The sequence below is a fragment of the Cygnus olor genome, chromosome 1 (genome assembly GCF_009769625.2).
Source record: "Cygnus olor isolate bCygOlo1 chromosome 1, bCygOlo1.pri.v2, whole genome shotgun sequence".
NCBI classification, from domain to species: domain Eukaryota; kingdom Metazoa; phylum Chordata; class Aves; order Anseriformes; family Anatidae; genus Cygnus; species Cygnus olor.
In genome coordinates, this window is record NC_049169.1 from 55,754,365 (window position 1) to 55,818,877 (window position 64,513).

The 64,513-nt window shown below is 48.9% G+C and overlaps 1 protein-coding gene across 2 annotated transcripts; it reads left to right on the top strand.

The window, feature by feature from the left end:
* The first annotated feature begins 7,517 nt into the window (after positions 1-7,517).
* Positions 7,518-56,145, top strand: CACNG2 (calcium voltage-gated channel auxiliary subunit gamma 2). Of its 2 annotated transcripts, XM_040544849.1 has the most exons (5): positions 7,518-7,920; positions 8,472-8,617; positions 51,410-51,493; positions 54,838-54,978; positions 55,299-56,145. In XM_040544849.1, exons 2-5 carry the CDS (start codon positions 8,476-8,478, stop codon positions 55,832-55,834), a joined length of 903 nt encoding a protein of 300 aa, XP_040400783.1. In that variant the 5' UTR covers positions 7,518-7,920; positions 8,472-8,475; the 3' UTR covers positions 55,835-56,145. The 2 variants fall into 2 exon arrangements, with proteins under 2 accessions (XP_040400783.1, XP_040400781.1); XM_040544847.1 differs by having other exon boundaries at positions 7,519-8,617; positions 55,299-56,143.
* Positions 56,146-64,513: the final 8,368 nt, after the last annotated feature.

Genomic DNA, 64,513 nt, shown 5'->3' on the forward strand with positions numbered 1-64,513 from the left:
GTTGCTATAGGAGGTTAATCTGCTAAAATGACATCTTGATATCAAAACAGACATCCAGATTTTCAGAGGTATTTGGAGCCTATACAGCTCTGTAAAATCAACGTGAGATGCTGACTGCTCAGCACAACTGAAAATCAGGACAGTTCTTCAATGTCTAAACATGGAGTTAGGAGCCTAAATAGACATATGTGTTTTGTTTTCTTTTTAAAATAGGCCTCCATTCCCAAGGCAGGGAATGTCACCCATCTTCAACTTCTGTCCATGTGCATACCAGAATGCTCCAGTCTAGCATATGACTGCCTTAATCTGATGTGTTTAGCCTACTTCCTCTGTAGGAATTCACACTGCGGCCCCTAAAGCATTGTGATGGTAATATAGAACCAAATCTGAGGAATTCATACAATGGCTCTGTGGTCACAATGCACCAGCTGGCTTTCACTGAAACAGTGTCTAAAGTACACGCACATCTCACAAGATGCCTCCCTGACTATGTGAGACTACAAAAAGAAACCCTCCTCCCATTAAAATCTGTAGCCTGTTATCACTGGTATCAGTGGGACCCCTTGATTTTGAGCTTTCTAAGATTCCCCACTCACTGAGCTCCTGATTAGGTGTTGGGATACATGCTTCTCTTGATTTGAAAAATCAGAGCGACAATATAAACTATCCCAGAGCCTAACCACTTATTTTGTTTTGCTTAGGATGTTCCTTCTAGAGTCTCTTTTAACCCTGATTTATTACTGAGCATCAGAAAAATTAAAAGTTCGATATTCCATCCCTGACACCGTAGGCTATCTGACAAAACAAGAGCTAGGGGGGTCCTAAAGAAGACAGATGGGTATATAGCTGGTTTGCAGAAGGGTTACCTGCACCAGTACCACCAGACCTAGGAGAGCAAGTCTGCCTTATACAGCAAGCCTCGGTGATGCCTCTGTGGTTGCTGAGGACCAGATGGCAAAAGCTGGTGTTTAGGTTAGATTGTGGCTTTAAATGGTAATACCGAATAGATGAGGTTGCACAGGATCCTCTTCTCCGTCCTCATCTGTGCCCTTTACACTGGAAGAAAGTCTGATATCAGGGAATATTGATCAGGGTCAACATGGAGCGTCTTCACTGTAGGCCTCGCTTTCCTCCAGCATTTATCACTGTACTAATGTTTCCAGGAAGCTTCTGAAAATCTTCAGTTCAGAAAAAAAGGAACCAACAAATTCTCTTTCTTGCCTTATTCTTTACAATTCTCATCTCTGTTTATTGCTATGTTTACCTGAAAATGGGCTTTTTTCTTCTTTAAGAGTCCTACCACAGCTGCTGCACATTTCCTCTCTGGCATTTCATACACCTGTTTGTCAAAAAACAATGGCTTTTTTAACCCGTGGATTCTGACCAGGCGACACCATCCCTGACCACAAGAGGCAGGTCTGGGGTGAGTTCTAGTCCTGGTTAATGAATGAATAGACAAAGGACTTTCAAACAAGACTGTGTTACTTGTGCTTATATTTCATGCAGTTCCAGTGAGACGCATTGCTCTGTGATCTATTCAGGAGACCTTTTACCTGCATCTTGACTTAAGAGCAAATTCTGATCACAGAACCTGTGCTATACGCTTTTCACCACCTTCTTGTGAACAATGCGTGATTCTGTTTGGGTTCTTTCCTCCTCTTCTTTGTTTTCTTTAGCTCTGATTTTCAGGTGTTTGCTTATCCAGGTGTCAAGGCTCTGTACCTCTTGGCCCTGTTTCCTGGAATACGCTTCCAGGGCTGGAGGTATATGGATGGTTATGAGAACAATCTGTGCCTGATTTGGTTTTGCATATGGATGGGAAGGAGGGAAAAAAAAAAGAAAAGAAAGAAAGGGGAAAAAAAAAAACACACAAAGCTTTACATGAAGGGTCTGAAGATACAACAAAGGAGTAGGAATGACATGTAAGTAAATGGGTCTTAAATAGGATTTCTGTGGAACATGGTTTATGCAGGAGTAAGGGTGCATAGAGGCTTGCATTCATTTATATGCAGGATGGGCCAGCACGAAGGTAACCTGAGATTATAGATCAAGTGTAGAAGAATGTACATTCTGGAGTGGAAAAGTATGAGGGACGACATCTGGGGGGTGTGGGGGGTGGTGTCTTTAGTTTAACATAACTAAATATGCATAACGTAACATAACATGCAAATAAGTGGGATAGATATTCTGTTGAGATAGGGGAATGTCCTCACAACTGATTTTCTCTGCTAGCCTTATTCAGTAAGTTTACATGTCAATGTGTATATATATATCTCCTCATATCTCATCACTGAGGATACTTTACCAAATACTGTAATTCCAGCTAGAGTGACTGGTTAGCAGCCTGCCCTCTGTTACAGTTAATGGGTTGCAGACATTGATTTTTTTTTTTTCTATTCCTATTGATTAGGAGGCTGCTGTACACACAAACCTCAGCACAGCATAGAAAGAGGAAGAGAGGCAAAACAGTTCTCGTCCCAGCAATTCATCATGGTGGAAAATTCATCCTGGGAATCCCAATCTTCTCCCACTCTCTCTTTCAAGTAAAGAAGGAAGCCTTTCCCTTTCTGAAGAATTCAACCCACAAGGCACATGAAATGACACTGCTTTTTCCAACCATCTTCAAGGAGCAAACATTTCAAAGGTTGCCATTCAATGGAAGAAAAGGCTGTGTGAGACAAAGGAGCCTTGTGCTGATGGCACAGGAATTTTAACTTCAAGACTCAATCTGCAACAGATTTCTTGGACAACCATTGATACCCAATTCATTTATGAGAGTACCCAGATCTCACTAAAATCAGTGGATAGACTTTGGTGGGCTTTGGGATTTTGTTTCAGTGCCTCCACAAACTGATCAAAGTGTTGCATTATGAGAGTGTATAAGACTAAATGATATATTTTTTTTCAAAAGATTTAGTTTAGAAGAGTATATAGGTCAGAAACTGAAGGACTTATGTATTGTAGCCTTATACCCTCATACTTACTCACTGTTAGAGTTCCACTCATATCTAATGCAGGAGCTTCTTGTGCGCTCTCACGGTGGCACCAGCACTGCTTTTGCACAGAGTCCTCCTCAATTTAATCATTAGATCTCCATACCATGTATCTCCCTTCTTTCTTCCTTTCTGGTCACAATGTTATGTTAGAGATGAATCTCCTACAGTATTTGAATATTTGATATTTACATTGTCTTTCATGTTGATTCTCATGTTAAAAGACCTCAAGATAAGGAGAGATGACCACTGAGGTGCTGGTTTTTTCTCCATCTGTATTTCTGTCTCTATCATCTCTACCTTCTCTACCTGTGATTTTCTGAAAAAAAAAAAAAAAAATCTGTCTTTGGTTTACTAATTTTCTAATTTGGTCTAAGAAAACCACCAGTATGCAGATATAATGTGAATAATGTTTCCTATGAACTTTTGGTCCCTCAGCTTTGGACACCAGTGATGACTGCTCTGATCACCCCCCCGCTTGCTTAACTATACAGATATATAGCTTTTTTCAACCTTCTCCAGTGAAATTTCTTTAATATTAATTCTTTTTCTGGATCATGTCTCACTTCCATCTTTTCTGCTCCATTGGCTTTCTGTTCTATAATCACCACCCTAACCCCAATTTATTTTTCCTAACATCTTCTCTGCTGGTGTATCTGTCTATTAACACCTCTGCTCTGCCTGCAGAACAGCTGCATCAACTCCATCTCTTTTACATCTCATTACAGCAGCTCCTTCTGAGATGGCCTGCCCAGTATGAAGATTCCTAGATACCAGATCACTGTCTGATTTTTCTCCTACGAGCTGAAAAGCCCCACTGCAGCACTCAGTGCACAAATACTCTATTCAGTTCCATTACCATCCCATGGAGCTGCTTCCGACTTCATGCCCTTCATCTCCCTTCCTGCATCTTTCTCGTGCCCCTTTCTTTCCTACAGCACTGCCCCTTCTCTCCACAAATAGCAGCACTCTTGGTTTGCCATTGGAAGCAGACTTCCTGCGGCTCCCTGTCTCATCAGCTTCTCATTTCAAGTAATTTAAAATGTAATTTAAAATCTCTCTATTTCCTCCAGACTATTAATTTCTCTCTCCTTACTCTTCTATAGATGTCATTCTGTTTTGCACTATTCAGTAAGATGCGACTGTTGTAAAAATCTGCCACAGTGTTTTCAGTCTGTATTCTCATTTTGTATTATCATTTTTAATGATTCTTTGTAGGAAAGACGAAATCTCAGCACAGCATCTAGCCACAGCACAAGCAGTTGCACAGGACATTCTGGCATTTGCATTGCCTTTGTTCCATTCTTCTCCCGTGGCATTTGGAACTGTAGAGGGATTATTGTGAATGGTCTAAGAGCATATAAGTAGGATATCAGGAATTATTTCTGGAATTTGGGAAGTGTAAGGCAGGAAGCCCCCTTTAGTCCTGATCTTGAGACATACTGAACCATCATAGGTCTCCTTCCTCTTAGCCAGAGATTAAAGAACTCAGTACTCTGCAGGCCTGACCTTTTTGTACTGACAGTTTCTCTGGGGAAAATGTGCCCCTGCCCTGTTGCTGCAGCCATTTGAAGTTAAACTTGTCAAATCTGTAGAAATATGTAATAAAGGCAACAGTCACAGGTTGGTTTGAGAATCTCTGTTTTGGTCCAGCTTCTGTTTCATCCTCTGAAACCTGACTGGATTAGTCAAATTTAAAGATATGTAATCTAGCTATTTCAGCAGCATTTTTCTTGTTATAGATGAAATTATTATTTTCTCACTGTGTTGGGGTGCCCTGTGAACAGCAGCCTACAACCTCTGCAGTGACTGCTCGCTCACCATACTTGTCTCACTAGATTCATACCAGCAGAAGCAAGCTCCTCAACCCCATTTGTGCAGCCTGGCACACCCTGATCCACAGGCGCATTCCAATTTGTCACAACAAAATGAACGCTTAGCCACACAGGAGAGCCTTAAGTGAAAAAAACAGCATCGCACCTTCTCTCCCTCTCCTCTTTGAATGACCCTGTTGTGTAAGGACAAGCGAGCTTTCAGAGGGCCTGAGCTCTTCCTGCTTCCACTCACTCCACCCAGGTTGCTTGTGTGACATTACTAGAAGAGCTGTGTTGCGCTTTTTTAAGAGCACAGAGTAACTGAGGAGCCCACTTTCCCTGGAGCTATGAGCTCCAGAGATTTCCAGTATGCCTTTCCCTTCCATACATGGCGATGTTGGTGCTTGATGGATTTTAGTGCCAGCATAGTCTGCTGAAGTTTTTCTTCCTTGGAGTCTTCCAGGCTTCTGGCCCAGTTTTTCTACCTTCTTTTGAAGAATGAGAAGACTTGAATGCTGGGGTGGGCTTGGAGAGGAATGACCACCAACACAAAAAGAGCCCAGAGCCCCCAGAATGACTCATTCCTCCCTTATGCCTTCCCTCTGTCAGTGGAAAGCTTTCAGAAGGGGAGGAGAGGTCCTAGGATGCAGGCTCTGCAGAGCCATAATCTCCCATCAGTTTAGGGGAATTCTCCACGTCTCTTCACCTCTAAATTTGTTTAAACCAAGGCCAACAGTCCAGAGAGCCTGCCCACAGCTGCCATACTCCCCAGTGTTCCAGCAGGCCATACTCAGAGTGCTAAAGGGATGTCCATGTCCATCCTCAGCTCTTTGGCAGCTCCATGAGTGCAGAAAGAAACCCCTGCTTTGTGTGAGAGAGGAGAAGGCCAGGAGTCCTCCAGATGAGGCTAGGGACTGTCTTTTTCCACCAGAAATGTGTCAGTGGGCTCAAGCTGCACCATCACCTCCCCCCTTCACCGCATCCCTTCTCCTGCCTCCCCTAGGATATTTCCTGCCTGCTAGTGGCAATCTGCATATGGCTGATGCCACACACCATGAGTGCTTGCTGGTAAACACCCCACCTTGGTCTCAGCTGCGAGGGCAGTCTGGTCAGAGCCCTCCAAATGGGGGAAATGCTTTGCTGTCTGTAGGGCAGTGCCCTCGCTGCTGCTCACCACCCGCTGCTTGCTATAGAGCCTTTCATGTCCGACAGTCCTGGGGGAGACTGTCCTGAAAGGGCAGTCCCAGGCTGCACCCAGAGAGGAAGAAGGGAGAAGAGAGAAATGGAGTTATGAAATTACACCATAGCTGAAGCCCTCCAACTGGTTCAACTTCCCAGCAACCCCTCCCCTCAGCTCTTCTCCCCCTTCTCCCCCTCCAAACAGCAGTGAACCTAAAGCAGCCCTTCTGGTCTCTTGTTCACTGAACAATGAATCCGATCAGAGAGAAAGAAAATCGGCAGCATCGAGAATTAGATAATTTCTTTTCTTTATGATTGTTACATTAATGAGCAGCTACATGTATAGAACCAGGAGGTGACTAATGTAATTAACCTGGTGTAATGATACTGCTGAGGAAGGGAGAGAGGATTATGACATACTTAGATGTTAGCATTGCACAATTTTGCATACGTTCTCAGTACTATCAGGATGCATCTGACATAGGAAAGTTAAAGCAGCGATAGATTTCAGTCTGCCTTCATACAGCTCATGCATCTTTCTGTGTGAAATGAGGACTGAAAGGCGGGTTGCTTTCTGAGGGTTGAGGGGGAAGGAATTCGGTTTGGTGGTTCCTTTCCTTAACAAAATCATACTAATAATAAGAAATCGCCCTTTCTCGTGAAGAATCTTCCCAAAATGTCTGCTTCTTGGAGCAGGCTTCGGGATTTCACAGAAAGCTACAAAGAGAAAGTCAGAACGCAGGGATTCACACAGCACTGGTCAGGGGGAGACAGAGGGACGGAAAACAAGCAACACCAAAAACATATGCAACTTGCAGCGAACCCGAGAAGAGTGAAGAGCAAGCACTTAAAAATAATAGCGACAGCAAAAATAAGGGAAATAGATGCTTATTTCTAAATTACCCTTCCACGTTACATTTCCCCTGTCTCCTGGGGAGAGGAACGTCTGACTGAAGTTTTGTGCGGGTCTCAGTGCGGCGCGCGGGTTGCGCTCGCAGCTCCGGGCGCTTAACGGCGGGGATGCGAAGGCAGCCGGGCCGGGGGGCGGCGGGGGGGAGCGGGTGGGAGCGAAAGGTAGAAAGCGAGAAAAGAGGGAGAGCCCCAGCCAGATACGCCTTCCTCCGGGCTCCGGCAGCCGGGGGGAGCGGCCCTGCCCGGGGCTGGCAGCGGCGGGGAAAGGCAGCGGAGAAGGGGGGGGGGGGGGGTGTTTAGGGCTGCCCCCTCCGCCCCTCCCTGCCCGCCCGCCCGCCCGCCTGCCCGCGCAGAGCGGAGGAGGGCGGCCGCCGCCCGCGGATGCTGTGGCGCGGGCAGGGCGGGCGGCGCGGCGGGCAGGGCGGGCGGGGGGGGTCTGTCCTGCAGCACCGCGGAAAGCTCCTCCGGCACCGCCGCCCGGCGAGCTGCCCTGCGGCGCCCGGCGCCCCGCTGCGCTCCGCCCGCCCCGCCGGCCGGGGAGCTGTCCTTCAGCACCTCCGGCCGCCGCCGCCGCCGCCGCCGCCTTGATGCAGTAGCGGGCCCGGGAGCCGCCGGGGGGACGCCGCGGGGCAGGGGGTGCCGCAGCCGGGCGCAGCTCCGAGACCCCCGTCCGGGAGGGGCGCCGCGCCTGTCCCCCGCCTCCCTCCCCATCGCCACCCCCAGGAGCCCCCCTCTCTCCTCGCCCACCTCCGCCGGGAGCGAGCGCCGCGGCTGTGCGGAAAAGCCATGGGAGGCGAGACCTCGGCACCTGTTCAGCTGAAATCAAGGGCTTACAGTATACTGGGCAGTCTGGCTTGGTGGTAGGAGCGAGCGAAAGGAAGGAGAAGCGAGCGAGAAAAAGTGAGAGAGGATTGGAGCGACTGCCGCTGCCGGGAAAAAAAAAATAAAAACCCAAGGAAGATAACTGGGAAGGAAAAGGATTTTCATGGCGCAGGCTGCAGAGCTAAGCAAGAAGACTGAAGGTTGCATCTCTGCTCTTACAGTCTCTAACTGTCTAGGTCCAGATAATGAGAGATTGTGTTGAGGATGCTGCTGCTGCTCCCCTGTTCACTGTGGAAGCCATCTCCAAATTAGCCATTACATATGGAAACTGGAGACCAGAATTTTAGAAAAAGGGATTAAGGCGTCTCGTTTTGGGGGGGGTTCTCTCTTTATTTGTTTCTTTATTTTTTCTTGGTTCTTTTCTCTCTCTTTTTTTTTTTTCTTTTTCCTTTTTCCTTTTTTTTATATTTCAACCAGAACGTTTCCGATTTAAAAGGCAAGCCTCTTCCCGTGTGGTCTTTCTAATTTACACTCTTTTCCGTGGGCTTTCTTACCTCCCTTTTTTGATATCTCTCTCTATATATATACCCATTATATTATTAGTCGGAATTATTATTCTTTTATTTTATTAAACACACACACCCCAAGAATCAGAAGGCGGTTGGGTATTTGTATAATGAAGAATTATGGGGCTCTTTGACAGAGGTGTTCAGATGCTTTTAACCACCGTTGGTGCTTTCGCTGCCTTCAGCCTGATGACCATAGCTGTGGGGACCGACTACTGGCTTTACTCCAGAGGGGTTTGCAAGACTAAAACTGTCAGTGAGAACGAAACCAGCAAAAAGAACGAGGAAGTCATGACCCATTCTGGATTATGGAGAACCTGCTGCCTGGAAGGTATTTGATTCTGGATCTCCAACACCCCCCCCCACTTTCCTATCCCACTACCCCATGCCCCCCCCCCCCCCCCCCCCCCAATAAATCCCTTTGCATTCCACCATTTTCTCACTTCATTCCCTTCACGACTGAGAGTGGTGGGCTCAGTTACTCAGGGCATGGAGGCAAGAAGACAGGAAAATTATTATTTGCTCTGTTCCCTTCTCCCTTCCTCTTCCTCACCCTCCCCCGCACACCCTCCCCAAAAATTCACTTCCCCCCTCTGATGGGAATGATGTGTGTGTTACAAAAACACCAAGAGACCCTTTCGGAAGGCAACCTTGTGGTCTGCCTGTCTTCAGATTGTTTGTATTGCCTGGGAAAGCAATGCCAAAATGCTGTATTATTGTTGTGCTCCGGCTGCAACCACAGAGTGAAATCATTTGTCTCTTTGCAAACAGCTTATTTGCAAAGACAAGACTGGGAGTGAGAGGCAATGTGGGGAGAGGGTGACTGGAAAGCAATTTGGATACAATTATTAGTTCACTTTAGGAGGGAAAAAGAGTGAAATGGAAACAACCCTGTTATGTCCAAAATGCCTCACATGGTAAATCTGACGATTCCAGTCATCTTGAGCAGAGTTCAGAGCATTTCGTAATGTCTGTAAGCAACCACATCTCACTGGGTTGGGTGCAGAGGGGTCTATTTGGCGGCTGATTGGTTTGTTTGGGGGCTGGGAATTTTCCCCCGTTCGTTTGTTGTTGGGGGTGGTTTTTTTGTTTTGGGCTTTTCTTTAAGGTTTATGGTAAAGGCTTAAAATAAACAAGTGCCTGAATAGAAAAATCAGCCTAAGTCTGATGTGGAGAAACTGAACAGCAACTCAGTGACATGTCTGATGGCAGAAGAGAGACCGCCGCAGCCAACTTCTGGAATCAGACGTTCCTAAGGGAGGGGGAAAGAAGAGAGGAGCCAGTGATTCGCTTTTAAATATGTGTTGCTCCGTACTGCTATTGGCGTACGTGTGGGCTGGGGAGGTGGTCTTCAGCCGGTGCTGGAGGGATAGGGGCAACTGATGGAAACGCATGGTTTATGTTACACACGTAGCGAGGAGAGAGCGAGAGCAAGAGCGCATATTACAGCCCATTGTAAAACCCCTGCTTATGAATCAGCTCCCAGCTGGAGGGTGGGCTGCCGGGGGTTTATGGACATCCACAGATAACGTATGTGTCTGCCGGTGTCCACCAGAGCTGGGTGTGCCTGGAGCTCCCCGATGGGAGAAAAGGGGAAGTGGGTACCGCAGGACGGATTTTCAAAGACCGGCACTGGGAGATGGAAGGCAGGGGGGAGGGGAGAATAAACTGTGTATGTCCTAATGTCTCTCACCAAAGCAAGCTAAAGCCGCTGTTTAGAAATGGTTGTGTCCGGGAAGAAGCGCGAATTTCCCCCCTGTTCTTGGTGCAAACGGTTGAGTGATGGCTGGACATGTTTTGAATAGCTAAGTGACTTCATTGAGCGATGGTCTATTTGACGCATACTGCATTTAGTGCCCTTTGTCAACCCAAACTGCTGCCTTTTAACATATCCTGCAGAGGAGCTCTATGCTGAATACTATATGCTGTCTCCACGCCAGAAAATCAATAGCAGTAAATTAATGGGGGATGTTTTAAACACACTCACTCACACACACTTTTCCTCCAAATAGATAAATATATAGAGATATATATTAATAAAGAATGAAAAGCCTTTCACACAGCTATTCATTACAACCAGGGAAAAAGACATCTCCTTAATTAAAAATTAATGAGAGAGGGAAGAAAAAAAAAAAAAAAAAAAAAAGCAAGCCCAAATGCGAAGCCATGCAGGGAGGGAGGGAGGCTGCGGGGAAGAACTCTCTTCCTGAGCTGTGTCCCCGAGCCGGAGGGCGAAGGAAGGCTGGGGTGGAGACAAGAGGTATGAGGACCCCGGCTGGGAGAGGCAGTGAATTCAGATCATGTCTATGTGCCCACAGAGCCAGATCCAGAGGGACGCGGTCTGAGGGGGAGGAGGAAGGGGCGGGTGAGGTTTGTCAGATCGGAGGAGCTTTAGGCTCCTTCGCCTTTACATCTGACAGGACCCCACAGGCGCCCTGCAGAAGTGGTTTGTGTGGCAGGGGAAGGCGCCTGGATGTTTCCAATTAAAAGCTCAGAAGTGCCCCCGGCCCCCCCCACTGCCAGCCCTGTCCCCTGCCTGTGCTGTCATGGCTCACACTGAAACCCTGCACGAGGGCTACAAAAGGCAGCCTGAGAGCAAGCTGTGTACCCCCATGGGATGCTCTCTTGCCCCTGCCATGCAAGGGTTGAGCCCTTGCCATGCGACATGGGGCAGGAGCAGCAAGCAGGGCTGGAGGGTGCAAGGAACCATTCAGGAGCAAGCCCTGCTCTGAGCCAGGGCATCCCTAACCTGAGGGCACAGGTTGCACCAAAACTTCGGTATGAGCAAAGTAGCAAAACATCTCCACAGGATGCAGAAGCAGCCCCATGGCCACACACCGAGCAGGACCAGGCCACGGCTGTGCCCTGTGGGGCAGCACAGCCCTGGCACCCCCTTGCTTCCAGGACAACACAGCCAAATATCCCCAGTGGGCAGCCAGGAGCAGGCCCTGGACAGCAAGACTCTTGCTGTTGTGACTGATCAGCCAGAAGTTAGCTTCCTTCTCAGCAGAAGGAATTAGAAAAGGTGTCCCTGGGTCACTCGCCCTCCCCACTGAAAGCTCCAAGCTGGGCTCCTTGTCCCCATGGTGCAGGGGGTGGACAGGTCTGTGAAGGGAAGGGCTTCTTCCCAGGAGGCTGAGAAATTGGCCAAAGCCGTGGGCTCTGCTCACACTCACCCTGCCCACAGTGTGGCAAAGGCGGCTGGCAAAGGGTGTGGAACAGAAAAGATGCCTAGGGGTGGGGGGGCATCAGGGCAGGCCCATAGGGTGAGGGGTGGCAGTGCAGAGGAGGGCAGGAGGATTTTTAATGATAAAATAATCAAAGAAGTAGCCAAAACATTCCTCTGCTAATGGTAGGAAGCCTCTGATGAGGTTGCCTTCATTCTGGGGCATGTGGGGGAATGCTGGCACTAGCCAGCACTGTAGGCTGTCAGAAATGGTGGACTCCTTGTGTTCAAAACGCAGTGGTAGATTGTCTTTTCTCTTCTTGGCCAAGGTGCCCAATAGCAAAAGAGGAATGTGGGAGCTCAGGCTGTGCACACAGATACACCGCAATCACAATGTGAGTTCCCGTCAAAGAATTAGGTTCCTGGGCTTTCAGTTTCAGGGTTCCCCTCTGTTTGGTCATTCAACACTTTCAGTCAGTATTTTCAGATCTTTGCATTGCTCCAAACAGCAGTGTCATTTTGGGAGTTCCTCCTCCACTGGGATTACTCTGCCCTCTTTCCTGAGTCCTAAAGGGAGCCCCTGTTCAGTGCTGAGGCTGGAGCAGAAAGATGGTGGTTGTTCACATTACTGCAGACTACATTTCCTATTCCTTTCCTAATCTTCCTTCAGATAATTCTTTCTCAGGCTTTGGGGTTGCCTAAATGCGTCCCTGGGCCATTCAAAAGTCTTTGCCCTTCAAGAAAAATGGCAGAGCGACTGCCTTTCTCAGACCCCTGACTGCATATGCACAGCGCACGCACATACACCCAGCAGCTGAGATCTGCAAGCTCATGCCACGTATGGATGCTGCACCTCTTACAACTTTGAAATGGCTGCGGATCTTCCAGCCTAATTCCTCCTTGGCACCAAATGCTTTTAAAACACTTTTTTTATTATGAGTGATGCCTTGTCTAATTCTTTCATTAGCTCCTGTAGATCTCCTACAGGATCTCAAAAAGTGAGTGACGATGCCTTATCGGGGTCTTATGAAGCAAGTAAATGAAATGTATTTTATATCTGCAGGTTATTGGTTTTGTCATGTTGTCATTATTATTAGGAAAGGGATAGGTCTGGGAGGCTTTTATACTAAGAAGGAGGGAGAGAGGAGTCCAGGGCAGGCAGGCATGAGTGATGCGCATGGGGTTAGACATCCCTGTAGATCTGACTGGTGTGAAGGCAAGTAATTGAATGGATGTTGGTGCAGAAAATAATTCCTGCCTAGAGACCCTTCCCAAGGAAAATTAATGAGCTGATCTGTTCCCTTTCCAGCTTGTTACATCTGAACAACGCATGAGAGTTAAGTGCAGTTTCAGTGTTTGCAAAAACGAAGAGCTGATGGCAAAGCGAGGCAAGGCACAGGCACTGGACACAATCCTGGCACTGCGTCTCTTCCCCGCGCTGCCTTCTCCCATCCCTGGCTGCTTCTGAGCCACTTTTTCTTTTTGCATGATCTTACGAGCATTTTTTCCTTGTCTCCCTTCTTATCTTTCTTTTACCCTTTGTTTCTGTCAGCGTCCCCAGTTCCGCCCTGCAGAACTGCCCACCGTCCTACTTATAAGCATCCACAAATCCGCCGGGGTCCTTTCCCCCAACTCTTTATATCATATGTCAGGGGCTTTTCTGAGGATGCAGTGGAAATAGCAGTAGCTTAAGTGAGGGTCTCCACGTCTTGGTGGTGCAGGAGCAGCCCACAGCACGGCCCTGAGATGCAGCAGGAGGCAATGGCCCAGCGCAGCGCTGACTGCTGCCGCTATTGCATCTGCTGGGGAGCAGGAGGACGCACAGCTGCACGGGCCTGGCATGAAGAAGGCAGAGGATTTCCAAAAGTGGGGTGGCAGGTGGTGAGGGGGAAGTACCTGGGATCTCAGACAATGGGTGGGTTTGGTTCTCCTCTCAGCTTAAATTCACACCTGGCTGTACATCAGTGGGGAGCCAGGGATTTGACGGGCTGAGACCTGCAAGCTCGCTTCATCTGTAAGATTTGACAAGCAGAAGCTGTTTCTCACCAGTCAGTTGCTAGAAGTGACTTCTAAATTGCTTTTAAATTCTGAATCTTCCTACTGACAGAGAAAGAGGAATGGGTTAATATTGTCCTGAAATGCACCAGAAATTGCCTCGCTGAAGAGAGTGAGAGTGAAATGCAGTGGGAGGGACATGGAGATGCAGTGTGGCAGCAGTAATGTATAAAGAAATTACACAGAGATAGAACAAATGTCTCCTTGCCAGGGAGACCAGGAGCTATTCCTATCCCATGTTTCCATTTTAACCCATCCCGTTCCCCTCACAGGCCCCCTAGCCCCTGTCTCTCTTGGCTGCGGTTTGGTGCCACCTCATCAGGAGTTTGGGGGAGGAGGGCTGCCGAGGTTCGCCAGCAGCATCTCCATATTTATCTAATTTAAAAGCAGAGCGAGGAGGTTGCCAGGGGGAGTGGGGAACATTTCAGGCTGCCGGATGGCTCTGCACCCTGCCCCTGTTTTAAGAGCAGGATTCCCAACCAAGCATACCCTTTTTATCCCAGGGGGAGCCCTCGCAGCTCCGTTCTGCGCCGCTTCCCCCTTCCATATCGCGCTGGCTGTGGGGACGTGCTGCTGCATACCCCTTGCAGGGGCTCTCGGAGAGGGACGGGGTCTCCTGACAGAGGAAGTGTCACCAGCAGGGCTCCCAGCCCCAGGGCTGCAGCTGCCCTGCGGGGGAAATGCAGAGCATGGAAGGGGTCGGGGACGCATGGAACAGACCGCAAATGCAACGCACCCCAAAGTTATTTTTCCCTTGCCTGCCTGACCCCAGATCTTTCCTCGCCCTCCATCTTTGACTCATTCTATCCATCTCCATTTTAATTTGTTCTTGTTTCCCTCCCCTGTTTTTCCTCTTTATTTTTCTCTTTCATCTTCACATCTCTTCTGTGCTCTCTCTCAGAGGCAGCTTCCTCTTCATTATTTCTCCCTGATACCAAGTTCTCCGAGGCCCATCCCCCTTGCTCTTTCCTCTGTTACAGTATCTTGTCCTTGCTTTCCTCTGTCCCCTTTGCTCCTGCCATCTCATCTGTCTGTCCTCTTTCCTCTTCTCTCTGCCGTCATACCCCCCTGGCTGTCCCCCATCTCACACACAGTCATTCCCCCAGCTGACGACCCCATCCTTTTGGAGCTCCTTTCTAAGGCAACCCTCCTGCAGCCCCTCATGATGGATGTCCCCCTCCTCCTTTCTCTGGCCCGTGGCCCCCCTCCTCAAAGCAGCCTATGACGCTGGTTGCTGTTGCTGTCTGCTCTCACCACAGGGCACCACAGCTCCCCCTGAGATGGGGGATGAGACACAGGCCCCCCCTTCTGCTCCCCTCATTGCTAGTTGCCTTTTGGTCAAGCCAACATCCCTCCACTTTGCTGCCTCCAACCTCCCGTGGCCAGAGGGCTCACTGGCAGCGCAGCTGATGAGCTGGCTCATCTGCATGCAGCCAGCAATTGGGCTGGAAGGAGCTCCCGGCAGCCCTAAATACCCTCCCTGGCAGCCCTCAGACACGAATCAGGCTGGGGTCCAAAGGGAAAATCGGGGTCTCTGTAGCCGTCGCCCTGGGGCCATTGTTGTGCACTACAGGGAGGGATCTCTGGTTGTCAGCAAGCAGTGTCTCAGCAAACAGTCATCCTTTGCAAGCTGTTTACAGGGGGAGGATTTTCTCTGAGAGCCTCAGGATCACCCAAGGAGGTGAGGGGAATGGGGCTGGGGTCTCCAAAGTCAGACTCAATGGCTAGGTGAATGAATCTCAGCGAACCAGGTTGAGGATGCTGCTGGCTGGTGGGAAAAGGGGGGCTGTGAGGCGTGCAGGGCTCTAAATGAACTGCAGCAGCTCCTCGGATCCCAGAAATGGGAATACTGCTGTCAGTGGCCCAGGGCAGAGCATGGCTGCAGGCAGAAAACCCACCAGCAGCAACTCCCCAGGCAGCAGGAGTAGAGCAGGGGGATAACAGAGAGCACAAGGAGGAAGGGCTGTCCAAGGGGGGGGGGAATGCAAAGCCGGAAGAGGGTTCATAAAAGGGGGACAGGGACAAGGAGGAGTAAGAAAGAACGTGTGTATGAGGACAGCCTGAAATACTAGATGTGTTTGCCTGGGAAAGGAGGTGAATGAGCGGGAAAGCAATTGGATTGTGTTGAATAATGAATGGGCTAGAGAAGATGGATCAGTAGTTCTTGATTTCCCCATTTTGTAACACAGAGACAAGAGGACCTGACGTGAGTCACCGGAGACCCAGTTAAAGCTTTCTCATTTGATGCGTATCAGGGCTGTGGATCTCATTGCCACCAGAGCTCCTGTGGCCAAGATTTTAACCACATTTAGCAAGCAAGTGGGCATTTACAACAGAGTTCACGAAAATTAAGCGTCCTCATAATGGATGTGAACAGCGTTTTGGGTGTTTCGTAATTCGGCAATTAAGCCAGGCTCCATAAAAACTAGGATAACATTTCACAAGGACAGCCTATCCCCTATCTGACTGCCATGTGCTTCTTGCCTCTTCCCCGAAACATTTGTCAGGGATTAAACGGAGCTCAGATTTACTTAGTCTGGCATTTCTTTTGTTTCTAGATGCTATGCTATGCAGCTGCAGCATAAGGTGCAAACTAGGCCTGCGTTTCTGCTGGTGTCAATGACTGCCCTAATTTGACAAATTAACTATGAGTTTAGGTATTTCTATCATATTTTGCTAGGAAGGATCTGGGATACAGAGCAATTAAGAGCATATGGAATTAAGTGGAGTCCTTTTTCTTCACACCCCAGGGTATAAAGCAAGTAGTTAGCAGTGAAGGTGCTATATATGTGCAAAGAATTATTATTGTTGAAGTCCCTGCTTCCCAGAAAGCAATAGGCTTTGGGTCTCTTTGATGCTATCATGACTAAATTAGAAACGAGGTTGTCTCTTTCCTCTTGCATCTGTGGAAATGATTACTGAACTGTCATCTGATGACGTACAGCACTGTAGTGTTTCTATGCACAGCGGATAAAGGCCCTATTCTCCCCTCGTTTGCTCCGGTGTAACCTCAGTGGCTTGGATGGAGCTGTGTTGCTTTCACAGTCCATGCAGGCAAGAGGAGGATCAGGATGAGAAAGGGCTGTGCCTGCTTTAAACAGCTGTGCCCCCAAAGGTCACAGTGTGCCCTGCTTCACCAGTGCCGTACCCGAAAACCCAGGGGCTCGATTCACCTCCAGTGTGGGGGTGCGACAGCCCCAAAGCCGATGACATTCTGCACTCATTTATGCCAGCTGTTCTGCTGTCCAGCAGTCCCTTTTTAAAAATTATTTCCATTTTCATCGTTTTTCATCCTTGCTAGAAAAATTTGAGTTGGCATCCCTCCCTGTGGGGGAAAAGGCCTTTTATGGGCTCCTCACCTTGGGTTGGTGGAAGTGTGAAATAGCAGAGGGGACCGTGCACCCCCTGACATTCAACTTTCTCTTGTTCTTCCTTCTGCATTTCTGTCTTTCACCAGATCTCTTCCATTTACTGGCAGCTTTCTGTCTCCCAGCCCCATTTATCCCCTTTGTGTTACAGAAAACCTCCCTCATAAAATTCCCAACTACACAATCAGTTTCCGTAACAAGCCCTGCAGGACAGGTGAAATCCACTTCTGTTTCTGTGGCACAGGCTGCTGAAGTTTTTATACCAGCTTCCTATCAAATCTATAACTCCCCAGAGAAGCATATGGACTTTATCCTACACCTCCTATTCCCCCAGAGCATATACTTCTACCTGCTATCTTTGAAAAACAGAAAATGAGGATGGTATACAAAAACTTGAGAATGCAGTGCCATCCTATCCATGGGTAAGAATTCCTCTGATGTGTGTTTTTGCTAGAAGCAGAACAACTATAAATTTCTGATTTAGCTTGTTGTATAAAGTATACATTCTGTCAAATAAAGAATAACACTATCCACCTCCGTCCCCTGGATTTTCTATGTTTCTGATTTTTCTCTTCCTATTTCTCAGTTTTCATTCTCCCCCTGAACATGATTTTTTTTTTAGTGCCTGTTTTATTTTTCTCCTCCCACTGCTTCATAACTACATTTCATTCTTAAATTTGCTATCACTCAGAGAACTTCCCTCTTCCTTCAGGTCTTGTTTATACCAGCAGTGTAGCTGCAGTGCTATGGATCACACTTGAACACTGAATAATTCCCAGGTTTATGGTCATGTTCATTCAGTATCATAGACTGAGCATTGTCACTCAAAACACTTTTCATCCAACCCTGTTTGCTGACTCCTGCAACCTAGCTGTGGGCTGTCCACTGCAACTAGTGCATTTCTGAGAGCCTGTTCTGGGGGCTTTATTTCCTCATGAAGATATTGCCTCGTACTTTCCAGTTTCTTTTTTTTTTCTATACTCCTTCCACCAGGCCCCTTCAGAATTCACTGCTTCTTCTTTTCTTCCTTTTTTCTCCACTTTAGTTCTCGGGTCTGCCATTTTATCCCCTTTTTCTTCTCTTCCCTCTACATTTCTATCCCTCAGTCCTGGGTAGGAACTACCCCCGATCCCATCCCATTCAGCCTCTGTGGAGATGTAGTGAAAATGGGTTGAAACTAAACACGCGCATGTGTGTATGCACATATGTACATCTCCTTTCAGATGCGGTCACTTAGAAAGCTTGGTGGCTGAGACGAAGTGTCCTGGCTCTGACTTTCGCCTTTCAGAGAGCCCTGAGGAGTCATTTCTGAATGCAGACACCCCTCAGAATTGCCTTCAGAGCACAGGGTCCCAAGGGATCAATCATCAAGAATTTCTGCTGCTTCTTTTTAGATTCAAGCATTGCCCTTTTCCTTAGGCTGAGGGTCATGGTTTTTTGAAGGGCAGTGGCAAAATCATGAAAGAAGACATTTTTCTCTTGCTCATTTTTGAGTGAGAGAATGAATGAACTGTGATAAATATTTTTCTGTATATAGCTAGAGCTGTCTCAGAGAAGTGGCAGAGGAAACAGATGGCAGAGGCCCTTTATAGGCAGCTGCTGTTGTCTCTTAAGGTGTCACCAGCACAAGAAAAGTGGTTGTAATTGGGGAGCTTCAAGATCGGCAGTGCCTGAAAGGACTCAAGCAGAAAAGAATGTCATCCTGCATGAAGGAGGGGAGGCAGAAATCAAATATTCACAGAGTAATGAATAGTGCTTGAAAGGTAAAATAAAGTACAGGGAATAGTTTGAAGAAAGCTTTATTAAATGACATGACTGGAGGATGGATGGTTTTCCTGTGTTTGGGAGTTCACTCTTCGACACAGACAGTGGGAACATTGTAGGCAGGGTGAAGAAGGTGGTTTAGGTTATTTGGGGGACAGAAAGCAGAGCTGATGTTCAGAGGAAACAGCTGAGTGAGACACCGATTTCCAATGCACTGTGGAAATGCAGCCCAGGGGAGAGGAAATGTCCAGGAGTAGCCAACTCTGGGCTCCTATCTCCTCCAGCTGGTTTCAAATCACCCCTGCAGTGCGTGCTTTCAGGATGAGGGGTGCTATGGTTTGGTGTAGAAGCCTCTGTCCCAGAAACTCCCTAAATGATTTGCCTGCCTGGAGCCTGGAGTCTGCCTGTACCCAGCACAAAGCGAAGTTGTAAGTTGACCTGTAAAACAACAGAAGTGGAGACATGAAGCAGCTCCCTCAAAAAAATAACCAGAGCCAGGATTCTTCTTATCTTCTGGGCTGGGAGGGATTTCACATTGGGCTAAACCCTAACTCTTGTAGAAATGAGCATGTTTACATCTCTCCTGCTCTCTTCGTGTCTCTGAAAGTAGGAGCCATGTATTCCTTTCAAGGAAGAGAAAGTTCACAGAGAAAGACAATGGGAGGCTTGGAAGGAAACCAGAGAGGATTGCAGGGTTTGTCTTGAAATGTAAGGGTTTGGGGTAACATAGCAGCTGTGGACAGGCTTGGGATTAATGGAGCAGAAGGTTTCACAGTGTCCTCTAGCTAAGACACATCCATTGCAACTGTACTCAAGCACCTCATAGTCTTGAAGGAAAAAAAAAAAAAAAGAAAAAAAAAAAAAGAGCAGAGTGGTGCAGCTATTTCACTACTGGGAGAAAGAGAAACAGAGAAACTAATATGTCTGCCCTGCAGAGTGAAATGCAAGGCAAAGAGCAGCACAGCACACAGGAAAAACTAGGACTGACAATTTTCCTAAATTTCAGGTGACTGCGTAATCATTGCAGCACTCTTCCCCAATCATTGCACCACTCTTCCCCACTTCACTCATCACTTTGTCCCTGCATACGCAGGAAAGAGTATCTCAGTAAGGCCAAGAGCAGCTTTCCAGGAATTAATTCTAGGGGCTGTCTAAGATCACAAGAGAAAGGCATTTTTCCGTGTGCTGCATCATTACAGCTTGGCCCACATTTACAGGAATGGTGAGGAGGAAGTATTCAGAGCAAAGCAAGACCACAAGAAAGAACACTGTGAGGATGTGGAGGCACCAGCGCCAGAAAGGATTTACCACCTTATGCAGAAACTGGGGGCTTGGGTTGTTACTGGGAGCAGACTGACTCAGTGGTGCAGTGAAGCCCTTTGTCCCTATTTCCCCTGCTCCATCCCTTGGGATAAAGAAGGTTTATGTACACATAGACAGGGCAGGGTCAATCACACCAACCAACCACGGACCTGCACCAACGTGGAAAGCATGACCACTGGTCATGGCTCTGTGCAATAAAAGACTAACAAAGGAGAGTTGGCAAGAGGAAGAGTCAAAGGAGCTGAAGTGTAATTGTTTTGTCCCAGCTCTTTCTTGGTGAAGCCAAGAAATTTATCCATGTAAGCAAATTCAAGCAGACATTGACATCTCCTACACTGAGCCTCTCTGCTGGTCTCCCAGCTGTAAGCACATGAATTTGTACTTCTGGAGGCCTGGGGTAGTTTTTGTGGCAGAGAGCCTAAGGTTTGGCCAGATTATCTTTGGTAAAGCAAGGCAACCAAAACTTAATGCTTTTCTCTGGCTGCTGCTCTTCAGCAGAGGGTTCTGAGCATGTCATCTGTTATTGCCACTGGCGTATTGCAGCTACACCAACATGCTTCATGTATGGTGGAAGCACCTTATGCTAGACACTGTGCATACACAAAAGATCTCATCCCTACGTCAAAGAAGTGATAACCTAAGATGACAAAAGACATATGAAAGGCAGCAAAGCAAAATGCAGCAAAGGTGTAAAACTAGTTTCTGCATTGTTGTTTTTGACATCAGTAAGAGGTTATTACACCTAGACCTGACTTCATCTCCTTCTCCAGAGTAGGGAGAGCAGAATAATGCAGATCAGGACACATCTGCCCAGCACCAGGCAGTGCCAGAAAAAGATACCTGAATAGCTCAAAGTAAGTTAGCTTAGGTATTTCAAGCCCTACTGGCTACTCAAGCATGGTGCTCTGCACAGGCAAATTAGCAGCGTGTCTGAGAGCTGTCAGGACACAGCGCTTACTCAGGTGTGCTGCTTCCAAGACCCATGTGAGGTCACATTATGTTGTGCCATGGAGACTTACAGCAGGAGTCTCTCTCAGCTCTCAATCTAATTCCCATATCCCCAAACAGGCATGACTGTGTGCTTGGAGGTTTGTTTCTTGTATTAGGTAGCCACAGGTAGTCTGAAAGAAATGAATGGTCCATATTGCATTTCAGTTCCTCTGGGAGGAGTACCGTGTTATTTGGGATTCTGAAAGGGAACGTGGTCCCCAGTGTGTCTCTGAATGCTTTGGAGATCTGGAGCCAGAAGACACAATCACAGCTGGATTTCTCCTTTGCGTTTTTAGCAGGCAGGGCTGAAGGACACAGAGCCTTATCTCCATGTGACCTGCAGATTCTGTCCTTTCATATGAGGGCTGAAGCTTGCTGAAGAGGCAATGCTGGAATGCTTTTGCCCATGTGGTAGCTGCCCTGGGGATACATGGCCACTTCTGTCTCTAGGGTTGTCACTTACCAGTGAAAATTCATTGGATTCATGACAAAACTGCAGGATTTACCAGCAAAGAAATAGTTTGTTCTGAAAATAAATAAAAATCTGATCTGGGGGTGGTAATTTACTCAGACACCCAAGAGATCACTTATTTTGAGTATCTTGTTTAATTCTCACTGAGACTGCTCATTTTCTGTCATTGTTGATCTTAGTTTTCTTGAAGAAAAAAAAAAGTATAATATGTTACATGGCTTCTTCCCTATAATAAAAAAGTAGAAATAAAAATAATATATAAAAAAAAAAGGGCTCAAGGAAAGGAAAACTCCATGAACATCTCTTCACTGAGCTGCACCACTGCAGGGTTGGAGGTTGAACTCATATGCAAACAAATTCTTAAGACCCACGTGGAACACCACTCTTCTTTGGGATCCATGTGAAGAATTAGATCTCTGCAACTGATACACAGTCAGTAGCTTTTCCCAAATAATGAACTAATCAGAAAAACTAAAAATAGGCTGCATTGGAACATCAGTTCAGCCATTTGGAATGTCGAGCAAATGGCACTGAATGTGTTTAATGAAGTGAAAGAGCTTTGTTTTTAATCACTGAGCTATTGATAAATGGTTGATAGGTGATCAAATGTGGACTCTGCTTTCAAATGCTGTGACTCCATGAACCTGTCAAGATCCTCTTAAGCCACCCTTGTTCCTTTCTTGGCTAATGCAGTAGGACTTTCTGTCCTCTTCAGGACCTAATTTAAGAAAAAAAATGTTATGTTGTCTTTTTTTTCCAGATAACAAATATTTAGCCTCCGGGCAAGTCATCAGTTTTCAAGAATAAATGCCCATAATTCTACAAAATCAGACCCTGGGAACTGGGTCGGATATGTGAGAGAAGATGACAAGCAGATCAGTTCACATCTCTACACGCTGTTATGGAAATAACACCAGGGCATCAGATTAGGAAGGTGGTGAGAACAAGTGAGGGAGAATCTGGTTTTGGATTGTACAGCAACAAAAACCATGGGGGCTTGGGGTAGGGTCTGCAACTGAGGGGAGATTTCATTTTCTTGCAGGGAAGAAAGTGAGCTGGGACTTCATGGGTATTAGACCAAGGGTTATGCAAAAAAGGGTAAGGGAAACTGAGGTTCTACGGAAAAAAAAATAGATCTATTATGAGGGCTGAACAATACTATGGAACTGGGGCAGTTCATGACAGACCCTATTGGCCATCCTTCACATTTGGACTAGACCACCTGGACTGTGTGTATTACACCCCATTCAGAATGACAGCGGAGGAGAAAAGAGAGCCTTACACTACCTTCGCATTTGCATGTCCCTGAATTTATGCCATCCAGTCAGAATGTCTTCAAATGGAATCTGAACAAGTGTGTTTTCTGATTTGTGTAATTAAGTGGCGTGAAACAATTGGAATGAATATGGGGACTGAGTCCCATATCTATGCTCTGGGTGACATATGCTAATGCATTAGTGATTTCAGTGGACAGCTTGCTATGTACCTTGAAGCTATCTACACTCTCGCTTCCAGTGGAGAAGAACCACAACATCGTTCTCATGGTCTGCAGGAAATCTCACACTATATTCGAGATACAGTTTACGCACTTTACAGCAATGTTTTAACACTGGTTGGCTTGGTACACACAGTCCTTAAAAGTTCTACCTCAGTGTTTTTGGGGCCACTTCCAACCTGTTCTGAGTCAGTATAGTAACTAATTAGCTGAACATTTATATATTGATTATAATTTCACAGATTATTCAACTCTATCCTATTAGTAGCCAGGTTTTCCTTTTAATCCCAACTGCAAACCAACTGTCCATCAACTGCAACGTGCTCATACGTTAGGGTGATGAGAGCAGCAGAAAAGCCTAAATGGGTTGCTAGAAAGTGCTCCAAGTAAAATAGAGCTGTATTTCGTTAGCGCTGGGAGGATTGGCCGCTCTTTAATTGGATGAATCACCCAATGGGTGCGCTCCCTAAGCCAATCCGAACACGCCAGTTCAGCAGAGCCACAGTGAGCAACGCTGTGCTGCGTCATTCGGCATTCTCTGGCGAGTGATTAAATCCTTGTCATTTGTAATAAATCAAATCCTGTCACAGGGTCAATCCAGCGGGTCACGCTAGGTTATGGTGGCGATTGTGCGCTGTTAGACCAGGTACTGCTGTGTCATACAGGTTTTTGCTGGGTCACGGGGTCATGTTGGGTTGGTTCCTCAGATGGCATCTCCTGAACTTGCCAGAAGCCTTCCTGGAGTATATCGGGGAATGATAACGGTGTGCCACTTAGCCTTCAGTGCACCTGGCTCCTGCCTCTTCTCATGGGTGAGGTACCTCTTCTCTGGAGAATCTGCATTAGTCTCCTTTATTGGTTTGAACAGCCACTGAGATTTTTGTGATTTGTCCCCCCAAAAACACCACCTGCCCTAGGCCCAAAACAGGCAAGATCTAGTCTTGAGCCAGTGACCTCTTTTTCAGAGCAGAAAACATCATGCTATTCCAGTTGATTATATTGCTGCCTGACTCCGTAGAGTCAAAAGGAGATCCTGCCCTCTGCTAACATTGCTGCACATCACTGGTTTAAGTGGCTGCTTGGGGATCACCCTGTTATAGGGAAATCTCCACGTAGCCAAGAAATGTAAAACTTCTCCTCAGTTAGGGTACCTGGCCAAGGGAAGAAGAACACAAATAACAAGACGTCTTGTTCCAACAGTCCCCCTCTTCAGTGATACCTTGTTTTGAGTTATGATTTGGTCAGGTATGTATTAGAACAGCCCTGAGGTGTCTCTAACTTGCATCAGAGACTAAGCCAATCTTTTCTGGTCTGATGGTCAGAAAAATACAAAGGCAGCATAAAGCCACCTTTAGCAGCCTCACAATACATCCTGTTTCAGATACCACTGAGAAAGCTGGAAATTCTCAGCTTCTCTACAGAACTCATGTCAGAGGGCAGGAGTTTAAAATGATGACATTTTTATGCAAAGAAGGGCAATTCAATTTTTTTTGTTGTTTTGTTTTGTTTTTAGGATCGTTATGGCATCCTGTGAGGTCTGTGTGGTTAGTTTAGTAGTAACTGATGATTGCTTTCACAGAGGAGGAACACGAGAATAGTCTCAATAACATTTTTAAGCCTCTCAAAATAAATTTATTTTCCATGACACATATGGCACCTCCAGAATAGACAGTGGCAGATTGTGGCATGAAATTTTTACTGGTACCAATCAGCATGACATGCCCAGCCCACTGGTGCCATCGCTGGTCAGGAAAACAAAGACTAGCAGATGATTTACTGAAGGAAATGTCTCATTTTCCATCAGCAAAAACAATGCTGCTGGTGAGGTTTCAACTTGTACTTTCTATGCACACCATTGTTGTCCTCTGCTCAGGGCAACTGAAGTCATTCTGCTAGTGCATTATTTCTCACTCTTTGATGCATTTCAGCACCCAGCGTCCCTGGAGAACAAGGAAATGCTCCCAGGCCCATGATATACATGGAAATTTGGGACACGGGAAGGTTAAGTGGTTTGCCAAGTACACAAAGACCGTGACAGAGCTGAACTCACTTTTCTCCAGTTCTTAAGTCCATATCCAGATCACTCGACTGTCCTTCCAGAACACAGTTTACCTGCCCTTGCCGTCAATCACACCACAGAAGGACGTGGCCTGTTTTCCAAGTGTGAAGTACGTAGATGATCTCTAAAGAACCACAAAAATGTTAGGGATTGCAATCAGCAAACTGTTAAAGCTGACTCAAGCTCTACAGAACTTCTTGCAAGCTCCTGGGTTCTTCAGACACAGGAGATTTCTGCAGGAACTGCATCAGATCTTGCTGGTCCTCTACTGGAGTCAGTGAGAGAGCCAGAAAAAAAAAATCTTATCCCCTCTGCAATTCCAATCAAACTCATATTTTCCTCAGCAGAGCTATTTTAAGTCATTCAGTATTATCTTTTTTCTCTCCAAAGCAAAGCCCGTTTGAACCCATTTGAGGTTGTTAAAAGCAAAGGGGAAGGAGAGAACACTGGGGTATTGTTCTTGCTGCAATTCCAGACATACTTGGTACCTAAAAGAGATTTTATTAGAAAACAAACCAACTCTACGATGCTTTGAACGAGAAGAAGAAAAAATTAAAGGAAAAAAAGGAAAGGAAATCCTTGCTGTTGAAGTCTAGGGCAGTGAGGCTGTCAGGGAAGTGAGGCCTGCAGTTGATGTACTGGATCAAACCCATGGCTGGAACAAGTGAGCATAAACCACTGATTCTTACGTTGTAATGCATGGGAGGCTAGGAAGTAGATTATCTCATTTAACCTGTATGATGTAAGCATGACCCAATACTGCGTTCCTGAGTACATCTGCAACAGATGGTGTTTAATAGCGACAACAGTCACTGAGGGTATGGCTTTCCACTTCTTGCTGGATTCCAGCTTCCTCCTGAGGCTTCCCATATCAGTTGTAGCCCACCTGGAGACATTTTCAGGTGTGTTCTTCTGACAGAAAAGCAAGCCATGGCTATGCATCCACATTAGCTTGCCACAGCAGAGCAGCCTCATGTATGCTACATGATGCAGGCAAAGACACAATTTGGCACCTTGTATTTCTTCCATGCAACAGCACGAGGAATCACTTTCACCGTCATCCTCTCATTTCTTTCTCCACCTGCCTATCTTTTTTTTTTTTCTTTTTTTTTCTTCTTTCTCATTCATGTTCAGCAGATGCCTTCAGTCCCCAGCCATGTTCCCAGATCTTTTCCAATGTCAGCTGTGGAGCTAAAAAGGGATTTTCTGAATTTGATTGATCAGGCTGTCACAAACCTGGCTGGGAGCCATTCATTGGACACCCATCAAATTGCTACCACAGAATGCAGATGCTGGGTTTCCAGTGTGCTTTAGGCCCATGAGCATAAAGAGAGATGAGTCCTACACCTGACTGGGCATCTCCAGGGATGTCTGAGGGGCTCAGAGCCTTTATTGACCATCTCCTCCCAAGAGCTTGACCTCCTGCCACAGTTACTTCTTCCTGCAGGCTCCTACAACTTCTCCAGGTAGCTTAAAAGCAGCCTCTCACAGATTGTTATTGTGAGGCATGAGCCTTCTGGCTTAAGCTTTAATTCATCAGGCACTGCTAGATGCAAGAAATATGCAATAAAGATGAACTTTGTACATAATGCCTGAACCCAGCATCACTCGGAAAATACAGATCATGAGAAAACAACAAACACAATGCCTTACGCACAGCTCCCTCTCTCTTTGACTCTGTGGGGGATCTCCTGCCTTCAGGTTGCCAGCTCATAATTTGTCTTTTCTGAACGTGGTTATTCCCTTCACTAAATTTAGCTTTTCTTTCAAAGAACATTCACTCCCCTCTCCGCCATCTACACTCTCCTGCCTCTTGATGAAGTTTGCTGTTTTGTTCCTCATCCAAGCCTTTCTTTAATCCTTTCCACCCTTACATAGCTTTGTTCAGCTTTTCATAACCTGCACAGTCCTCAGGAATCCCGCCATCCTTGTGTTGGATCTCAGTCATCACCCACCAGGATTCAAGGACCAGCTACCACCAGTGGTGTGTGAAGGGTTCCACAGTCTCTTCTGTCTAACAGGGAGCACACATCCGCGCTGAAACCATTCCCAGAGGAAAAGCTATGTAGCAACACCGTAACATCAAGCTCAGCTCGTACAGAGGTCCCAAGTCAACATGAGGATCAGGACCAGCTGCTCAAAAGCTGGCACCCAGGGAAGATGCATTTAAACCTAGTGCTGTTCTAGTAGCACCAAAGGTTTGATAGGTGCTTTGCAAGAGGTAGAGGCATTTATCTCAACAAGCGACTGGGCCCTTCAGCTCCTCATCTGGCTGGTTTTGGAGGATAACTGCTCACCTGGGTCTCCTCCAGCCATTCAAGTTCCTTGCACAGGAGTTCAGAGCATGAGGAGGAGATAAGGACACAGGTCATCTTCTAGATGTCGTGTGAGTCAGGGACCCAGGGCATGTTTTTATAGGTGGAAGGGAAATTGGTAGAAGCATCACATCATCTGCGACTGTGGCTCAGCAGGTGCTCCATTTGCACACTACAATTTGTGAGCCACGATGAGGTATGATTTAGAGGATAGAGTGCTTTGGTTTCATTGGGGATGTGGAGGTAAGGGAAAGCTTTCTGCAAAAAGCTGTGAGCACAGCTTAGGGTGTGAGGCAGAATCTTCCTACACTGACATGCCCACACACAGACCAACGCACAGATCACCCTTGGAGTAAAGATGGCTCGATGGGCTCTTATTACAAATGATTCCTGGCTACAAACATGAGACAAAGTAATTTATGGCACTTCCTGCATTTCTGAATAATCCTTAGTGGGTTGAATTATCCATAAATCTATCTGCTGTTGTTTGGATACAGGTGTGAATTCAAGGACTCTCTGACTCTTAAAATGATGAAGTTGGGCAAGCAGAAATCACTTTTTAGATCAAGGATTCACTCTGCCCTCCTTCAAATGCTGCAGGAAGTGGTGACACGCTTACAGGAAGTAAGATCTGACCCTGCTAAATGGGTCTGAGATAACTTGCCATTTTCTGAGCAGGATGAAACGCATGGCAATTATAATGCAAGAAGCTTTATGAGGATGTAACTGTTTAAAAGCTGATTAGGAAAAGAGGGACTTGGCATCCAATCTGGAAGGGTAGTAGAGGGAAGGATGGCTGCATGGCAGGACCCCTGTTGGTGTATGAATGTCTGCACCATGGTGGCATTGTTATCCCCTTCTTGTCCTGACAATGTACAGTCAATGGCACTTCAGGAGGTGGGTGGGGGACATCTGGTTAATGAGGAACAGATGGACATCATCAGACGCGCATTACACCTGCTCTTCCCTCCGCTGCTCCCTCCCTCGCTCTCTGATTTCTCTGTTCTCCCCTGCAGCTGAGCTCTTCCTTCTTTCTCTTAAATGGGAGGGAGCATCTGTGTGCTACCAAGAAGGAGCAACAAATGGCTCTGGTCAGAGCCCAGGTGTACCACCAGCAAACACAGTTAGGAAATTTCTCAGCTGAAGCAGGCACCTCTCTCTGGGAGCCCTACAAGCTGAGCTGGTCCCCAGTTACCATGTCCCCTGCCCCCTCCAGTCCCTAGACCCTCACAGCATCATGACACACCACCGAATTTCTGCTCTGGAGATCCCCCTCTGGGCATGGCAGACCTGTGAGTGTGGAGGGCAAGACATGTGAATCTAATGCCTTGGCATGACAGAAGCAAGCAGTGGGCAATACAGACCACTTCCCTGCGTGCCATTTCTTTGATATGACCTATTTAATAATTTGTGAAGGAATTTCTTGAAGCCCATCCTTTGGGACTTGGCAGCTTACTCCAGTGTGAAAATTTACATATTTATCCTTCCTGGTGCTCCTCTCTTTAGTTCATGGGGGTGATATGTAGAAGAGGAACAGCGTTTAGAGCTGGCAACCTGAATTTCCCTTCCTTTCTTCTGGTTCCCTCCTAGCAGCTCAGGTAGGACTTATGTCTGTGCTCTTGCATTCTCATCCAGTTAATGGGTCCAGTGAAGTGGGTTTGTTGTTCTCCTATAAAAATCTGAAAAGCTGAACACAAACCAGATCCTAAGAGAAATACAAATTCTCAAAGGCTCATGCATCTCGCAGCCCAGAGGAGACAGCACAGTGTTCCTAGATGTGCCTCTACAAAGGAAATCTTCCTAAATCCCTGTGTTCCAACCAACGCTGACAAAATAGCAAAATAATTCCTATCAAGTTCCAATTGGCTTTCATTAATACTGGTGGCTTTCATTGAGATTTTCTCCCTGAGAGATATGACAGAAAAGTCAGTCCCTAAACCCCTTCTCTCTCCTTCTTATAGTGATTTCACTCCACCACGGTTATGCCTGCTCACAGTTACAGGGTTGAACTGATCCCTCAGTTTAAGTTACACGATGTGCTTAGGTAGCATCAGAACAAGGTTTTCCACCTCCGTCTCACTCACCAAGCATTTCAGTGTGTGAGAACAAAGTCCACTGGAACAGCCCCTTTCAAGGGCAGCAAGCAGAGGTATAGTCAGCAGTCCAACCATGCTCCCTTCTTCTGCCTCTCTAATCTGAGAGCTGTTACAGTGTCCCAAAACGGGATTAATTTTCTGTGTAAGTCCGTTTAGGATAAAAGCCTTCTCTGTCCCTTCTGTGGTTTCTACTCCAGCTGCCCTTGAGACGCATTGGATTTTATATATAGGGCACAGGCATAGCATGAATGAGGAAGGAGAACTTCAAAGGAGGATGATTTAGGCTGGGTGAGGTGGAAACTGAGTTAATTCACTTTATTTAAGTTGATCGTTTCAATGAGGAAAATGGAGGAAAATGGACTGAGTCCCTGTGGTATTCTCACCACATTCTCAGCACACAAATGCTGAGCTAGCATCCAGAGCCATCCTCTGCCAGGTTCTTGACTTTACAGGCAACTCGGAAGTATTATTCAATATATATCTCAGCCAAAGCATCATGACTATATCTGATTACCCTTGGGTTTCCTTCCAAGATCTATTCTGTACTCCATCTCTTTTTGCCTTTTTACAAATAAGCCCTCACTCCTCTCTTTATCCATGGGAGTTACAAGCAGACTGTACCACAGTGAGTTAGTCTTACAGAGTCCAAAACCTACTGTCGGGATGGGTCACACAACAGGAAAAACCTGTTCATCCCTCTTCTTTTGCCATTCATCTGCTGAAGTGTGCCCATCTTAGCTTTATCCTTTCAGACTCCCTTGGGACTCTATTCCTGCCTTGGGCATTTCCTTCATTGCAGCAGGGGAGTGCAGGTGATGAGTCTGTCTGTACACCACTCTTCCACAGGCTGTGGAGCATGGCAATGCAGTTTGGAACTGGTGAACACTCCAGTGAGTCCACAGGGAGATCCCAGACTGAGGATCCTGTGCAGAAGTCCTCAGGGACAGAACACACTCAGTCATCCCTGGCAGCTCAACTCCAGGCTTCACCATACACATACAAACAAATGTCAGGCCAGTCAGCACTACCACTTTCCATCTGCTTGGATGGCTGTATACTTTTTTTTCATCTTAGATTCTTTCTTCAGACAGATCTCATATGTCTCCTTGGACATGTTCCTCAAGGACATCTTTTCTTTATTTAAGTCCTCAACCCTCATAATAGAAGTATTTGCTCAAGGTCACTGATCATTCATTCCTTCTGCTGGAATGGAGTTGGGATGATCTGGGAGTTTCTTAACAGCATAACTTTCCTGTTTGCAGTTCCCTTCCCCACAGCCCCAGGGTGCAAGTCTTGGCAATAACGCCATCATCAATGTTCCAGCTCCAAATAGCCCTCCATCTGCTGAAGAGTGAAAATCTGTGTCAGTGCACCTGAACCTGTTCCCTTGCAAGGAGATTTTCTATGTACTGCCCCAGATTTGTCAAGTCCATTATAAAGAATCCTGTTGTGCAGAACTTCGATTCCAGACACACTGCTTTGTAAGATAAATGCAGCTTGAAAGCGTGCAGCTGCATTCCTAGAGAAGAGGGCTACAGTTCCCCAGAGACCCTCGAAGGTCCAAGGTAACTGCAGTCATGACCTCATTGCCTGCAAGAGCCTCATCATTGCGATAATGGAATGAGCTTGTACAAGCCCCACTGGAGAAGGGACAAAGCTAATAACTCCAATCTTCTCTTCTACATCAAGCACATGTCCAGAAATGACCTGGCAAGCCTCTGAGGAAAACTTATGCCCAGGGCTGGAGAGGGAAGGAACTGGGGTTTACTGGTCTTTTGAAGAGTCAGCGGGTTTTGGATTCTTGCTGCAGTTTCTTATGAACTACAAGCTGAGTTTTTACTTTCCACTTAAATGCAGCAACATCCAGTGAAGTGTACTGCATTTTGGCTGCTGAGGCTGCTTCATCAGAATTTCAAGGATCCCATTTTCCTGCTTTGTCCATGGCACTTCTCACGTGTAGTGAGACCCATGGTTATCCCAAGTCAAAAAAGGCACCCACGACATGAGTTAGAGTTCATTTTCTGTCATTTTCTCTGATTTGGTTTCACTGGTAAGATGGTAACAATACTGCATTTTAGGTTATGTCTGGGTTTCCATCCCAAACAATCCCAAAGGCTTATCAGTTACGAAAAACATCATGACCAGCCAACGGAGTGGATCGGCCAGAGCACTCACCCATTTCCTCTGTTTAGACTAACATGGACACTTCTTTTTCTTTAATATATGATTTACTGGCAGAAGTCTGTCAACATGCAGCTAGTCTGGGAATGTCTGTTTTTCCCTATCCATGTTTTTCAATCTCATTCCTTTTCTCCTTGTAAGTTCTAGTTATAGCACAAGTTCAGCAGCTGGATCCCGTGACAGGACGAAATTTTACAGTTGCTCTGTAGGTATTTATAGTCCGGCCATTATCATGCTGTGTATGTATTTTAGTATTGGGTTTCCAGGCTTTGCAATGACATAACACTGACTTTCACCTCTCGTTGTGCTTGCTTATAGACACCCTCCAATCACAGGGAAGTTGGAATTGGGAAAGAAAAGGTCGGTCAGGCAGCTGTGTTAGTCAAGTTTGAATTACAGGATCACTGAAGCGTTTCAGTGGGAAGGAAACTCACAAAATCTCTCGTCCAACACACTGCTGAAAGCAGGGTCAGTGACGAGGCCAGGCCAGTTTGCTCAGGGCTTTATAGAGCTGGAGATAGGTTTGATATCATATCTCAGCAGAACTTCAAATGGATGTTGTGTATCACTGAAGAACAGTGATGCTCAAACTTCCAGAGGCATATGGCTTTTTAAAAAATAGTACTTTGGTCTTAGTGGTTTGTGCATCACACCTTTGAAACTTAGCTCCTCACTCTAGCAGCCCTCCTTAGATACTGATCAAAGACTGAAAATAGCCCACCTTAGATCTCAAACCAACATATTCTGTAAGTCCTACGTGGGCCATATATTTGTAAGAAAGCCAAAGAAGGCACTCTGTGTGACTTCTAGGTGGTGCACACAAGTAGGCAGAAAGGGACACACATTCAGACAGAGCTTTGTCATGTCTGGTGGTGGAAAAATGAACTCCCAGTCCTGAGGTTTCACTTGGAAGATCAAGGAAGGGCTTCATCTTCCTTATCACAATAGATAGAGAGTGGCCAGAGAGTGTGACATGTAGGAAAACATGATTTGCAGTACAACTGCTCAGTGTATGCACACCAGAGGCTGTGAACCCATGGGAACATCTCTTGTGCTTCTCTGGACCAGAAGATGAAATCCCACACACCCCATGTCTTGTCCCTGCAGTCAGATGCACGTGGGGCTCTCCCCTGCCCTGTGGATGAGCGGGCTCCTCTTTGTGAGTCACCTCTTACGTGAGGTGAGTACCTAACAGGAGTTTGTGCCTTTCTGCTGACAAGAGCCTTCAGGGTGAGGCTGGAGGCACTGCCAGCCATCAGGGTCATCCTCAGAGTCCTGGGAACCAGGGCAGGCATCTGAACCCTATGCAACTGTCTTTGGTCAGCTTGGCTGCTGGGTTTGGATTCCCGCACCAGGATCCTATGCCCTGCTGATGTCAGGAGGGACAAGGAGAAAAATATCCTTGTGAAATCTCATTTGTTTGGCACCTTATCCAGAAAACTGGGCAACAGCACAGGGATTTTGCTAGTTTCATTGTGTAGTGCAAACTGGACAGGAAAGGTTTAACCACAACACCAATGAACTTAGCTGTTTCAGACTCAAGTCGCTTTTTTTCCCCCCCTAAATGTGACACGGGTTCATAGTCCCCATGTGCTGAGGATTTGCTGCTGTAAGTCCCAGGGCTGCAAAACTGTGTCAGCTGGGGCTGCTCTGCTCAATAGTTCAATGGCCCAATGGACAAACGACAGGATAAAAACACACTAAAAAGCAATCTGAGGCCACGTGACCGCCTGTCAGCCAGTGCCACAGTCCTGCAAAACCCTGGGTTGTAATTAGAAACAGTAAGTATTTCATAAAGCAGTATCTCCTGCTGTGATACATGTTAGATAAACACAGAAAAAGGCTCTAAGCCGGCCTGCTGGATCTGGTTCAGTCAAAACAGACAACCCACAGCCAGAGGAGACTTCCCAAATTTTGGAAGGGGCCACACCTCTGGGTGGTGCTGCCCACTGATGCTCCAGAAACACGGGCCATTGGGCTGCCACCAGCTTTTTGAAGACCCTCGGTAACAGCTGAGGCCTTTTATATGACCACAGACCTTCCCATGTGCCACATCAGTGGCTGCACCGGTCTCAGACATCTCCTCTTTACTCTCACCTCCGTTCATTCCTTGCATGCACCCGTATCGGTTGCAATTAATCCCATTCTCCTGGAGTCAAACACCCAGGCCAGCTGGGAGCTGGGGCTGTGTTATAGACAGCCCCTGCACTCCAAACTCAGCACTATGTAGCCAGAGGAACCCAGACAAACGACTTTGCAAATGGCCCCCTGTTTGTTTGCTTGTATTCACCCTGTGGCACAGAGCATCGCTGCGCTGCATATGGTAGATGAGCACTTGGCATTTTGTTGGGTTCAGAATGTGAGTGTTTTCAAGGGCTGCTTATCGGTTTTATAGCCAGCTTATAATCTATATGTTAGGCATGTAATGGTGTGCAGGAGGCTGATTGATCCAGAGCTAGATGTGGTAGCACTGCCGGCTCTGTCAGCTCTCTTTAAATGTTTCATCAGATGTTTGCAATGCAAGCTCCTGTACTACCTTGATTTACCTGCAGCCATGACTGCACTGCAGCCATTTCACTGCACACAACATCTGGGAATTAGCTCCAGGACTTCCCCACCCAGGAGCAAAGGCCTTTCGTCCGGTGAGCCACAAGAGCAGTTTCACTGGCTGGGATGGAGAAGATGGAAGTTTATAACTAATAAAAACGCCAGCAAAATCGTATACATTTGGCTGCATTCACAGCTTGAGCTAAGTGAATTGGAGGCAGTGTGAGCTGCTGTAATATGTCATTTTCTCTGTCCTGCCGGCACATAACTCACACAACTCCAACTATCTTAACTGCTGACGGACTCCCCCGCATTTGTCCCTTGCCGTCCAATAAACGGGATAGTGATGTGGTGCTCGTAATAGCACCTGCACGGCTGCCCTGTGCCACAGCAGAAGCGTTCCTAGAGCAGCCAGGAAAAAGAAATGTAGCTGGGTAGACCAGTAATTGAGAAAGCTGATATATTTCCACCAGGAGAAGGTAGCAATTCATACCCTCTACCTATCATTATCCTTAAGTATTGATTCCCCAGTCACATTTTCTTTGTTAAATGGCTTATTTCATCAAGGAGGTATTCTGCAGCTGCAGTCAAAGCGGGACTGAGCGCGTGCATACATTTGGAGTGCAGGGTGTATGTGACCTGAATTTTGGAGTAGCCTCTCAGACTACTCCTCTAATGAAAACTCGGTGTGCTGCATCTCCTGCCGCTGGTTAACTCCTACCATCCGGCAGGGCGGGTTGGGCTCCGATGGGCCTGTCGACAGGACCTCCTCTTACTTTGCACAAGGAGATAGATTTTGGTAAACAGCACATTAAATATTTGTGTGTGATTGTTCAATTTACTTTAAACAAATTTGCTTCGATTGTGTTCCCACTCCATTTGTGTCTGCCTTCTGTGAATGTTCCAGCAACATATTTACTGGCACAGATTTTCACTCAAACAGCAACATTTAAGTGAACACATTTGTAAAAAGAAAATGTTGAATCTACAATCAGAAAGTATTTGCTCTGATAAGACACTGCTATTAATGAGTTAAAGCCACTACCAAATTATTACTGGAAATGTTTATTTGACAGAAACTGAGAATTTACACAAAATGACAAGAGTTATCAAATATCTGTTTTTTTGGGACATGTTTTTATACATTTTTCCCTTTTGGGGGTAGAGGCAATGGAAAGTAAAACATTTTGCATTTGTTGGTGGTGGCATAGGTTAAAAGTCACTCCAGTCACAAAACAACTGAATTTCACATCTCATATACTTAAAGTAATGCTGGCAGAAACAGTTTAACAAACAAATCAGAGGTTGAATTGACCTTGTGTTGTCAAAAGATGTCAATCAACAAACAAATTAAAGGAAATTATGACTTTCCTCCAAGAATGATTTGAAAACAGATGGGAGTAAAGATTAATAGTTCTGTGGGAGTAAATATTTCCAAAGCTCTTCAAAAAAGAGAAGGATTTTCTGTTGATCATGCACAGAACTGTACTTTTACTTTACTTTTAAATCCTGTCTTTTATAACATTTGTACCGTGTGCTGGAAGAACGCAAGTTGGTCTGGTTCACAGTGGAAAAATACAAGAATGAAGTTTAAAAAAATTGAAAACAAATCTAAGATCAATTGAAATCAAGACAGGGAAAGAGAGAGAAAGTCAAAAAAGCAGACAGATGGAAACATTAGTCCAGGCCAAAGAAACAGTATTGGAAAAAGATAGGTCAACCTCTGAAGCTGTGGGACCCTGAGGAAACTGGCACTGGCAGAGAAATGTGAGTAATGGCACACACGGGAGCAAATCAGTTTTGGAAACAAAGGAGAGGAATTTGAATTTTTGCCTTTAAATGAATGGGAAACCAAGGGTCCGAGGTGATCAGGCAAAGATGCAATACCAGCTGTGTTTTGTTGTGCACACAAATTTGGGAAAGCATGGAGTAAGAAAGCTGCAAAGGTCAGACCGTGCTGTAAACAAGGTGAGTGGTAGATCTGCAGTTGGGACATGACTAGGTTGAGAAGATGAATTAAAAATTCAGAATAAATTCAGATTAAGGGGAAGCATTCTAGTTGTGAAGGAGTTAACTGAGAAAAGCTGATACAAATCCAGAAGCTTTCTCAAGCAAGACTGCAGGTAAGCAGGGAAGAGCCACTGAAGTCATAAAAGGTGGGTGTATTTGAGCATTACTGACATAAAACCTGCTGGTAGAGCTCACAGGAATTTTCTACCAAAATACATTTTTTGTCTGTGAACATCAGTTTGTTGAAACTGGCACTCTGCTGAAACATACTTTCTAGTCTCAGCGGAAAAGGTTGCTTAGACCTGAAATGGGATCACTAACAGGAAGAAAAGAAAGAGAAGAGGCAATCAGAGGAGCCAAATAATTACTTCACTCATTTAGAATACAGAAAATCCAGGGTGAAGACTTTTCCGGGTGAGAAGAAGAATTTTGAACCGATGTTTTCACAATTTCAACAGCAAGACCAGTTGCTAGACTGCTAGTTCTTCTAAGGCAGGGTTTTCTCCCTTCCTCAGACTGAAAAAATTAACAACTGATGAACCCGGATATGCCACAGTACAAACTGGAGATTTATTTTGAAACTTCTAGAATAGCCGGGTGCTTTCCAGCATCACCATCTCTCCATGCCTTAAGGCAGAAAGAAGACCATGAAGCAGCAGTATCCTCCTGAATGGAGGTCTCTGGCTCTGAAGCCAGAAGTAACTGAGCTGTATGTGATCCCGATCAGGTGGCGTACAACTACATTTTCCTAGGTGTTCTTTTTTGAATGTCTCATCTGAGATATTTTGCACCTCCTGTTCTATTCTGTATTGTTCAAAGGTGCTGAAGACCTACTGCTCCCTTTCAAGGCCTACGGCAAAGCAATTAGGTTAAGTTATTTCAGACTGTATTCCCAGAAATGGAGATGCATAAAGTGAATGAACACATGAAAATATTGGCCCTAATATCTCTGTGACTCAGCTTTTCCATTTCTACAATGGAGAAAACGATGCTTACTGATTTTTCAAAATGCTTTGAGCTCTACAGATGAAAAGCAGAATGAATGTTAAGTATGATTATCATTTTTATTAGGAAAAGGTTTAAAGGATTTTTATCCCTGGAGAAGGGATCCCAGCACAGAAGAGGCATCCCTGTCCGAAGGACTGCCTGGAAGTTGAACAGTTGCTAAGAAACCTGAGTACCTTCATCCCAATGAATACCCCGAGAGGGACGGAGTGGGCAACCATCTCACAAAGCTGCCACGAGGTAAAAAAGAGATGGGACCAGGCATCATTAACAGCAAGGAGATCATTAGATTCCTGCACTACGGTCTACATGAACCTACAGCAAAAATGGCCGAGGACAATCAAGTAGGAGAGATAAGAAGGAGTGACTCTCTTAAGCACTCTATGAAGAATAAGGAGGCTCTTGGTGCTTGTTAAATGGAAAGCCGGTGTCGATGGAGGAGCCTGAGGACACAGCAGATAATGGCTTATTTTCAAAGAGCTGAGCAGAGTACCAGAAGCTAAGGAATTACCGGATACAGGAGTAAAGTAAAAAGACGGAGTAAGGAGATAGGCCTAAGTGATGAGATAGCAGGGTCAAGGGAAGTAGTTGTTTTCTTGAGTGACTGAATTATGTCAGATGTTTCCAGGGCCGCAAAGAGAGTAGGAGGAGAGGCACGAGAAAGACTCGGGAAAGGGAGGTGTTAAGTCTAGGTGAGCTAAATCAGGGCAATCTGTGACTGGGGAAAAAAATAAAAGTATGTTGTACATGTCTGGAAAAGGGCTAGGAGGTGAAAACAACATGGGTATGTTGGGAAGAATAGCAGTGTCTGAGAAAGGGCTAAAAGCAGTTAGAGAATCGATGGAGGAATAGGAACAGGACTATCCATAATGAACTGCCCTAAGTCTCCAGCTGGACCTGCAGAAGGGATTCATACGGTTATTTCTGAAGGTATAACCCAAATGATTGAAAATCAGAGACTGGACAAATTGTCCTGAAGAAGATCTTGAAGTGATGGACTTTTTTTTTTTCCTGCTCTTTATTGCAGCCAGTGTTGGACAGAAATGGAGATTACCCCAACCCTGCAGGTATTGCCATAATGAACTGAAAGAGGAAAGAAGGGAGCCAGTGACACAGCAGACAAGCACTAGTGAGCATGTGGGAGAATATTTGAAGGGAATCAAAGGTTCAGTGTGATCCTGAGATGAAGAGACACCAGGGAAGTGGTGCAAACCAAGGACGGCAGCACTGGGTACGGATGGAAAAGTTGGGCTCATTAGGACGGAGTGACAGAGGTCAGGAAGCTGAAGGGGAGAAACTGCATGCCAATATTTGGGGAGCAATGAGAAGGAAGAGGAAGGAGCAGTGTGAGGAAGCATCGTGAAAGGTAAGAAAGCAGAAGAAATTCACATGCAGGAAGTTGTTTCAGGAGTGAAAGGAGAGCTGAGCTGTTAAAAAAAAAAATAGAAAAGACATAGATCATACTCAGGGTTTCAGGACGTGAATCCATCTTATTTCATAGCCTACTGGTCCAGATGCTGTCCTTGCTCTCACAATGACCTAACTGAGCTTAAAACCAAAACCTGGTCCCCAGGTCTGGCACATCACATTCCTGGCTACCATGCAGAGGTGACCTCTGTCCCCCTCCCATGGTGCTCTTCCTTTCACTCTTATTTCCCATGTGTTTCAGGAAAAGAGGCTGTTGTTCAGGGACTGTTGTGTGACTTCAGCTCCTTCTGTCCCAGTTGTTAAGCTGGGCAGAAGATGGGAGATAGGGCTTCTCCTGCAAGGTTTCTTGCACGTGCTAGCAGTTCTGTCCTTCAGGGACCACCCTTGGTGAGATATGATCCAGAGAAGCAGCTGAGACAGTAGCATTGATCTACCTGCGACCCTGCAGAGTGTGGGAAACGGAAAAGTCTGAGGATAGAGGCAATCCCACTGCCTTCCTCTCTGTAGAAAGGCTCTGTGCCCGACACCTGCGGGCAAAGATTGGAGATGCCTACCCCTGCAGCTCAACGGGTAGTATAGGGTAGGCTTAATACTCACACTAAAACATCCAGCGTGCAGCAGCAGCATCTTCTCCTTCCCTGCTGTTCTACTTGTGTCACTCTCTCTGCTCGAATCCCTGCCTTGACTCCCAGTCTCCTTCTACATCAAAGTTCAGCTCCTTGTTTCATCTCCAAGGCCTCATGTGACCCTACTGGGGCTCGTCCCCCCTTTCCTCTCCCACCCTACCCTGCGCTAGCTCAGCACTTCTCCCCTCCCCAGCCCCATCCATCTCTCTAAAGCAACAGCTCTGCTCCTTCTCTCCCGCAGCCCCCTCTCTCCCCTTTTCACCACCCAGCCTTGTCCACCTCCCTCCCGCCTGCCCTCAGGGCTCATTCACTGCAGCCAGTCTTCCTGTGCTAATGACTTCCACTTCGCCTACGCCCTTGGCAAGCATTGCCCCTTCTGACTATTAACTTTGTTTACTACACTGCATCTTCAGAATGTGGAATGATTCAGAGATACCCGGCTAAAGCCAGGAGCAAACAAGATGTGAACATGCAATAGCTCAGCCTGTGACCTTTCTCAGCTGCTTCCTTCCCTCCTTCCAGCCTGCAAGTCTCAGACCTAATCGTGTTCCCAGTATTTTCCCACTGACCTTACTAAAAGCAGGATCCAGGCTTTGTGGATGAAGCCCAGTGGCCTGACTCTGCAAGCTGCCGAGAGCATCCTTGGAAGAGCCAAGCATCATTGCTTGCTGGTGCCCCAAAGGCTGGGGTATTCATACTGTGAAATCCAGGGGGCAAGATCCTGCCTTTTTAGCTGCCAGTAAAATGCCATGTACACTTGATGGCATGTGGAAATACATAATAACGCCTCACACTACGAACAGACAGCATTAGCAGGGAAAGGCTTTCCCCTCCCACTCACCCTTTGTCTATCTGCTTCTTTCCCGTTGTCAAAATTTAGCATCCTATCCTCCACCGAGAGACTCGGTTTTGCTCTGATGCTTGGAAGGCATCCAGTCCCAGCTCACGCGCTTGCTCTGCCAGTCTCCACAGGTATTCTGTACGCAGGGCTTCCAGCTAGTCAAGAAATGCTCTCTCTTCTCCCCCCTGCCAGGGAATCTCCAAGCTCCAGGGTTGTTACAGGATCCCGGTGGCAAGGCAAAGCCATGCGTTCTCGCTCTGATATATTAAATGCTTCTGCTTCACAGCACAGTGTTAACTGCACTGCAGAAAGAGAGGAATACTTTGGTAGTGATGGAGTCCAGCCCTTGAGAGGCATTTGCACAGTGCTCATGTTGTCAGGTCGCAGGGGAAGCAAGAGGAAAACCAGCACGGTTTGAGTCCTAGCTTGGCCAAAACTCATTCAGTTTTTCGCTAAAAGTAGCTCCAGAAAAAATGGTTTGGACCAGAGACTGGTGCACAGAGGAATGAGACAGACTGGGTTTCACATTTGGGTTTGAAACGACTCATGTGCCAGCTTGGCAAAACCAAGGCCACAGGCCTGGGAGGCCAGGCTAACCGAGAGGCCTGGAGAACCAGGCCTTGGTGCACAGCGTACCTCAGAGTTGGTTTTGAGGGAACGGGCTGAGGGGCTGAGGAACAGCAGCTGTGGGTAGGGCTAAGTGGACAAGCAGCCACAGCTGGCCCAGCAGGCCTCACAGGCAAGCTGCAAACACATGCCAGGAATTGGGGGAAAGGTGCGCGGCAGCCAACGTGAAGACAGGTTGATTCAGAGGCTGGGCTAGCAGAACATAGAGACCTATCTTTACGTCCCACACCACTTTGAAATTATAAAGCTTCCTGTTCTACACTGGGGTGGGACAAAAAAATTATATATGTATTACTTTTTAGACCAAAATCATGGGTTCAATGCACTGAAATTGTCAGTCAACCAGCAGTTCGTGTATTGACCTCATTCATCTGGGATCAAGTCAAAGCCTCTGTACCCCTCAGAGAAAAATTTCATTGAAAAACCCTGACCAGCTGATAGAGAGAAAGGCTTTCTGCAGTGGCTGTAGCATAGGAAAAAAAAAAAGAGAGAGAGAAAAAAAAAGGATTTACTCATGGAAAGGCAAACACAAAGTGAAGCTGAAATGCTGCAGTTCTTTGATCTTGGCACACGTCCTGACAGGCAGCTCCAGCGCGATGATAAGATCACGAGGGTAAGATCTAACGTGCAGCACAGCATTTTAAGGCTCCGCTGCTTCACAGGCTGCTGGAAGTGTAGCAGTCAATTAGAAACTGGGGAAGGGGCTGGAATTTCCTATCGGCATTTCCAGTGGAGAACTGAGATTTTTTTCACGGAAAAGGGGGCAGACCTGGAAGGAATTTCGGCAGCCTTCAGGAGTCAGGTTCTTGTTTTACAGACTCCACAGAGTTTCAGCTCTGAGACCCACTTTACCCAATGTGTGGGGCAGGCGGGGAGACGCAGTTTGGTGCAGGAAGCTCTGCTGGGCATGTCTCCAGGGGATGCGATCCCAGCCACACAAGGTGGCTTGGACATGATTCAAACCCCTGAAACGGCCCTTCAGGTTTCTAACTGAGTGTAACCGGACCAGGTCACGTTAGAAATAATATTCTCCAGTCTAGTACTGCAAGTAAATTTTATCCCGTTATGAATAGCCTCCTCCCCAGGATGCAAGAGCAATGTTACATGTAGTGAAGCTGAAAATGCTTCAGAGATTAGCCCTAGCACATAGCTCACACCTCCAGACTCTTCTGTAATGAATTAGTGTGCTCAATGGATGAAAAAATATTGGTGCAGCAGCACAGCTTGCAGTCAAGCTTCAAAGGGGTTCTGGTGGCTGAGCAGCGCTACCTGCTCCAGCCGTACCACAAGGGCTTTCACGCTCATCCTTCGCAGCCTCCCCTCTGTCTGCGCCTTTCCAAATCATCCACCCCTCGCCGACCTCCGCTCACCTTTCTTGCAGGCACCATCCCTAAATCTGACACGCTTCTCCTCTCCACAGATTTCTTTTTAAAAGCAAACATAAACTTAACAGGATACACACACGCGCGCAACCGTAAATGTCTCACAGTCCTGTGCTGCAATAAACTTCCCTCTTCCAAACACCCTGCTGGCACTGTTTGCTTGTTAAATAAGCCCAGCGCTGTGCTTAAGCCTAACTTTTGTTACAAGTGCTTCAGGAGAGGGCCAAGGCACTTTGTTTCCTTGTAAAGCACAGGGGTGCCTGCAACTCAGGAGAAATAACATTAATAAAATTATTAATGTTCTATAAGCAGCCTCCAAAAGCTAACACTGCTCGCGAGGCTTGGCATTTGTTTTTGCTGGGCTGCATGAAGAAGGGACCTGAAATTAAATCTGTGCAATAGCTGCTCCAACAGCCGGTGTTCGATGTGGGCTGGGAGCAGAGCAGTGAGTTGGAGCAGCAGCCACTCATCTGGAGGTGTCAGGAGACATGGAGCAGCTGGGCAGCATGCTCTGGTTGGATTCATGTGGGTCACCTACCCTGTTTGGCCCCGTGGGGTGTAATCTGTGTTTGCCAACATGTTTTGAACTGCAGAAGGGCCTGCCAGGGCAGGGGGCTCCCCTTCCAACTGCTGGGGACACCAATGGCTTTGTCCCCAGTGGCTGGCAAGAACAGGCTCAGTGTGCATCACGTCTGCCTCATCCTCCCCCCACTTCTTTATTGCTTTGGGGGCATTTGCTGCCTGAGGGGACAGCAAAACCCCCCAGGGCACTTTATCTGACTGCAGCGAGGGATGAGCGATGCTCCCCAGCCGGGCAAAGCCTGGGCGAGCTCAGCGAGCGCGTAATGGCCGCAGCACTCGTCTGTGGCGGGCCCGCGCCAGGGGACCTTCCTCAGCCTTGCGTGAAGGGCTTTGGGTTCCCCCAGTGTCAGACGTGCTGGCGGAAACCCAGCACTGCTCTTGCTCTGCTTCCTTGCCTAAAATCATCTCCACACTTGTCTTCTAGGCTGGAAGAGATAAAACAGGTTTTCCAACCCTGGTGAAGCCACTCAGCCCAATTCTTGCAATACAGACAGTCCCCCAGTTCTCACCCTGAGGTCATTAAAGAAACAATTTGCTAAATAAGTGGGATGGGGTCTCACCCTTCCCCTGTGTGTCCGAGCCTTGGAGGGGAAGGGGCAGGAGACAGGCAGGATGGAGCAAAACCTATTACTGTCCTTGCCTTTCTCCATTCTCTGGATTATTTCCCTGGGGTACTCGGGTATTTTTATTATTAATAACTAATTTTTATACAGCACTTTTCATTCTGAAGGACCCTAAAGCACACCACATACTTCATAAGTTAATTGCCAGCTGTGAGCCTAGTTCCTTGCTTGGTTGTGACCATATCAGCTGAAGGTACAGCTCAGGGTCACACTGGGTTTGCACCAGTTTAACCGAGGACAGCCTCTCCCTGTAGAACCAGCAGGATATGTCAGAGACAAATGCAGCTAAGGTTGGAGGTGAAAGATTTGAGTTGCCTTTTTTCCTCCTTGGTAATTTGAAAATGACTAAGGAAATGGCTTTCAGAAAGCCTTCTGACCACAGCACTGCAACTGCAAGCATCCATGCCTGTGCACCATGACTTCCAATCGCCCCTAGAGCTATGGTCTCACTACCCACCCAAAACATGACCCGCCCGGGTGAGCCTGGCCCTGTTCTCTGATGTACTCTCAGAGATCAGCACCACAGTTTTGGGGAGGAAAAAAAAAAATGCAACCCAACCAGATGAGTTGAATTACAAATTTTCTGCCACAAGGATATCCTCTGAGTGCTTCTGTGGAGGACCCAGCCCAGCTGAGCTCTGAGTCTTCAAGCTCAAGTTTGGGGTTGTTCAGTCCCTACATCCCCAACAGCTGGGACAGTGTTTACATGCTCTTGTTTCAGAGAGTTTGATGTTGTAACCCTGTATGCAAAACCTGTCCTAGTTACAATATTGCTGCCATGATAGGAAAAGGAAAAAGAAAAAAAAGAAAAAAAAAAAAGAAAAAGAAAAGAAGCAACAGCTCGTAAATTCTCCCTTCATCCCATCCACCCTTTTCCCTCCAGGCTTCCATTAGTATCTCCCTTCCTCTGACATCTGGATGTGCCGCCGCAGCCTGGGATTGCCTGTGGTAGCGGTGGAGCAGCTCCTCTCCTCCCACACCTTATGCACATCATTTCTCTCTCACTGCAGATAATTGCATCACCCTTCCTGTCACTCGGCTCGCAGTTGTAGTGTCACATTTGACTCGTTTTCCACACACACACAAATGTTCTTGCTACAAATTGCCAGTTTGGTGGTTTGTTGGTTGTTTGTTTTTGTTTTTGTTTTTGTTTTTGTTTTTATCCATCCGGAATATCTTGATTTCTTTCACTTGCCCTTTCTGTTTTGTCAGGAGTTCTCTCCATGCCCTGATCATCTTCTGCCTTCACTCTTCCACCCTCACTCCAGCAGCTCCATCTCTCCGGCTGTGCTCCAGGGTGGCTAAACCCCAACATCACACTGCAACATCTGAGCACAACTATTTACAAACCCTTTTCTCAATCTCTTTTCTGATTCCCAGTTCATTCACACACCAGTTCTGCCTCTTCTTGCAAGGCAGAGGTAATAGCTTTTACTGGCTCAGCTGACGTGCCTTGAAAACTCTGTGACAGGGCTTGTACGCATGAAAGTTCACATTGTTTTGTGCACCAGACACTCTCACGGCTGCAGAAATAGTTCCTAACCTCTCTGCTGAGGAATCAGAGGTCTCGTCAGTGCTTTACACATCCATCGAACCACACGGGAAAATATCAGTAAGAAAAACACAAACACTTTCATTGATGTGTATATATGAAATCACAACATGCATTTGTTATGTATGTAGAAGTAAAACTATTTTCAGTTCCAGAAACCCATCGCAGCTGGGAAATGTAAGAAATACAACATTAGGAGGAGAAAACATCCGTAGCTTTAGATAAGCCTACTACATTTTTGTGTTTAGTACTGTTTTCAGAAGAAATTCAGCTCAGGTTTGATTCTGGCAGCATCTAGAAAATAGAGTCAATAGCTTACCAGGGGAGATGTTTGTACTGGATGTATGCAAAAGAAGGATTTTTGAATGACTTTTCTTATTGCTGTGTTGAGGTTTTTAATTTGTAACTTGGACAGATGTCTAGCAGTGCCTGAAAACCAGCCACCCGCAATGCTTCAGCTTGTAAAGCTCAAGCGTGCCGGATTTGTCTTTGCACCAAAACGCCTTCCAGAGCCTTTGCACAGCTTCCCCAGCCAACCCCCCTCTCTGCCTGCAACAAAGCTCGGGAAATTCCAAGCAACGCCGCCGCGGATATTTTTGAAAGTTACAACCCTGTAACAAGAGGGTGTTTATAAACGTAAATCTTCGGATAATCTTAATAACTGCTTTTGCTACTGCTGCACTATGTGGCAGAGCGTGAGCCAGCCGGGGGGCAGCGGAGGATGGAGCTGCAGGGCGGGGATGCAGGGAGGCTGCTGCCCCAGGAGGAGGCTGCAAGGCCAGGGCACCACTCACCCTCTCCTCCCCAGTGCTGATGTCTCCCACCTTTCTGTCCCTTGCCCAGCGACGTCCACATTTTTCTTTCTATTAACCGCCTCCCGACCAAAGTCATCTCGCCGGAATTGGTACTGTCAGGCCGTTCACTGCTGTAGCTTTGGTCATGGTTAATGCGCTGCGATATAGCCCTTCCTTCGGGCTCATCAAGGCACTGTAAGGCAGTGTTTGTACCATTTTTGCTGCAGTAAAACCCCGTTATTATCTGATCCTTAGCAACAGCTGTAATAAACATGATTATTAATAACACGTCGAGGAGAGCTGGTATAATGGTTCTCCCTTGTAGGCAGGGGGGATATTCTTTCATAACTATAAGATCAATTTCTATTTTGCATCAGTCCTTTTACAGTCTTCTTCACCACAATATCTGAATGATTTCCAGTGGCACATTAAGTGATGGGGCTTGATATCAGTCACATGTGGTTTGTTCTTTTATCCTCTCCCCAGGGAGAGAATTATGTATGCAACATACTGGTTATGTTGCTAGGGTTTTGTTTGTGTTCTTTTTTTCTTTTTTTTTTTTTTAACATATGCACTGCTGCATGTTTATTTTGGAGGAGGCCACATCAAAGCAGGCACGTTGCAGCTATATGGGAAGGTGGCAAGATTTCGGATGGCCCTTTGTCCTCATGGGATCTCTGCTATTTCTCCAGATGCGAACCCTGCAGACCCCACTTGCCGCCCCACTGAGTTTCACCTCATAGTAGAAAGCTCCTCTGTCCCTAAGGAGAAGAGCTCTGGGTTCTTTGGACTTAAAGCTACCCACCTGAATCAAAAGGCATTGCCACTGGCACAGCATCACCTGCTGCTGCGCAGGGTCAGAGCTGCTAGAGCAGCACCTCCTCAAGCCCCTATCCCTCAAAATGACCATCCCTCATGTATAACCCTACAACCTGTAACCAAGGCCTTTAAATCCATACTGAGACATGTGAACAGATGGCCTAATTTTCATAAGTTGCCATCCTAGGGAGATAGAGAGCACTTTGGGGAAACTGGCTTTTCTTTAGGGTGCATCAGCACAGGCATGTAAAAGCAGATGCCCATGAGCACTCTCTCTGCTCCCTGCCACTGCACTCTTCACCAGCTCCAAATCTTCCCAAATGATGAATGCTTTTGTGTGCTTCCTCCTTGGAAGGGTGGATCTGAGTCAAAATGCCTTTAAAGGGTGTTTCCTGTGCTTCTCTTGGCACATCATGAAACCTCACTCCTTCCTCTTGAAGCTATTGTCGGGTTGAGCATCATCAACCAGAGAGTCAGCATCACTAGCATCATTTCTGGATGGTGACGACAAACTTCCACTCCTGGTTTGGAAATCCTTTGCCAATATGTGTCAGGCATGCCAACACTTTGCCATACAGCTCTGGAGCTTGTCCTCCCAGCCTGAAGGCTGGCTCTGAGCTTCACCACCTGGCACCAAAGGGACTCAGCTCAGAAATGGGGACCTGGAGCAGAAAGAAATGTTTTTGCTTTTTGACTGTCCACCTGCCCTTCATGGGTCATTTCATGCATTTGTTTCACAGGTAAATACCAAGTATCAGTTTAATCTGCAGTAAGGTTTACTTCTAAGGCAGGAATCACAAGGGTGGATTTGGGAGGTCTTTCACATGGGCACAGCCTCAGCATTTATTTGAGAGAAGGTCACATCAAGGAGGAGCACGTTACATTTGAACTGGAAGGTGGGGAGAATTATCTGGCCTAAATGACTCCAGTGTCTGATCACCTTCATGATTTTAATACAAATATCCTCAGGCTGTTTCCCCGAGGCAGGGAAATACCATTATTCCCACTGTCGGTGACAGAAGAGAGGGGTTAAGTGACTTGCTAAAATGATACAGGAAGCATGTGGCAGCAAGAGGTGCTGAATCCTTGGCTAACACCGCGCCGTCGTTCCGAGCTTTTAGAGACAACAGCTATATCCAGCCACTTTATTTATTTCTCCAGAAGCCACCATGCCAAAACCTCTGCTAAATTAGAGAGGGAGGCTAGAGGAAAGCTTTCAGTGGATTGCTTTTTCCCATAAATGGAAATATCACAAATCATTCTGGGAAAACAGGTCTTTCTGTTCTCTTCCCTCTTTGTCTGCTTCTCTCCTTTTGGATGTCTCTTCCTCTCCCTCTGGCTCCCAGTTTTCAGATGTACAGTCCTGGCCATTTAAAAGCGCTCCCTGCCCTGCAGGAAGGGAGCAGCTTTGTATTCTTTGGAACTTACTATTTGCCAGTGGATTGCGCTCTGCAGGCAGGCAAGACTTCTGAAACAGCCAGGGCTGCACAAAGCGGCACAAAAATAAACCGTGCCATCAACAGCACCGAGCCGGGCTCTCATCGGGGGTAACTTGGTCCGGCTCACGCTGCAGCAGAGCCGGTGGCTGCCAGCTGCCCTGGATAGACAGCGTGTACCCAAACGATGGCCTGGCTGCATCGGAGGAGGTCTCTGAAACTAAAAGCTCAGTCAAAGCTGATGTCTGTGCACCTTAGACATTCGGCCCCTCTTGGCAGTACGGCAGGTCACAGCCCAACGTGCTGTCTCTGCTCCTAAGCTTCCCAAAGCTCAGGCAGGTGACAGGCAAGCGCTGGGGATCTCACTGAAGGACTCACGATAACACCCAGGGGATTTGGGGGCTGCTCTGGTATCTTGCTGTCGTGTCAGAAGGCTGAGGGCTAGGATTAGGGGTATTTTCCATGGACCCAGGCATATTCAGCTTTTCATTCCTGAGACAAGTCAGAGCTTGGTTGCTTTGCACATCCCAAATCAGGCTGCCCCAAGGAGCCCCACAGTGGTGTGTCAAGTGGGGTTTCCAAATAACGATGTGCTCCTGCTCAGGAGCTGTAGTGTGGCACATGGCTCTTCCCTCCCGGTCTCTGCAAATGAATGGAATAGAAGGGCCTTGTATCAGACCTCCTAAATACTACTGAGAAGCCTCATCCCCCTCCCCACGCAGGGCTGATGTTTTTCCACCGGCACAGGTGCTGGGGAGGCTGTCCCACTATCCCAGCAGGCCATGGATGTCCATGAGAGAATTGCTGAGCCACCTTGGTGCCAGAAGTGACTTCTCCATGCTGAGGCTCTTTTCTGAGCTGCCACCACTTAGCCTAGAATCATAGAATATCTGAGTTGGAAGGGACCCACAAGGATCATCGAGTCCAACTCCTGGATCCCCAGAGCACCCTGAGCACTTGCTCAGCCCCCAGCACCCGTGCAGCCACGCCGTGCCCTCTGGAGTGCATCCCCATAGCATGTCATACAGAGCAGTGCTGTTCCCCTGTCTCACAAGGTGGGCCTCCAAGGCAGAGATAAGAAATGGCTTTAGCAGCACGCCTGTGGCAGAGCAGAAAATGAATCTTGTTCTCTCCTATTCCCAGTCACTGCATTAATGACCTAAATTCTACATCCTTTCTCCATCCATCGCCCATATGAGCTAGGAGGCATTGGAGAAGAGGCTGTGGTAGTACAGACAAACTGCTGTCATCCAGAGCCACGGCGCTCTGTGCTGGTATCACACACAAAGCAGCAGCTACGGTGGGACCAGCACTGTCCACCCTGCCCTCAACGCACCAGCAGGACTGAACCAGGAGGTGGACCAGTCCAGAGCAGCACATTGGTCTGTGATGAAGAGCAGCTCCTCAGTGCCACAGCATTTTAAACAAGCTGGGGTTGGACACCCCAATGACCAAGCACCCTGCTGAGCCACTTCTGTAACACCCATGGGACATCCAGCACCAGGAGCAAGTTTTCAAAGAGCCTGCATGTCACCTCACCTTGTCTGAGCACCTGAGCCTCCAGCTAGCTGTGCCACACTCTGTATCTGCCCTCCTTGCTGGTACTGTGTGGGCAAGTAGCAGGTGGGAGTGTGGCAGGGAAATCTGCTTGGCTGTGAAGCTTTCCTTCCAGGAGAGCCATGGCTGAGAGGCAGACACTTGGACAAAGTAACTGCGCTGGGGAAGGGTGATTAATAACCTCCTTTCACAGCCCACAGGTTCATTGTGGGAACAACACTTCAGAGGTCTACAGAGAGGCTTTGCTCCTACTTTCTTTTCCTGTTACTTACCTCTTACACACACTCCTCTCCGTTGCGTCTAGCCTCTTCACGGAAGCTCTTTGAACTAGCAGTTAAAGGCAATGGGTATCTCAGAAGTACCAGACACAAGCCAACAGGACACAGAAGAGCCGAGCCTGGGGGTTGACCCAGCAGATCTACAGCTATCTGCTCAGTGTATCCTCCCAGAGCATCCCAAACCTGACTTCAGCAAGGCCTGGCCTGGAGAAAAACCCAGGGGCAACCCTTTGTGCTTGGTCCCTCTTGCAGATAGACCCAAATACCTGAGAGATCAGGGAATGATCTCTTTATCAGGGAGCATAGTGTTAGGACAAGAGGCAATGGCTTTAAACTAAAAGAGGGTAGGTTTAGGGTAGATATTAGGAAGAAATTCTTTACTATGAGGGTGGAGAAGCACTGGAACAGATTGTCCAGAGAACTGTGGATGCCCCATCCCTGCAGGTGTTCAAGGCCAGGCTGGATGGGGCTTTGAGCAACCTGCTCTGGTGGGAGGTGTCCCTGCCCATGGCAGGGGTTGGAACTGGGTGATCTTTAAGGTCCCTTCTAACCCAAACCATCTGTCCCCAGTTAGGGGACCCATGGGACCACCATGCCCAGCCACGCACCACATGTGGACACTGCATCCCTCCTTTCCAAACAGCCACCCCTGTCCCAACATGAACAACCTGATACCTCAAGATACTAGTCAACCAGTGGCTGGTCAACCAGTGGTCGTGATGCTGACGACGCTTGATGATCACCATTCTCGAGCAGTATTGCTGATTTCAAGAGGAGAACGACAAGAATGGTGAAAATAAGAAACTTGTAGAAATCCCAGACGATGAAGGACTGGCCAGATCTCTCTGGCTTGGTGGGAGGGCTTTGCTGGTCATGGAGTGTGTGAAAGAGGGTACCCACAGAAGCAGAGAGGCTCAGAGAAGACCCTGTATGGAAATCAGACTGGTGAATCTTCAGGTGACCGGCCCAGCTTCTCATCTAAGGTAGATTTGACTCCCGCAGTGCACGGGGTGCTTGGCTACAGAGCTGCACCCACACACTCGTGCCAAGCTTCTTGCAGGCTTAATCTGTGAGAGGACACAAGAGGAGGCCTGGTAAAGGTACACAAAACAAGCAGTCATATGGGGAAAGTAGATTAGGAGCTTTTGTTCTTCTCGTACAACACTGGAACAATGGAATATATCCCACCAGTGAAATGAATAGGTATAGCAAATTCACAGCTGAGAAAAACAAACACTTCTCCGCACAAACACAATCAGCCCGCTGTATGCAGCACTGCTGGAATCCACCGAGGCCACGCCAGGTGAAATTCAAATGGAGAGTGGGCTTTTCTATAGCTACACAAATACCCGAAGTTGCACCAGTGGATGCTAACTGAAGGGATATTAACCCGCGTGCTTTGCCGCTTAACCCAACCTGCAACCCCTGTTCCACCCCCTGCAGAGACGGGCAGCCAACTCCTGTCTATCTGTGGCCAAGGTCTTCAGTGCTGCCCGCCACCAAGCAAGGGATGCAGCGCTGGGTGTACACAAGTTTGCATCCATCCTGTGTGAATAAGAGGGAGATCTATGTATGAGCATGAGAGGAGAGCATCTGGTGGTCGATACATGAACGCGGGTGCTGCCTGGGAGAAAGGAAGGGAGGGTGTAAAGAGCAATGCAGAGGGCAGTTGTTCCTTCACGGAGGTTTCTGGTGTTCTCATTTGTTCTTTTTTTTCTCTCTTGTTCCCTAGGGAATTTTAAAGGTCTGTGTAAGCAAATCGATCACTTCCCTGAGGATGCAGATTATGAAGCCGATACAGCAGAATATTTCCTCCGTAAGTCCACGCGCCCTTTCCATTGCAACTGCTTGTAGGTGCTAGCGTCGGATGCCTTTTGCTCTCTGAAGGCAATGCAATGTAACTCTGGGCCCTGAGGGGCTTGGGGGAGCCGGGGGAGCGATGGCTGCGAGGGGTGGGCAGGGCCCCTCCATGCCCCTGAGCCTCTGCATCTCCCCCGGCTGTCTCCACTCTCACCTCCCTGGGACCTGCTGTTTCTAACTCGTTGTGACAACCAATGGCATATTTTTATTAATGGCAACCAATTATGAAAGACATCTGGAGTCTTTTAACCCAAATTCATCAAAGAGATGCAGAGCACAGCCTGACACATGACAACAACGCTCTCTGAAGCCCTCTCCAATGCACAAGCCACCTGGGGACATGGAGTGGGTTCAGGGGCTATGCCCCAGTGCAGGTCATGGTTGCAGCTGGTTCTGCACCCAGAGCTTGGGCACAGGACCACCAGCACTCCCCTCCGCATCCCCACTTTGAATGCCAAATGTGTGCACCCACCTAATGCAGAGCAAGGTTATAGTCCCTTGGCTGATACTCCGGTTGCATCAGATTTAAGAAATTCCCTGGACTGTGTCTGAGGAGCACCCATTTCTCTCTATGTGCCTCCTGTCCCCAGACACCACTTGCCTGCAGAGCAGGCCCATGGCAAGCCGCCATTTCCTCCCACCCTGGGAGCAGAGCTTGCTCTTCCTTAAGCTCGGCTGAAATCTCCTCCTGTGTCCCCACCCCACTCTCCGTTCCTCTCCCTGCAAGCTCAATGTCCTCTGACAACATGAGATCTTCTCCCTTCAGGAACCTGAGCCAAGAGCTTTTGACCCCCCAAGGTGAAGCACCAGAGGTCTCCAAAGGCCTGCAGCCTCTCAGAACTGCTCCTTGTCTGCCAGGTGTGCTGGAAGCCAGCTGTGGAGGCCCAGCCCTGCGGCAGAGATGAGAGAGATAATTTAGGCTCTGGAAAGCTCATTTGTATGTGAAAAGAGAAGGCTCTTATGCTGCTTCCTCTTGGTTTCTCAAACGCTCCTTTGCCCACTGTTATTGTAAATAACCTGGGGAGATTGCCTTTCCTCAGCCTTGGTCTCTTCATGGCTGTGTGGTCCCTGCATGGTGGAGCAGGAGGCTCGGCTGTGATCTGTTTTGGCACAGCAGCTGTGCAGGCTGCCTCCAAGGACAAATCTGCTTTTGCACAGTCGTTTGGGAGCGAGGAAGCTGCAAGCATCCACTGCACTTCAGAAGGGAGAGCTGGGGGAAGGGGGCAAGCATCCCAAGAGGAGGGATCCGTTCCCTCAGACGGAAGAAGGTCTGAAGGCAAAAACTGTCAGGACCAGTCCCCAGTGTCCCCAGGGCAGAACCCTTTTCATGTAAGAACTGGGTTCAAATGGGGATTTGGCTGGTCAGTTAAGGACTCCTTGGGTCACTCCTGAGGGAAGTGGGGCTTCTCCTGCCTTAGCCCCGGCTGGACAGGGATGTCACCGAACAGCCTCTTCTCAGGACTACTGCTAAATTGGGGTCCTCGGGTGCTCTGCACCCGTGATGCCTGGAGGTACTGACATGAGCAGCTGGGAAGGTATTCATTATTATCAAACTAGGTGATTCCTTTGATTGGAGGACCAGCATAATTGTGGGAAAGGGTCCATGGTCAATCTAGAAGGGCTTAGACTTTATGCCTGCCAGCCATCTACAGAAGGTGTCTTATGTTTCTGGAAATTAAACACCAGTTAGAGAGGAAGCAGCAGCATCTCTGTGCTTCTTTGCTAGGAGGAATCTGACTTAGAAAACAATCAGATGCTATGAGGGAGTATCCAAACACCATCATAAATCCTCTTCTCTTTAGCCCCAAGGATCCCAGAAGACCGGATGAGATCCTGCCCCTCTCTTGCTTGCATGGTCTTCCAGAGGGGCAGGAGGCAGGAGCTGCCCTCACCCTTCACATGGTGCCTGCAGCTCCCCATGTCAGCCAGCAACTTGAGTTCTCCCAGCAGATGGGAATTTCAGAATTCAGACCCAATTAAAACCGATGAGGTCAGGGTGGGGTTGTGAGCATCCCTCTAGAAACCCTCCGAACAGAGGATGTCTGCTTGATATTTGCTCACCGCCATTTAGCTTCGCCTTGTCGAATCCTGCCTTGCCTTCCAGAAGCTATTAAGAAGGTTATTATCACTCGCCTATTCCCTGAAACACAGCCAGGCAGAACTGGAAAGCAAGCAAGAGAGGTTTTCTCCCTGTCTTTTCCATTCCCTATGTGCAGGCAGGGGGCTAGGGCCCCCCACAAAAAGCCTATTTTGTCTGCCTGGTGGGACCCCGACACCAGCAGGGTCCTTGAAGCACAATCTCTCCTTGCATCATGAAAAGTAACATCGGTAAGGTTCATTCTTGTAGGCAAGGAGGGATTGGCTTTCATCCCTCTTCCAAATCTCTGCTCCACAAGCAGAATTGCACCAGTGTGTCTGATACCTTTCTTTACCAAGCAAGGCTTCATTTCACACTTCACAGCTTATTTTCTCTTGGGAAGGGAGGAAGGAAAACCTCCGTCATAAAAAATAAGGATATCAGCAACACAAACTGATGCAGACTGCCCAAATACGTGCAAGTCCCCCCAAAGCTCTGGGGTACATCGTGCATGCCTGTGCGAGCATCTGCGTGCATCTGTGCCATTGCCCTCTGCTGGCTGAGCTCTTCTGTATCGACCGATGGCGCGCGTGTGTGTGGGAGCTGGCACACATGCACCCATCCCTGTCCTCTGGAAAGAGCCCAGTTGTTTAATCACCAGGATAAAGCCCTGTGTGCCGGCACGCAGGGCTTGGAGTTTTGCTCCTCAGCCCTCACTGCAGCTGCAGAGCAGCACACGGCACCAGGAGCTGCTTCCCAGCCCTGAAAAAGTCTCTTCCCCTGAGAGGATGGTGCATTTCGGGGATGTTTTGAGACCTAGTGGTGCTGTAGGATGCAGTGGGGCTGATGCTCTTTGACAAACAGGCTTGAGCAGCATCAGTGCCAGGGCTCTCCTCCACCCACGGTCCCACCAAAAGCCGGGGAGAAGGCGGGAGGCAGGCAGCGAGGGGAGGCCCCCAGCTCCACCAGCCTCCATCTCCCTGCTCCAGCCACAACAACTTCAGCGAGAGCTGCTTGCAACTGCTCTCTTCCTATGGCACACTTTCTCTCCTCTCTCTCCCCCTTTTTACTCCCTCCTGAATTACTCCCCTCATTGTCCCCGCACCTACAAAACGCACTCGCGCCCTCCGGTCCCCCTTCGCCCCATGCTGCCTCCTCACCCCCGTTTCCTCTCTCTGACACGTGCACTGTTATCTCTGTCCCTCTCCCTCTCTCCTCCACAGGGGCTGTTAGAGCCTCTAGTATTTTTCCGATCCTGAGTGTGATTCTGCTTTTCATGGGTGGACTCTGCATTGCAGCCAGCGAGTTCTACAAAACCCGACACAACATCATCCTTAGTGCCGGCATCTTCTTCGTGTCTGCAGGTAACGGGACATGCACGGGACGGGTTCTGGGGCACGGGTGGGCTGTATTTCCCAGCCCTGATGAGCATTCCTAGGGGTGCAGACAACAACCTCCGAGGAAACCTCTCCGTACATGAGACCGTGGTGGGGAGAGGGTGTCCCCATGTCTGGTGGCTTTTTGGGACTGGCATGGGAGAGCGGTGCAGGGATGCAGGAGCAGGATCATGCCTGAGGAAAGCTGTGGTGAAGCCCATCAGTAGTGGGGAGGCTGGGGACCCCCATTACCCCCTCCCCGGGTCATTCTTGCCACATTGTCCTCCTGATGGCCGCCTCTCTCTCAGGTCTGAGTAATATAATTGGCATCATCGTATACATATCAGCCAACGCTGGAGACCCCTCGAAGAGCGACTCCAAGAAGAACAGCTACTCCTACGGCTGGTCCTTCTACTTTGGGGCCCTGTCCTTCATTATAGCTGAGATGGTGGGAGTGCTGGCCGTCCACATGTTCATAGACCGGCACAAACAGCTGCGCGCCAACGCTCGCGCCACGGACTACCTCCAGTCCTCCGCCATCACCCGCATCCCCAGCTACCGGTACCGCTACCAGAGACGCAGCCGCTCCAGCTCCCGCTCCACTGAGCCTTCACACTCCAGGGATGCCTCTCCCGTCGGGATCAAAGGGTTCAACACCCTCCCATCAACAGAGATCTCGATGTACACCCTGAGCAGGGACCCGCTGAAGGCCACCACCACCCCCACCGCTACCTACAACTCCGACAGGGATAACAGCTTCCTCCAGGTTCACAACTGTATCCAGAAGGAGAACAAGGACTCTATCCACACCAACACAGCCAACCGCCGGACCACCCCGGTATGAAGCCGTCGCCAGGAGCTGGAAGCGGGGCAGGAGGAGGCAGGAGGATGGCGGGTGGGACGGGGGGCGGGTGGGGGGCGAGGGCAGGGGGCGGCGGGGTGGGGAGGAGGAGGAGGCGCGAGCGCCCCTGGGGTGGGGCCCTTCCAATCGCAAAAAAAATATATATATAAAAGTTTAAAAAAAAATAAAAAAAAAAACACACGCGGAAACAAAAAAAATAAAAAGAACGGCCGATGAGCAAACAGATAAGCAGACAAACAAGCACGCGAACAAAACAAAAAACAAACAAAGAAACAAGCGAGCAAACAAAAAAAAAAGGAAACGCGAGGAAAGGAACAACAGTGAAAAAAATCTTTAAAAAAAAAAGAAAAAGAAAAAGAAAAAAAAAGAAAAACTTTAAAACTGAGAGAGATTTAAAAAATAGAAATAAATTTAAAAGAAAATGCATGATTTCCCATGTACCATTATTTTAACATTTAATAAAAACAGATTTAAAAAAAAATATAAAAGGGAACCAAGAAATAGCAAACGACAATAAACCAAGTGGGAGAAGGAGGAGGCAGCTCTTTGGATTTTGGGGGTGGGGGGTCATTAATTTTATGGTTTGTTTCCCACTTACTTTATCCCAACGCAGGCTCCTGGGGGAGCAAGGGGGGGCTGGACTGGCAGCAACTCCCCTGTCCTGGGACTCCCAAGGGTTGCGGGGGACCCTGGGGTGCCAGGGGGGGCAACCACAGCCCGCTCAGTCCCCCTGGGACCCTGGGGAGCCGCTTGTCCCTTGCGGGTCCCCAGGGGTAAGGGTGGCCGCTGTCCCCAGGAGCGCAGGAGCTGCCACCGAGTCACCGCCCGCAGTGTCCCTGGGGGTCCCCAGGGGCCACCCCAGCCCTGGGGACCCTGGGGTCAGCAGTGACAGTGCAAAAAGCAGAGACACGCAATGACAAAAGAAAAAAGAAAAAAAAAAAAGACAAAAAAAGGTTTCTTAAAAAAAAAGTGGCAATTTTTTTAATAAAACAGCAACTATAAATAAATGTAAATATAATAAGTGGATTTACTTGCAAGAGAAACAGATAGTATTTTTGTTTTTCTTTTCATTTTTATTTTCTCCAGCTTTAAACTGTGAAAAAACAAAGCGGGCAGCGGGGGTGGGCGTGGGGGGCCACGGGGTGGGGGGCCGGGAGGGGGTGCGGGGCTCCCACCACTCACTGTGCTGCTGCATGGGGGCACCAGAGCCCATCCCCGAGGGCTGCTGTGGGGCGGGGGGCACACACACACACCCCCCTGTGAATGCTCGGAGGCTCCCTGGGCCCAAAATGTGGTCAGCTCACCCCCCAGGACCCCTGGACACCCATCTCTCCCGCATGGGGGGTCCCTTTCACCGCGGCCATTTGGGCCCCCGCTATCCTGGCTGGATTCAGCTGAATTAAAAGGGAATTGGTACACCCTGACAGGGGGTATGGGGGGAGGGAACTGTGGGGAGGGGACCCCTGGGGGCTGCTCCCCGCCCCCCCCAAAGCAGCACGGTGCACAGGATGGGTGCGCCGAGCCCTGGGGCAGCTCAGACCCACTTTTTCGACTTTTTGGTTTTTAGCTTTTTTTTTTTCTTTTTTCTTTTTTCTTTTTTCTGTTCCCGTCCCTGCTGCTCCAGTTTCAGGAGCCTGGCAGGCTCCCGCTTCGGCTCCCAGTGGGGTTTCTGCTTAAAAACATCTTGACCCCACCCCATCGCCCCCAAATACTTCAGCTTCAGCCCCCGATGCGGGCTGGCAGGGCGAGGGGAGCAGGTGGGTGTCCAGAGCCCTGCTGAAACCCCCTCCTCTTAAAAATAAATAAAGCGGTAAAAAATTCAAATGACCCCCCTGGTATACGGGGATGAGCGAAGCTCGGTGTCCCAGACTGTGGCATTGGGGGTGGGGGGATGTTTGGGATTAAACCCAAAGCCTCCATGGAGCAGGGGAGCATTCACAGGGGGAGGCGGGGGCCGAGCGCAGGAACCCCCCATGCAAGGGATGGGAAGGGACGAGGGCTGGCAGGGAAGCCTTTTTCCAAGGATATTGCTCATGTCCAGCTCAAAGCAGTACAAGAAAACCGACCTCCATTTTCTTTCTTTTGTGGGTTTTTTTCAGACTGTTAAAAAGAAAAAAAATTTTAAAAAGAGAAAATGACAAAAAAAAAATCCTGGTACATGAAATAAAGATTTTTTTTTTTTATAACTTGGTCCTCGTTTAAGTGGATTTCTTGGGGGTGGAGGGTGGGGAACTTGGAGAGGAAAACATCCCACTGCGCTGGAAGAGCACCTGGAAAACCAGCAACAGGGTCAACTACCGCAGATGCTTTCGCCCCGAGTGCGGACGCAGCAAGAGGAGGTGGCTTTGCCAACTTGCTTGTGGAGCGAGCCCAGGTAAACCCCGGCCATGCCTTCGTCTGGCCTTGAAAAGAGGCCACGAGGCCGGGCTCATTGCAGGCCTTCCCTATCTCCTCCCCAGATCTCCAAGTGAGCCCCTGGTCCCCCCCAGGCATCACGCTGCTCCCTCCGCCCGCCGCCCCATTTTGGCTCCTCCCGGGGGACCCTTCCCACACAGAATGAGGGCACTGGCGGGGAGGGGGGAGGCGGCAAAGCGGGACGGGATGTGGCCGCCATCCCGGTGGAGGCCCCTGCCTGCTCCCCCTGCAAGCCTGGCAGTGGGGAGACGTGGCTCCAGCCCCACGTCCCGCACGGTGACCCAGGACAAGGACAAAAGATGCTCTCCCTTCTTCCCCCCTGCTTCGTCCCTCCTCTTCCTCGCTTTTACAGGTCGGGGTAATGGAGGAGGAAGGCAACATCTGGAAATTAGTCCTGCCGAATCCTGCCCAGTGCCCCAGACAGGGCCGGCCTCTGAGTGATAGCAATTAACAGCAAGACTCAGCACTTTTCACGTTCAAAGCACTTCACAGACATTTGCTAATTAATTGTCACAAGCCATGTCTGAAAGGGGGGCTGCGTTGGATGCGAAGGGCCTGTGCATGGGTGGGAGCCCTCATCTTCCCCTTCCCTTGGGGTATACGGACATTTTGGGTGGGTGCAAGCCCTGTCCCCTACCCAGGTCATGGTGCTCCTCCTGCCACCCTTTTGCTCCCCCCAGTCCCTGGCTATGCCGGATGAGGACCATGGATGCTGGAGGCCTCCCACCCTGTGACAGAGGCCAGCTATAGTATTTGGTCCCCTGAAGAAGGAAGGGGACCAGCACGAGGTGGTGGGGCTGCCGGCTGCTGCTCTCCGGCGTAGATGACAGCCTTGGGTTTGCTTCCGCAGGAGATCAGCGCGTGGGGAAACCCAGCTCCTTGGCGATTAAATTAGCACAGGGCATTTAACAGCATCGTCGAAACGGTTTAAACACCTCGGAGCGCTAATTAGTAGTAATGGTTTGGTGAGGGAGGAAATTAAGACCCAGGTATGGAGCCTGGTGCTTTTCTCTGCAGATAATTTTCTGTGCCAAATGACTACAAGGAGAGGCCAAGCGCCAGGCGCGCACGCCGCTCATCGTACTTGTATGGGAGGACTTTGGTGGGGGAGGAAGGCAGCTGCTCCCTTCAAAAAAAAACCTCACCTTTCAGAAACTACACGCTGAAGCCAATCATGGAGAAGGAGCAGTGGTGGGGACAGGGTCTGTGTGGGGTGCTGCCATGACAAAGCCACCGGGTGAGTGAGGCTGGCCAAGGACAGGCCAGCCAAGTGTTCTGGGGTCTCTCTGAGCACAGGGCTGGCTCCAGAGGACCTGGCACCCTCCTGCTGCCTCCCAGCTGCTGGGGAGAGGTTTGGGTAAATGTAGTGGGTTTATGTGGCAAGGTTTTGGTAGCAGGGGGCCATAGGGGTGGCTTCTGTGGGAAGGATCTAGAAGCTGCCCCATGTTTGGTAAGGGCCCCACTGCTGACCAGAGCTGAGCCAATAAGTGATGTTGTTTTGCACCTCTGTGAGAGCATATTTAAGACAGGGAAAAAAAACGCTGTGACACAGCAGCTGGGAGAGTGAGAGGAGTGAGGAACAGCCTTGCAGGCGCCAAGGTCGGTGAAGAAGGAGGGGGAGAGGTGCTCCAGGCGCCGGAGCAGAAGTCCCCTGCGGCTTGTGGTGAGGACCATGGTGAAGCAGGCTGTCCCCCTGCAGCCCATGGAGTACCACGGTGGAGCAGGGTTCCACGCTGCAGCCTGTGGAGGAGACCACGGTGGAGCAGGTGGACCTGCACCGACGGAGGCTGCGGCCTGTGGAAGACCCCTGCCGGAGCAGATTCCGGGCCAGACCTGTAGCCCGTGGAGAGGAGCCCACACAGGAGCAAGTGACCTGGCAGGAGCTGCTGCCCGTGGGGGATCCAGGTTGGAGCAGTTTGTTCCTGAGGGATGGACTCCATGGTACGGACCCATATCTGGAGCAGTTCTTGAAGAGCTGCTGCCTGTGGGCAGCCCACACCGGATCAGTTCACCAAGGACTGCATCCCATGGGAGGGACCCCACAGCACAGGGGACGAGAGTGACCGAGAAGGAGCGGTGGAGAAGAAGCACTATAGACTGACCATAACCCCCATTCCCCCGTTCCCCTGCATCGCTCGGGGGGAGGAGGTGGAAGAGGGTGGTTGGGGGGGAAGGTGCTTTTGGTTTCTTTCCTTTGTTTCTCGCTTCTCTAGTTTGTTAGTAATAGGCAATAAATCTTACTATCTCCCTATGCTGAGTCTGTTTTGCCTGTCACGACAATTACTGTGCGATCTCCTTGTCCTTATCTCAGCCCTTGAGCCCTTTTTATTGTATTTTCTCCCCATTCCTCTTTGAGGAGGGGGAGTGAGAGAGCGGTTGTGGTGGAGCTCGGCCGCCCACCCGAGTAAAACCACCACAGTAAAGAAGGGAGGCAGAGGGAGGGTAAACTGTAAGCATGGCCAAGGACCTGCATAGCGTAAGGGGACAGTAAGGTTGGAAGGGGGTCGCGGCTGGGTGATCTGTCCCACCATCCTCCCCCTGCTGGCATGCATGGCTCTGACTACCGTGTGCTCTTCCCATCCTCCCTGAGTAGTGGCAGCAGCAGGGAGAGTCCTGTGGGGTGCCCCAAGAGCCAAAATCCCCCAAAGAGGGCAAAAATTCCCCTCCAGCCCAGGATGGGGACCGGGACCTGCCCCCAGAGCCCAGGACAGGTTCTATAGAGGCCTTCTCTCAGAGTCTCCCAGCAGAGCACAGGCCACCTCCACAACCAGGAGACCTCCAGCTGCTGCCAGGAGGCCCCACATGGAGAACACCACGTGAAAGCAAGCAAGCAGCATGCCCAGAGGTTATTCTACATATAATTCTACATATAACCCAGAGGTTACAAGCACCAGGAGTGCCTGGCTGTGCTGTCCTGCTGCTGCTGCTGCCATTACAGGCCTGAGGAGCTCAAGCTCCCGACAGCAGAGGGACCCCACCAGAGGATCAAGGGCCGTGCTGCTTCCCACGGACGCAGCCACGGGGACAGGAGCCCTGTGACAAATCCCAGCCCTGACCCGGCCCCGGTGCCGACGTGAGCTGTTCTGGCAGAGTGTTGTCACTTGTGCCGGTTTTCAACCGCCGAGAGGAGCAACGTGCAAATGACGCCAAACCCTGCTGGCCTCCTTTCACTTGCCCTTTGTTGAAACCTCTGGGTCGGTGCAGAGGTAGGAGATGGGGTGCGGAGCCACCCGTGGCACCATGCACCCCGGATGCGCAGCAGCAAGGGTGCAAGGGCCCGTGCGCCAAGGCGAGGAGGTCTCGGTGCCCTCTGCAGCCACCGGCTCTCGACATTGCGCAAAGTCGGCACTGAAGAAGCCGTCAGCTTCTGCAAAAGGGTCAGGATGTACGGCTGCGGGCTGAGTCCCAGAAAGAGATCTGCAAGGGCAAAGTGCTGGGCTAGGGAACAGCTTTGCTTTGCTGCTGCTCCTCCTGCTGCTCCTCAGCCCCTCCGGGATGGAGGAAGCGAGGGACTTTGCTCTCTGGGGACCCGTCAATCAGAATCTGCCACCGCCGTTTAATTTGCCGAATGCACGGCTGCTGGCAGCTCGGGGCCGTGCCCATAGCTGAGCAGGCAGTGCCATCCCGTGGGATAAGCCCAGCACAGCAGCCGAGTCCCAAAACCGCGCTGTGCAGAGCCGGCAGCAGCGCAGGCTTGCAGGGATGTCCCAGCCCTGGGCAGCAGGACCCGGACCGGTGTCCCGCTGCTGCATGGGGGTGGCTGGGGACAATTTCCATTTTTCTAGGCTCCCTGCTCCTGCTTTCTCTCCCTTCTGCTGCAATCTGGGAGCAGACCCAAGGTCATAACCCCTTTGGATGTGGGGATTCGGCTCACCGCGATGGGACAGGCTCCATCCAGACAGAGGGAAGGTACGGTGTTAGGAGGGCAGAGCAGACACAAGGCTCTGAGACCCTCCGCATCACTTGCTGGCCTATCTGAGGACATTGAGGTGCCAGCTCTGTTCCTTCCCAGCCCCTTTCTATCCCCAAACTGCAGCAGCCGAGGCTGCTTTGGTTCAGGAGCAAAACCAGGGACCAGCCTTGGGTGTCAGCGGTGACCTTGGGAGGTGCCAACTTTGGAGGGACAGGCAGGGAGAAGGAGAGAAAGAAACACCTCAGGTTGCTGCAGCGGGAGCTCCCAGGAGCAGGGCTAAGGGTGTGCATCCCTGCCGGCTGCCCCGCAGCACCCGCGGCCCGGCGGGAGACGTACGCGGCACGGCTTTGCCTGAGGAGACAAAAGCACGCGGCTGACTCCTCCGAAGCCAGCAAAGAGCAGATGGCACTGAAATCTGCTCAAGAGGAGAGAAAGGAACAGCCCCAGGGCTCAGCTCCCCGCGTACCTCCAGACGCACATTTGTCCCCATCCAAGCATCTCTGGCTGACCGAGGGCAGGGGAGGGATGGCAATGCAGGGCTGCTCCGCATCCCTTGCCCTGCTCCCTTTTTTTGGGGTCTTTACCTCCTGGAGGCTGAAGCCAGCTGCTCCAAGAGCCAAGGGGCAGAGGTCAGGGGGCTGCCCTGTGGCTTCATCATTGTCCCGTAATGTTGCTTTAGGGAGTGGAGGAGAAAAAAGCTAGAGCAGACCCAGATCTGCCTCAGCTCCCAGCAAAGTCCTGCTTAGCCCTCTTTGCCCAGCTGGCATAAGCAGCAAGCTTTCCAGAGGAGGGACCAGCTGGGCAGGAGCATTTGCAGAGCACGTTTAACCCCAGAAGATGCCGATTTCTTTCACAGAGGTTACTGCAACACTGCTGATGCTGAAGGAAGCAGCTGTGGGCATTTGCAGGGCCTTCGTGAAGAACGCCCTTGTTGCCTGAAGCCCTCTGTGCACACCAAGAGCTGGCCAAGGAAGCAGCAACGTGACTCGGGCACCAAGTGCTGCAGGGCAGGGAGCAGGGCTCCCACAGCTGAAAGGCACCATGGAGAGAAGGAAATGCATGCCCGTGCCCGCCATCACCTGGGGCCACATCGTGTTGGTCCAGTTGGGTCCGTGCAGGGTTTCCCAGATGCAGCAGTCTGGGAGCGATCAGTTTCTGCCTCTATTTACCCAGCCCCATCACCCCGATTTTGGGAGCAGCTCTTGTCTCTGATGTGCTTCTCCTCCTGGTGAGGTGGGGGAACGCTGCCCTGCAGCTCCGCTCCCCGGCCCCAACCCTGCACAGCACCCAGGCACCCACGGAGGAGCCTTCCCAGGGTCTCCAGCAGCACCGCAGCACAGCGAGGATCCGCAGCTCGCTCTGCGGAGCGCCAGGCTCCTACCCCAGCCCTCCCCGCCTCCTGCAGGCTCGAAGCCAGCAGGGACGCTGCCGGCACCAGCTGCTCTCATTGAGCTTTGTAGAATAAACTCGTGGAATTAGCCTGTTGGCTGCCGGGATCAAATCCAGCGCTGAATGCAGATCAAAGGAGACAATCTCCCCGGCAGCTTTGCTCTGGAAGGGGCAGCGTTCAGCAGCTGAGGACGGAGCGTGATACACGTTGCCTCTTTGATGGCGCGTTTGGTGCAAGCCCCGGTGGTCAAAGTTACAGATGTCCTGGGAGAGGTCTGACACTGGTGATAGAAACAGCCAAAGCCAGGCAAGAGACAGCGCTAGTTGAGATAATTTTGGAGTGCACCCTAAATTCCAGGAAGCTTTGCCTGACAGCCTTTTCTTAGCAGCATGAAAGGAGCAGATAATGTAGGGCAAGACTGAATCCAAAGAAGAAATACAGTTTACAGACAGGGAAGCTTGTCAGGTTTCTGTCCACCCTCAAAGGTCTGTCCCAGCAGATGTGGGGAGCACTCAGCAGGGCTGGAGGAAGAAGAGGGAGGAAGCTTAGCACTGAAAGCACAATCCCCCCGCCAAGAACTAACTCAGCACATTCCCCGCTCGGACCTTCCTGTACAGAGATGATGGCTCCCAGCACACGCAGCAAATCTGCCAGGTGCCACCTGCTCCCAGCCCTGCTCGGCTGCACAGGCAGCAAATTTAAACCCGGATTCATGGCACAGGGAAGTTGCTCTATGGCCATTTTTTTTCCAGGAAAAAATGTAGCAGCAAAGCACCTGGCCTGAGAAAACAGCAGACTGAGGAGGCAGATAAAAGTGCAATGAGAAGGATGGAATGGGAAGAGGAATGCCAGGGAGGAAGGAGGGCTTCCCTGGATGTGAACAGAGGGAGAGGGATGGAAATGCAGCTTTTTTTGGTGGAAATGAACCTCCTGAGCAGATGAG

Coding starts and splice junctions, on each gene's coding strand:
- CACNG2 (XM_040544847.1), top strand. CDS start 8,407: ATGGGGCTCTTTGACAGAGGTGTTCAGATGCTTTTAACCACCGTTGGT. Junction 8,618..51,409: donor GAGAACCTGCTGCCTGGAAG/GTATTTGATTCT, acceptor CTTGTTCCCTAG/GGAATTTTAAAGGTCTGTGT. Junction 51,494..54,837: donor TACAGCAGAATATTTCCTCC/GTAAGTCCACGC, acceptor TCTCCTCCACAG/GGGCTGTTAGAGCCTCTAGT.